At 46.5% G+C, this 70554-nt stretch overlaps 2 protein-coding genes across 5 annotated transcripts; both read left to right on the top strand.

The window, feature by feature from the left end:
• The first annotated feature begins 25425 nt into the window (after window positions 1-25425).
• On the top strand, window positions 25426-30043 carry ITPRIPL1 (ITPRIP like 1). 3 transcript variants are annotated; one of them, XM_030311199.1, is made up of 3 exons: window positions 25426-25666; window positions 25823-25935; window positions 26776-30043. In XM_030311199.1, the coding sequence occupies exon 3, from the start codon at window positions 26790-26792 to the stop codon at window positions 28431-28433; it is 1644 nt and encodes a 547-aa protein (XP_030167059.1). In that variant the 5' UTR covers window positions 25426-25666; window positions 25823-25935; window positions 26776-26789; the 3' UTR covers window positions 28434-30043. The 3 variants fall into 3 exon arrangements, with proteins under 3 accessions (XP_030167059.1, XP_030167060.1, XP_030167061.1); XM_030311200.1 differs by having other exon boundaries at window positions 26497-30043; XM_030311201.1 differs by lacking the exon at window positions 25823-25935.
• Window positions 30044-33633: 3590 nt separating this feature from the next.
• On the top strand, window positions 33634-66881 carry NCAPH (non-SMC condensin I complex subunit H). 2 transcript variants are annotated; one of them, XM_030311196.2, is made up of 18 exons: window positions 33634-33832; window positions 38190-38409; window positions 38569-38659; window positions 39565-39657; window positions 39984-40119; window positions 40788-40912; window positions 47504-47693; window positions 49327-49418; window positions 50131-50336; window positions 54025-54173; window positions 54522-54628; window positions 55510-55632; window positions 58237-58347; window positions 59542-59724; window positions 60376-60489; window positions 62671-62762; window positions 63102-63177; window positions 66355-66881. In XM_030311196.2, exons 1-18 carry the CDS (start codon window positions 33814-33816, stop codon window positions 66412-66414), a joined length of 2187 nt encoding a protein of 728 aa, XP_030167056.1. In that variant the 5' UTR covers window positions 33634-33813; the 3' UTR covers window positions 66415-66881. The 2 variants fall into 2 exon arrangements, with proteins under 2 accessions (XP_030167056.1, XP_030167058.1); XM_030311198.2 differs by having other exon boundaries at window positions 33636-33832; window positions 59542-59718.
• Window positions 66882-70554: the final 3673 nt, after the last annotated feature.

Raw genomic sequence — 70554 nt, 5'->3', positions numbered from 1 at the left:
TTCTTCTCCGCTCGTGTGTGTGTGTGTGTGTGTGTGTGCATGTGCGCGCGCTCTCTCTCTCGAAAATAAATAAACATTAAAAAAAAAGTGTCACTTCCTTTTCTGTTTGTTGTCACAGTTCCAAATTCACCAATAGCTAAAGATGTGCAATGTTACCGGGAACCTCTGGGGTCCTCCCTGACACAACAAACCTGCACGTAGAAACCTGCCCCGGGTAAACTAAGTGTGTGACCAGCACCCTGTCTGCGCAGTTAAGGGGCGGGGGGAAACTGGCAGATAGCAGCACAGCCTTCTCCTTCACAGAGAGACTGTTCTCTCCCACAGCCACCAGCATTTCAGTGCGTACCTCCAAGGGTGGGTGCTTGCCCCCGGGAGGAGTGCATTTGCCACTCAAGGGAGCTGAGCAGGAGGCTTGGGCAGAAGTGAAACCCCATCTCCTCTCATTCTTGGCTTCCTTTGGTGTCCCTGGTGAGCAGCCACCGCCAATGCCTCAGCTCCTGGTGGGAGTCAAGGAAGGCAGAGGTCCTAAAGCAGTCTAAGGGAGAAGTATGAGCCCCTGGGTAAGAGGCAGACAGGGCATGGCATTTTCCTTTCTTACACTGGGCTCCCTCTGCCACCCTGCCTTAACCACAGGGTCGGACGACGGTTGGTCCTTTCATGGTGGCACTCCTCCTCAGCAAGCTCCTCCTAGAACATGACAGCCCAGGGCCTGTCTCCTGGCGATGTCACCAGGAACACCCGTGGATCAGTGGGGTACTCACGAGCCTCCCAGGTACTGCGTAAGAACTTTCCCCAGAGGCTCAAGGGAGGCGTGTGCTTTCTGTGATTCTGATTTCATTCCTTGAGTGTGTACTGTGCTCACAGCCTCGTGTTCACTTAGCATTATGCCCTCAAGTTCCATCCACGTCCTCACAGATGGCAGGATTTCTTTCTTTCTTATGGCTGAATAATATTCCATTGTAGACATACACCACATTTCTCTATCCATTCATCCATTGATGGATACTTAGGTTGTTTCTGTGTCTTGCCTATTGTAAGTAATGCTGCTATGAACACGGGGGTGCTCCTATCGTCTCAAATTCCCAGGTGAAGACCATTTGTTATAGTCTTAGGGGACCCATGAACGGAAGCCGTGCTGGCCACCAGAGCCAGGGGATCAAAGGGTGTCTCCTGAGCAGCAGCCACAAAAACTGGGACAGAAGATTTGTTCCCAAGCTCCTTTTGGAGAGACACTGGCCGCGTGTGGAGCAGAGCGAGGCAGAGGGAGAGCACAAAGCTAGCACCTGCCCTCTGAGGTTTCTGGAGAGAAATTACCAGAGGCCCTTAGATGAGTGTTTAATTAAAAGCCTGCCCCTCGGCTGCATCTGTGAAGATAAGCTAATAGGCCTCTTTCATGTGGGGACGGACGCCTCAGGCTGTACCTCCCTGCCTGGTGTTGCGGGTCGTGGCTGGGTAAGAACTCCTACTCCGTTGGTTGGTGACGGCCCTGGGGGACCTGGGAGCACAAGCCCTGCTGGCCACCAGAGATAGGCGGGCAAGGGTGGTAACCGGGAAAACCAGGGTGCCAGACTAGGGTTCGAGCTCCTTTTCTGGAGACCCTGCTGACCTGGAGTGAGGGAGAGGGCGGACCACACAGATGACCCCTGCTGGCCTCCGTCTTGGGGCTTAATTCAGTAGGCCCTAGATGTGTGTTAAGTTAGATGCCTGCCCCTCGGGCCAAAGCTGGAGGCCTTTTTCACAGAAAGACTGGTCGCTTTTCAGTTGGCTGTGTCTCTGCTGGCCCCGAGGGCAGCCAGGTGAGTCCACACGATCCCCCCCCCCCCCACCAAGAACTGGTGCTTGTTTGCCAAGGCCTTGTGGGTCTCAGGGACATAAACCCCATTGGCTTTCAAAGCTAGATGGTTTTGGAGGCTCATCTCTCAGGTGTAGGTCTTAAAAGTTGGGGTGCCAGATGTCGGGCTCAAATCCTTCACTCCTCAGGGAACTATGGGTTTAGAGTTCCCTCCTGCTTATGGGTTGTCACCCTGGGGGGTGAGGTTTATAGCGAGATCTATGTCTCAGCGTCTCCTACCCATAAGTGTTTTTTCTCATTTTTTAAAACAGATTTTATTTTATTTATTTTATTTTTTTAAGTAATCTCTAGGGGCACCTGGGTGGCTCAGTCCATTAAGCGTTCGACTTCAGCTCAGGTCATGATCTCACAGTCTGTGAGTTTGAGCCCCGCATCAGGCTCTATGCTGACAGCTCAGAGCCTGGAGCCTGCTTCCGATTCTGTGTCCCCGCTCCCCCCTTCCCTCCCCCTCTCAAACTCTGTCTCTCTCTCTCTAAGAAATAAACATTAAAAAAAAAAAAATCTCTACACCCAGTGTGGGGCTTGAACTCACAATCCTGATATCAAGAGTTATCTGACTAAGCCACATGTCCCTCATTCTTCTGATATATAGGAATTACTCATCTAGATTGGGGTTTCTTTCAGAGGAAACTGTTCCATGTGTAGCTGTAGATTCAGTGTGTCCGTGGGAGACGAGTTCAGGATCTTCCTACCTCATCACCTTGAACCAGAACCAGCTTGGCGTTTTCTTTTTTTCTTTTTTTTTTAATTTTTTTTAATGTTTATGTATTTTTGAGACAGAGAGAGACAGAGCATGAACAGGGGAGGGGCAGAGAGAGAGGGAGACGCAGAATCGGAAGCAGGCTCCAGGCTCCAGCCGTCAGCCCAGAGCCCGACGCGGGGCTCGAACTCACAGACCGCGAGATCGTGACCCGAGCCGAAGAAGTCGGACGCTCAGCCGACTGAGCCACCCAGGCGCCCCTGGCGTTTTCTTTAAAAGTCAGATGTACACCTACCGTAAGGCCGTGCCGTTCCGCTCCCGGCTCTACTCGAGAGAAGGAGAGCAGGTGCCCCCACAACGACTTGCGCGTGAATGTTCATAGCAGGTTGATTTGTCATTGCCCCACACTGAGAATAAAAAAGCCCACCAACAAGTGACCAGGTAGACAAAGACAGTGTCTCCATGCACGGGAGGCAGTAACACTGGCAGTGACAGAGGGCCACCTCACCTACTGTAGGAAGTCAGAGTGTTACTGCAGTAACATCCAATGGGCTATTATAAAAGCAACGTGGATGCATCTCAAAATAACTATGGTGAGTGAAAGCAGACAGACCCAAATCTCTAGAAAATTCAAATGAGCCTGTGAGGGATGAGGAGGAGCAGGAGGAAACTTCGGGCAGTAATGGCTGCGTTTAGGATCGTGATTGCAGGAAGTTTCACAGGTGTGTATGTGTATCAAAATTTGGCAAATGGTACAATTTGAATATATGCAGTGAGTCGCATATTAAGTACCTCGGAGCTGTTTTTTAAAAATCCAGCAATAGATTCCTCACCTGAGGGGAAGCTGCAACCTAGGCCTGACCAGGACAGCCCCTGGCCGGGGACAGAGGTGGAGAACACTTGGTCTCGTGCCGCAAGCCAGCATGCTTTCCACGCGCTGCACTGCCACCTGGTGGCCAGAGCCGGGCATCGGAGCTGGGCCGCCTGACCGAGCAGCCATGGGGCTCTAGAGCCCCCGCTAGGGGGATGCCTCCGCAAGGACCTTGGATGCCGTTGCCCCAACCCGGGCCCCAGATGCCGCAGCAAACTCAGATACCACAAGGACCAGGTGGGCGATGCATCCGAGGATGGCAGTGATGCCAAGTAGGTAGCCAGGCTTGGTGGGGACCATGGGGAGACGGGGAGCAGTCATGACTCAGCTCCACACACTTGTTGCCAGAATCAAGGCCCAATGTTGCCAAGTTTTTGGGTTTTTTTTTAAGAGCTGAAAATCCAGGTTTATATGGGAAACCTTCCAGTTTTTTAATGGCAAACTTATTTACTGCTTGGGCTAGTGCAGACCTATTAAACCATGCCCGTGGGCCAGAATCTGGGGGGTTGCTAGTTTGCAGCCTCTGAGCAAACACCTTGGATGTTCTTCCCAGGAGCCAGCCATGGAGTGGGAGGCCATGCTTTCTGTCCTTGCACAACATGAAGGAAGAGCCCAGGGCCGAGAGAGCAAGATATCCTTGTGTCTATCCAAAGTGAGAAAATAAGAGGTCCAAGTGTATTCCCTGAGGCTGTGACATTCACTAATGCTTAGCTGTTTTCCCTGCATTGGAATTTAAGGCCTCTGGCTTAGAGTTGGAATAGGTTTCCTTCCCTGTTGTCTGGCACTGGGGAGGACTGAGGGAAGGATTAATGAAGGGTAACAAAGGGAAAGTTCTGAACACTCAGCAGGTGCCGAGGCCACAAGCACGTCCCCCAAAGAGAACAGATTCCCGTTTTTTTCCCTTAGCCTTCCAGCCAGACAAGGAACTTGGAGTGTCCCTGCACATCTGGGGTGCGCCTGTACCAGGAACAGAGCATCTCAAAAGCTAGGACATTTCTTGAACAAGATGCCAGTAGGGGGCCTTTGGTCACCAAGATGGAGGAAAGTGAATACTGAGCCCATCGGCCGGGGAGGGAGGGAAAGCCAGCGACTTTTGTAGAGTGTCGGCCAACCTGCTGAGGGTGGTGTGGAGGGCAGCCCTGGTGTCCCTTTGCTGACCTCAGGGCTTGACCTGGGCGGCCATCACTTGGCAGACAGAGGCCAGAAGCCATTCTGTCGTGGGCTGCCAGGCCTCCGGCTTCCTACAGTAGGTGAGGTGGCCATCTGTCCCTGTGAGCTGGGCCTCTTGATGGCCTTGAGGTCATGAGGATGTACCCAGAGTGGTCCTGCAACATCAAGAGGCTGCAGAGGCACTGATCTTTCTGTGGGGATCAGTTGGTCAGTGTCCATCAACCCTGCAGGGTGAGAAAGGTCACAAGCATGAGCCTCCCACTTTCTGCCCCAGGCCTGGTCAGACTCTATGAGCAGTGCCAACCGTATCCCCATTCCGGGCCACTTGTCCCTGAGGGCAAAGACCAGGAGATGTGAAGTCAGATGCCCCTCACCTGCCCCAGGGAGCCTGTCTCCCTGCCTACATGCCCCTCCCACAGGCAGACGGGATGACCAACAAAAGTATACACATGGCCCCTGGTCTGCCTTCACTGCTGTCAGTGAGGGGAGGGCATACCTATGACTCTCACCCTCCAGAAGGCCTGGGACCACTCCCAGGGAAGCAGTCTCAGGGCAAATAGGAGAAGCCCCCAGGGCAAGTGCCCCAGGAGACACCAAGCAATGACCTGGACCTAGCAGCCGGCTCTAACCCGCCCGAAGGGACTCAGGGACAGGAGATAGGACTTGAGAGTATGGACATCTGTCAGGCCGGGCCAGTGTCTCTGAGCCCCTGGGCTCTGGCGTGCTCAGTCCTGCCAGGCTCTCAGCCAGTGCTAGACAGCAGCCTCTGGCAGGGGCTGCATGTGGCACGTGGGGACAGCCGACTGAGGGGCCCAGGGCCTAAAGAAATGTGGCCAGGGCACAGAGAGACACAATGTCCTGGGGCCAGAGCCCAAACACTGGGCGTGTCTCTAGAAGGAGCCCTGGGGACCCACACTGGGAATAAGATAGCAGACAGGGGAACCCTGAGTAGGAGATGATCAGGAGCATATTCCTCAGGCAAGGGCACCTACGTCCTTCCCAGGAATGGAGGAGGAAGAGCCATAGGGGCTAGGCTCTCTCCCTCAGAGGGAAGGCGGAGTGTGCTAAAGAGAAGATTCTTCATGACACTTGTTAAAGAACAGTAAGGCCAACTTTACTCAAGGGAGGGGACCAGGGCAATGGGTATCAGGACCACTGTAATGGGGTCTTGCACTGGGGGAGGCGGAATGGATTCAACTCTGAATGCAGCATGGGCAAGGGGGAATTTATAGCCAAGGAGCGGGGTAGGGGTCAGGGGATGGAAAATAACTAAGAGGAAACAGCAGGGGTCGGTGGGATCCTGGCTGACCTACCTAACAGGACTCTTGCTGAAGGCAGCAGGCCAAGATAATCAGACATCATCTGGGGGTGGTGGAGGCTGAGAAACCTGATCAGCTATTGAGATCGACCAGACACGGAAGCTGGAGATTCTGGCTAAACGGACTTAGGAGAGTGCTTATGAAATTAGACAATGCAAAGATGAACACGGAAGTCCAAAAGTCAAGGCCTTGTTGGAAAGAGCTCAGAGGGGGCTGATTCAAATTTGGTCAGAGAGAGACTCTTTATCAATCCCCTTCTCGTCCAAGGAAAGGAGTGACATTCTTCTTTCCTCTGAAAAGAAGTCCGTGTTCTCACTTGGTTGCCTTTTGCTCATTAAGGATCGGCTGTACCATCTATTTGGAGTTAGGGGTAGAGGGTATGTGCTGGATGGGGTGTGCATTCAGGCATTTACTGAGAGGGATTTCTATAAAAATAAAAGGAAAAAAAGTTAATGGCTGGAAACCCAGTTTCTGTGTTGAGATGTTCCAGATGTTGGGCTTGAGGACAGGACTGGCAATCCAAGAAATTCCCTGATCTTCAGTTTGAATGTCTTTGGCGATGGTACGGGGTGATCTGGTGAAGTTTCTCAGCAGCAGGCACGATGGTGATTTCTTTGACGTTTATGTCAAATTCCCCACCTTTAGCTTGCAGGCTTCTGGAAGAAGGCAGGTTTAGCTTTCAGTGATGCCAAGTCAGGGGAATGGGAGAAAATTTGGAAGCATTAGTTTGGAGACTTGTAGCTAGATATTGGGGGAAACTTAGAAGAACTGAAGTTTTGATAAGGAGTGGCAAAATGCGCAAGATGGAACCCACAAGGGTGCGCTCTGGTTTTCCGTTGGAACAAAAATTTTCTCTACAGTCACCTGCTTTTGGTTCTCGTTTACAAATAAACCTGGATTTGGCCTGATTATTCACAGAAGTGCAGCAAGAATGGTAATTGACCATATGGGCCGTTTTGAGTTCACTTTGATGGAACTCTTTATAAGGAAGTCTTAGATTAGGCTTTTAAAATTCTCTCAAGGCTAGGAAGCCAAATCAGGAATTCTCCAGAAGCATTCACGTGTGGTACCTATTTGGATGAATCCCTCTCTTCTGAAATCCCCCAAATAACCCAAGGTTCCTGGGCCTGCCAAGAAGTGACCTTCCTTACTCACCTGAATACTGGGAACCCTGTAAGCCAGGTATCAGGATGATTTTTCCCAGAACACCTTGTAAGCATTGGCTCTATAAAGTTAAACCTGGTTTCTTAGAACCGTATGGTCCTACCTATCTGATTCTCTGCATCATTCTGAAATATGACATTCTCTCAAAACCTTGGATATTTAATGTTATCCAAATCTAACCAATTATTTCCTGTTACAAGAACAGGTTCTTATTGAACTTATTCAAGTAATTATATTGCCATAGAAATAAGAATATTCAATAAGCGTTTCCAAATTCTCAAGGGATCAGAGAGGGAGAAAAGGTAAGTGCTTTATCTCACAAAAGTATAATCTACTTAACTAGTATAAGTTATAGACAGTTTAAGTGAAAGGGATTCCTTATGTCTGGAAAAGAGAACATCAAAGCATTAGCAGTGTTCTAAAAAATAGCCATAATCATCCTTTAATCTGTTAACTCAGTTCCATTTAATCAATTTATTTTTTTTTAAGTAGCCTTCACACCCAGCGAGGAGCCCAATTTGGGGCTTGAACTCATGACCCTGAGATCAAGACCTGAGCTGAGATCAAAAGTCAAATGTTTGGGGCACCTGAGTGGCTCAGATGGTTAAGCATCCGGCTCAGGTCATGATCTCACAGCTCGTGAGATCGGGCTCCGCCCTGACAGCACAGAGCCCTGCTTGGGCTTCCCCTTCTCCCTTTCTTCTCTCTCAAAATAAATAAATAAATAAATAACCTTAAGGGAAAAAAAAAGAGTCAGATGCTTAACCGACTGAGCCACCCAGGTGCCCCCCATGTAATCAATTCTTGTTCCATTTGATCCTGGGTTAGGAGTTCAATGAACCTGTTGACTTCTAAAGATCATGAGAGTTCATTTGATAAGAACATGCCATTGCATCTGTGACACATAACAAAAATAACCAGGATTTGGACTAATGGCATTATATTAGGCCATACCATGGTTAGCAAAGGTATTGACAAATTTTTGTAAATGTTATACAATTTCCAAAATATTTACATTAATAATATTTACCCAAGCAAATCTAGGAAGGTTAAAACTTCCATTTGACAACGCCCTTTTATGCAATGTAACAAATCAAAGAAACCTAATTACTCGAACATCTGTTTGTCTACAAAGTGAAAGAACAGGGCCTTTGAGATTTTCCAGGAACTCTCTAGGAAATTCCAAAGTTAGTCTGAGGTCAAACAAACTTCATTTAGGACTTGATTTGGGGAAGATGAAATTGTCAAAAATGTAAAACACATTAGCCCTTTTCAATGTGAGAAGTCTTGGTTCTTCTTGGTTAAATAGTCAAAGATATGATAAAGGTTAGCGTAAAGCACCTGAAATTATTCTGATTAAGATCTTGGTGTCCTAGGCACATGACTCAAAAGGTTAAGAAGAGGGGCGCCTGGGTGGCGCAGTCGGTTAAGCGTCCGACTTCAGCCAGGTCACGATCTCGCGGTCCGGGAGTTTGAGCCCCGCGTCAGGCTCTGGGCTGATGGTTCGGAGCCTGGAGCCTGTTTCCGATTCTGTGTCTCCCTCTCTCTCTGCCCCTCCCCCGTTCATGCTCTGTCTCTCTCTGTCCCAAAAATAAGTAAACGTTGAAAAAAAAATTAAAAAAAAAAAGGTTAAGAAGAAAGCTTTTACAATCTCTTAAGAGCAGAATGATATTCTAAGGAAACATCGTCATTCTAACAGAGAGAAAACGAAATGTATTTGCACCAGTGTATTTTTGTGGTTAAGGCTCTTTTTTTTTTTTTTTTAAGACCTTGAAACAAATCCATTCAAGTCTTATTCAGCTTGACTACATGAGATAAGGTCTATTTTCTGCAAACCTTTTACAGTTTTCCTATATTCATTCAAGTGTTTGTCTATTTTTCTACATTTTCCTCTTTTCATTCTGGAGCAACCATTCTATTTTTAAAATAAAATACCTCTCTTTTTCCCAGAACAAAAACACATCCTTCATACTTCATACCTTTCCTTATCGATAAATATATCCTACTTTTCTTGCATACTCTTCATGCGCGGTCGTTCTTCTTCATCCTTATTATTTCTAGTAGTTTTAACTATATATACTAGTTATGATTTTAACTGTTTGTAGCCTTTCTTTTACAGAGAAAATAGTAGACAGTAGTGAACTGTCACATGCCAGCATTCTGTATGAGTAGACTAGCAAATTTTATGAACAGAAACGTGTTTGCTTATAGTACAGTTGTTCATGCTTATTAACAGACCTGAATGTACTTAGCTTCTCTATACCATGTAAAGACAAAGTGCCAAAAGTATGTAGGTTTGCGATGCTCTGTTCAGCTAATGCGGTTGAAGGGGTCCAGAATATGCCACCCCAAAATATGCCAGTTTGGCATAAGGATTATTTAGAGCTGAAGGCAATTGAGAAACAGTGGACACGGGTAGAACTCTCTGCTCTAGGGGTACCTGGGTGGCTCAGTCGGTTGAGCGTCCGACTTCAGCTCAGGTCATGATCTCACAGTTCGTGAGTTTGAGCCCCGCATCGGGCTCTGTGCTGACAGCTCAGAGCCTGGAGCCTGCTTCAGATTCTGTGTCTCCCTCTCTCTCTGCCCCTTCCCTGCTCATGCTCTGTCTCTCTCTGTCTCAAAAATAAATAAACATTAAAAAAAAAAAGAACTCTCTGTTCTAACCCTTTCTGCCAAAACACAGAACGTAAATTTCCATTTGTAAAAGTGTTCCCTCTCCCATAACAAGACTGGAGATTGCAGAGAGGAGTCTGCAGAACAGATCTTCCTAAACAACCCTGATCTGCCCACAATTATTTCCTACTCACCTCCCCACAATTTACAGCCCCTAGGAGCCATCCCCCCTTTCCTTTGTCTTGTCTCTTTTCCGTAACTTATCCCTTTTTTAAAATATTTATATCAAGTGCCAGAATCTAACAGCTTCTTTGGGTTTTTCACTTCTTTTCTGTGAAGCCCCCATGCACATACAATAAAACTTATATACCTTTTCTCCTACTAATCTGTCTTTTGTTAGTTTAATTTGCAGGACTTGGGTACAGAACCTAAGAGTGTAAAAGGAAAAGTTTCTCCTTCCCTATAGAGTGCTAATTCTATCCAAAAGGGACCATTTTAGTCAAAATTAATGGAGTAAGCCCTGCCTTACTTACCCCTTCCCCTACTGAGATGAACTCAAGTTGCCTACAGTAAGTCCTGCCTAATACAACAGTGTCTCCACAAGTAATTAATGGAGGGAGTGCAGGTGCTGACAACACATGAGACCTCTGTCAAAGACTCAGGTCCTAATGGTCCAGTCTTTACCTAGAGGACCCTGTTCGTGTTTCAGTTTACCATTAAGCAAACTGAATTTGGCTCTTTCCAGGGCCATATCTCTCTTCAAAACCCAGCCTAAAGCTGATCTGACATTTCTGTAACCGTCAACAGCTGAGCTGTCTGTACTCTGTGAGGATCAGTTGCAGATGGAGACATGCTGGGGTCAGGCAAACATCTACCCTTACGCAGGCTGGCCTGAGAGTGGGACTCTGCCTGGTTCCTGCCCCTCAGACTCATGTGTCCGTCCACACGCATGCTTGGAGACACATAGCTGGACCCAGATATACATGCCGCCAGCTACAAACTTAGATGGGCACCAGGTGTGAGCAGACGGGGGGGGGGGGAGGAAGGACCAGGTGTACACACTCACGGACATATCAAGTGCATGTGTGCACATGTGTGCACACATAGCTCTAAGGGCTGTGTGGCCGGGTGCCGTGTTTGGTTCCCACAGGCCATCCTGCCTCTCCCCCGTGGCTCTAAAATTGTGCCCAGGGGTGCCTGGGTGGCTCAGTCAGTGGAGCCTCCGGCTTTGGCTCAGGTCACCCACAGTCCGTGGGTTCGAGCCCTGCGTCGGGCTGTGTGCTGACAGCTCAGAGCCTGGAGCCTGCTTCGGATTCTGTGTCTCCCTCTCTCTCTGCCCCTCCCCCGTTTGTGCTCTGCCTCTCGAAAATGAATAAATGTTAAAAAAATTTTTTTTTTTAATTGTGCCCAGGTTCTGGGCTCTGTCATGCTGGATAGGCCCAGGGTGAGTCAAGCACTCTCCTAGTCACCCTTCCGGTCACTGGCCTGGCCTGGCCATCCCTGCCAGGGCAGATAAGAAGAGCGGAAAGATACAGGGAGCCCCCGGGATGGAGGTTGTGGCCCTGATGCATACCCCCCAACTTGTCCCTCTGTCCTTTTGTCTGTCCATCCATCCTTTTCCCCACGAGCCAAGAAGCAGCTCTGCATCTGACAGGCAGGAAGCAGAATGCACTGGCCCAGGAGGCCAAGCAGAGTGTGCTGGATGCAACATACACAGATCAGCTCCCGGACCCTGCCTAGCCCCTCCTGCTCATCAGGTAGACCTCACTGCACGCTACTGGGCATGAGAGACGACCAGGTGTGGGCTGCCCTGGGTGAGAGAGGCCCTGGCCACCCACCTGCCCACCATCCATTCGTTCAGCTCTAATTGGTGCCTATTTTGTTAGGCAGCAGAGATGGACAGAAAGAGCTTCTCTCAGGGGGTAATGGGAGGGATGGCACACGATGGGGGCACCTAACCCAGTCCTGGGAGAGTCACAGAAGGCCCCCAGAGGCCATGTCCTTCCAGCTGCACCTGGTGGGTAAGCAGGATTTCACCAGAGGGAACAGCCTGGTGCTCTCAAGGAACCAAAAGGAACTCAGAGTGGCCCAGGGGTCAGGATGGACTAGGATACATCGCCGGGGCCTGAGTCAGGGTGGGCACCTGGACTTTAGCCAAGAAGCAGTGGGAGCCAAGGTATTAGGCAGGGCTCCTGCCCAAGGTGTGACTGGCGGGTGTTTGCAGGGACAGGAATGTGACTGCCACTTGCTGTGCCGTGTCCTCTGCCCAGGTGTCAGAGCGAAGGCAGGTGTCTACTTATCTCCCTGAGAGGTAGCTCCCATACCTCTTCCCAGTCAGAAGCCATGTACTTTTGTGAGAATTAAACCTCATTTAGCTTCAAATGCTTTAAATGGTGTACAGCAGGAATTCAGAGGTGCAAAAATAAAATCCACTTTACAAAAATGTCTCCACTTACATTGAATTCCTGGCTTAAGTTTCCATCCCATTGTGTGGCAGAAATTACCCTGGTCTATTCAGGACAAGCCCAGGCAAGTGTCGGTTGGCTCAGTCAGGACCCCATAAGGCCAGACACAAATTACAAATAAGAGGCTTAATTCTCCTTGTTGATGAGAGACTTCTCCCACTCCCTTTCTTTTCAGAATGTCTTTCTCTGTCCTCTTCAGTGTACATAAATCTTTTTTTTTTAATGTTTATTTTTGAGAGAGAGAGCATGAGCAGGGGAGGGGCAGAGAGCAGGGTTGGGGTGGGGGACAGAGGATCTGAAGCGGGCTCTGTGCTGACAGCAGAGAGCCTGATGCTGGGCTTGAACTCATGAACCACAAGATCATGACCTGAGCCAAAGGTGGACACTTAACTGAATGAGCCACCCAGGCACCCCTGTACGTAAATCTTTATAATGACCAAGCCACTAACACTCTGGCCAGTCTCACAGCTCAGGAATGTTTCATCAGGGGCCTGGGAGCTATCTTTATGAAATGCAAACATTGGGACACCTGACTGGCATTCTTGATTGGGGGGTGGGGGTGCGGGGCAGTTGTCTAGTTGAAGCCCTACCCTGGGCATGGAGCCTACTTTAAAAAAAAAATTCAAACGTCAAGGGAGGTAGCACACATTCTGGGGTAGGGCAGGCAAAATTTTACTTCTACCCATCTTGGATTTTTCAAATGGGACCCTAACAAAACAAAAAATGTCTTAATTTGTGTAGTTGAAGAAACCTACACAAAGAGTTAACTCGAAGTGGCGGCTTAGAACTCTAGCTTATGAAGCACCCTCAATAAAGAACAATCAATTTGTGGAGAAATGACAGGACAAAGGAAAGCAGGTTTCTGTTTTGTTTTCAGAGACAGAGAGAAGCAGGGAGAGAGAGAATACCCAGCAGGATCTCCACTGTCAGTGCAGAGCCTGACATGGGGGCTTGATTTCATGAACTGTGAGATCATGACTTGAGCTGAAATCAAGAGTCAGATGCTTAACCAGCTAAGCCACCCAATCGCCCCAAAGGAAAGCATTTTTAAGCTTCCAAGGGCAGCAAACTGAAGGAAGGTAAATGTGCAGGAGGAAACTCATGAAGTGAGGAGTGCTTGCAGATTTCTGTGGTGCTGTCTCTGGGCTGATAAGTCTGTCCTCAGTAAGGGGAGAGTTTATGTCCTGCCTTTAGTCAGAAAGGGGGAAGTGTAGAGAGAGATTTTACTGCATTTTTTGCTTCTTAATTGCCTTCAGCTCGACATAATTTTTATGTTAAAAGTATGTTTTGGGGTGACATTCTGATTTCCTTCACTGATTTAATGCTTATTTAATAACAAAACTGGTGGGTTTTTTTTTTGTTTTTTTTGTTTTTTTTTTTGTTTTTTTTGTCCTAATACCTTTGTGGAGAGGTGTTCTGGGTTGGAAGATGATTTTGTTTTTTTATTATACTTCCCACAACCCCTTTCTCCAAGGCTGCACCCAAGTTCTTGGAAGAAACTCACTCCTTGGCCCTCTGCTCCCATCTGCTGGCTCATGCAGTTCCCGAGTACAGCTCTGGGCTCCAGAGGTCTACCTTTTTGCATGCCCTCTGCCACTTCCACTCCTTTGAGGGCCCGTGGAAGCTTGCTGGAGCAGTCCCCAGGTCTCTTTACACACAGCAGAGATCTTGTGCAGCCCCTCTCCAGCTCTCTTATGTTCAAACTATCAGGATCCCCTCCACTCCATAGAAGACCGGAAAGTACCACCCAAAAATATACGTTAGGATATCTTTGGCATTAGGAAAATTTTGAGCTGATAATTTTGAGAAGTAGCAGGCAAAGGAGAAGCTCTGAAAATAGAGTAGAAGTTTCCCTTTTGTAAGAGAAATCTATATTTATAAAAGAAAACTCCACTTATAAAGGCGTCTCCCTCTCTGAACCAGGAAGAGAAGAATGACTTTAAAATATACTTTTGAGGAGGCTCAGTCAGTTAAGTGACCGACTTCAGCTCAGGTCATGATCTCACGGTTCATGGGTTTGAGCCCCACGTTGGCCTCTGTGCTGACAGCTTGGAGCCCAGAGCCTGCTTCAGATTCTGTGCCCCCCCCCCTTTCTCTGCCCCTCTCCCCTCTCAAAAATGAATAAAAATTTTAAAAATTGCTTTTAATTAAAATAAACTCTTACTAATGAAGAAGGCACTTAAATGCAGAACAAACCTCACTCTTGTTTTCTGTACTTTTCCTGGTCATCTCTCATAACTGGCCTCCCCCACACCCTTCTTTCTTTTGTCTGATAAGTGGTATTTAAGCCTGAGTTGTTGTTCTTTTTTTAATGTTTATTTTTAAGAGAGTGAGTGAGTGGGGGAGGAGCAGAGAGTGAGAGAGAGAGAGAGCTTGCAGAGCCTGATGTGGGGCTCGATCCCATGAACTATAAGATCATGACCTGAACGGAAATTAAGAGTTGGATGCTCAACTGACTGAGCCACCCAGGTGCCCCTAAGCCTGAGTTCTAAGCCATCTTGGAGAGTTACTCATTTTTTCCTAGGTGTCTCCTAATGCATACATGAAGTATGCATGTGAATGCAATTATGTAATTCTTTCTCTTGTTAATCTTATTACAAGGTCCTGCAAAGAGAACTTAGAAGGGTAGGGGGGAAATGATTTTTTTCCCCTTTGGCCCCCTCTGGGGGTTTTAGGCAGAGCAATGATGGGCCCCTCCATCAGGACTCACCCTAGCCTCTAACCTTTCTATGTCCCTCTTCCCCCTCTCCTCCTTCTTTCCCAACTCAGATAATTTGTGTCTCCTTCATAGCAAGGAGTGCTATAACAATGCACTTTGAGGACAGAAGCCAAAGGCCTCGCTGGAGTGGAGTGTCTGATGGGGTAAAAAAGACAAGAAAGGGACACTGACTGGATTGGGGAGAGTGGTTGTCCAAAGCCATCGATTCATTCCCTAAAATGTGACACCTGCTTGTTTCAAGGGCTGGGTGCTGGGAGACACTCACCGAGGAGACACTTAGACCCAGAAGACAGGAGAGGGAGTTTTTGGGAAGTAAGTGAATAGGGGATGGGGCAAAGTCCAGGGTTTGGGGATCAGCAAGGAATTCCACTGTTGAGATCATAGTCCCGTTGACCATTCACCTGGATTTGCCAGGTCAGCCCAACCTTAGTATTCACTTCCTGTGGTCCCATAAAGATTCATATAATTACTATAACATGTGTGTTACAATTTTAGAGTCTGAGAAAATGTCACCAACCAGATATATTTTTTTTTTCAAGGAAATAACCCAAGATGGGAAAAAAATTTTTTTTGCAGATACCTTTTGTAGAGAGAAATTAGAATCTAGCTAGTGCCTAGGTGTAAGGGAATGTCCTTGCAAATGCCATGTGTTAACATTCAGGACCAAGTCAGGCATCAGTCCACAGTCCAGGGCAGAATGGCAGATTGGGAACCAGGGAGAGGAGGGCTCTGACAAGCGGGGCCATCCTTGAGAACAAGAGAAGACAGAGCAGGAGGAGGCCGTACTCTGGGAGGCCAAATTGAGGCCAGTTCCAGCCTAGCTAGGAGCCTCAGGGACTCTGGGTTGGCTGAGTGAGGAGGAACGCATGTGCTCTGGGAGGCAGATGGGGTGAGGGCAAGGCCTGCTTGGTGGGTGCCAGGCACAAGGTTGATTGCATCATATGTAGGAAAGCAGAGAAGGGACCCTCATCTGAGCCTCTGGTGTCTTTTCAGGCAACCATTTGGTTACAACTTGAGAGAGACTGGGGGCATGGGTCCTTTTAGCCAGTGTGTGGTGCTGACATCACAGATCTGACATCAGTGTCCCCGACCCACCCTGGGGGAACTGGCCCCCGCAGTTCTTGAGGCTGAATGAGTCTGAGGCACGAAAGGCATGCTCTTGCCTGGCTGGTACACTGGGGCCATTGTTTTCAATAGATGAAAACTATGCCAGCTGGAAGAGGTCCATTCAGGCCCAGTGTTTACACATCAGGAGCCCAGGACCAGAGTGACAGGAAGTGACTTGCCCACGTTACAGAACAAGCAGGTGGCAGAGCCAGGGCTTGCCCATGGATCTCAGCCCTCCACTCTGGGTCAAGATAATTTTGTATGACTGTTCCAAATGGACACATGCGTTGCTTCTGCCCTTTGGCTATTGAGAACAATGCTATAATGAACATGGATATACAAATATCCCTTCAAGACCTTGCTTTCACTTCTTTGGGGTACCGACCCGGAAGTGGAATTGCTGGATCATCTGGTTGTTCTATTTTTAATTTTTTTGAGGAACTTCCATTGTTTTCCACGGTGGTCGCACCCTTTTACATTCTTGCCAACAGTGTAGAGGGGTTCCAGTTTCTCCACATCCTCACCAACACTTGTAATTCTCTCTCTCTCTCTCTCTCTCTCTCTCTCTCTCTTGCTTCTTATGGTAGCCATCCTAAGGGTGTGAGGTGGTTCCCTTTTTATAAAGACACCAGTCATACTGGATTAGGACCTACCCTGATGACCTCATCTTAACATGATCGTCGATCTGCAAAGATCCTATTTCCAAATAGAGTTGCATTCTGAGATGCTGAGGGTTAGGTCTTCAACACAGAGTTTTAGGGGGACACAATTCAGCCTCTCATACCACCCCCATCCAGGGTCTGCCTTTTAATCCATCTATCTGTGTAGACCTATACAGATAGTACATGTCTGTACTGAGTTAAATAGTGTCCCCACCGCCCAGAAGATTCACGTCCACCCGGAACCTAGGAATGAGACCTTATTTGAAAATAGGGTCTTTGCAGGTGTGATTAAGGTAAAGACAAAAATGAGACCATACTGCATTAGGTTGGTGCCTATATCCAAAGACAGCCTCCTTGTAGGAGACAGAGAAGGGCACACGGAAGGAGATATGAAGATGGAGTTGCAGATCAGAATGATCCCACTACAAAGTAAGAAACCCCGAGGCAAGGAAGGCTTCTTCTCTAGACCCTTCAGAGGAAGCATGGCCCTGCCAGTGCCTTCAGTTTGGACTTCTAGCCTCCAGAACTGTGAGTGGATTTTTTTTTTTTTTCCGATGTTCATTTATGTTTGAAAAAGAGTGAGAGCAAGAGGGGATGGGCAGGGAGAGAGGGAGGCAGAATCCCAAGCAGGCTCGGCTGGCTGTCAGGGCTGAGCCCAGCGAGGGGCTCAGGCTCAGGAACGGTGAGATCATGACCTGAGCCGAAGTTGTAACCGACTGAGCCACCCAGGTGCCCCAGAGTGGATCAGTTTTTTTTTATTGTATTATTGTATTAAGCCACCAAAAATGTGTGGCAGCCCCAGGAAACTAATATACCTTCTTTCCATTTATGGCATCTACCCGCTTATCACCCATCTGCATGTGACATGGAGCGAAGTGCTGGCCCAGATCCTCGTTCATAGGCTCTCCAGGGTCTGGCAACCATGCGCCCGCGTCATTGTGACCCCCAAAGTCGCTCGCTCTAACCGATGTGTCGCGGGGGATTGGATGGGGCAGGGGGTGGGGCTGAGAGCCTGGAGAGGGCGGAAAGGCGGCGGGAGCATGGCTGCGCCTAGGCGGCTGCGGGGACAGTTACAGTGGCTGCGGCGCTGTCCCGGTTTGGGGGAGGGCGCTCGTGGCGCCCAGTGAATTGACCGGGCGGAGGAAGCCCCTTGCCGGGTCTCCGGAACCGCGAGGACGCCGCCCGAGCACAAATCGGATCCTGGGTTAAACACGTCAGCGTGGGAGCGCCTGCTTCTTTAGAAACTGCAAGTTGAGCTCTATTCAACTAAGACACGCTAGATCTTTGAGCACAGATCCCATTCATTCATTAACTGGGCACTGTCTGAACGGTATTTTTACAATGTGAAAATACTACCTGTTCGTTGTTATATAGTTCAAAAAAGGCATAGAGAGAGGTAAAAGTCACTTGTAATCAATTTCTCCATCCTCAGAGGATCACTGTAAGTTATTTTGGAATCCACCCTTTGAAACTTTTTCTTAGGCATGTAATACACACGCAAGGAATTAAACCATAGCATGCTTTTGTAACCTGCTTTTTTGTTCACTTACCAGACAATGGTCTATTTTCCACTTTATAAAAAAAATTTTTTTTTAATGTTTATTTTTAAGAGAGAGAAAGAGAGAGACAGAGAATGAGTAGGGGAAGGGCAGAGAGAGGGAGACACAGAATCTGAAGCAGGCTCTAGGCTCCGAGCTGTCAGCACAGAGCACGTTGCTGGGCTCAGACCCATGAACGTGAGATCATGACCTGGGCCAAAGTCAGATGCTCAACTGACTGAGCCACCCAGGCGCCCCTTGTCTATTTCCCACTTTAATGTGGACTTACACATTCTATTTTTTATACATACAGCATATTCCTAAATTTTTATAGGTTTTTTGTGTAATGACCAAAACATGAGTCTAAGACTTATATAGTGATTTAATTTTGGTAAAAATATTGAAAACACATGGGTGCATCACAACAATCTTTTCCAAAAACTTTATATCACTTAAAAAGTATTTTCCCGGGGCACCTGGGTGGCGCAGTCGGTTAAGCGTCCGACTTCAGCCAGGTCACGATCTCGCCGTCCGTGAGTTCGAGCCCCGCGTCAGGCTCTGGGCTGATGGCTCGGAGCCTGGAGCCTGTTTCCGATTCTGTGTCTCTCTCTCTCTCTGCCCCTCCCCCGTTCATGCTCTGTCTCTCTCTGTCCCAAAAATAAATAAACGTTGGAAAAAAAAAAAAAGTATTTTCCCAGATCCATGGCTCAAGTTATGCCAATAATTAACATTTTTTCATGTGTCATCTGCCATTCACACTAGCAGTGGGAGTTCTCTCTGTGTGGCCTCTTCATACCTTTTCTAACATCACCTGAGACAGGTCTGAGTGGGCTTCTCATTTTCTTTTTTTTTTTTAATATTTATTTATTTCTGAGACAGAGACAGAGCATGAGCAGGGGAGGGACAGAGAGAGAGGGAGACACAGAATCAGAACCAGGTTCCAGGCTCTGAGCTGTCAGCACAGAGCCCGACGCGGGGCTTGAACTCACAAACCGTGAGATCATGACCTGAGCCAAAGTCAGATGCTTAATCGACTGAGCCACCCAGGCGCCCCTGGGCTTCTCATTTTCTAACCTCAGCAAGATGTTATAGGCTCACCTGACTTTTTGGATGTCTTGACATGTTGTGTCATCACCCTCCAAGGAATTCTGTTTCTTTTTAGAGAACAGCGCAATGGATCTAAATGTGGGATTCAATGTGTTTGTATGTAGCTAAGGCAGCTTCACCTCTGAGTTTGAGCTCACAGACTGGTGCTCATTGGGTTTGGGTACCTTTGACTGTGACATTGTGTATATTCTCTCTTTGCTCCTGCAGACCCCCCTCTTTCTCATTCCTGCTCTGTGCCCCAGGGCATGCACTGACCCAGAAGGATTGAATCAAAAGGCTCCCTTGTTCCCTTGTTCAATTGGTTTTGGCCAACGGGAGGCATCAGCAGGAAATGAGTTTTGAGAGAACTCAGCTTTCTTCCTGTGGTGCCCCACAGGGTTGACTTCATCCTCCCAACTGAAGACCACATTTTCTTATCAGACATCCTCTCCACATAGTTACCCTCTTAAGTTTTGGTAACAAATCACTCCCCCTCCTCCTCACCCTTACCCAGAGAGAGGCTCCCTGTTGGACTGGCTCCAGGAACCATAATCATCCTTTGCAGTTTTTCCCAAACCCTGAAACTCTTGTTCCCTGATTAAACCCCCCTCAATTACCCAGCATAAGTATGCAATCAAATCCTGCTGGGGATCCTAACTGATACCAAAGGATGAAGGGTGATTAAAAAAAATTTTTTTTTTAACATTTATTCACTTTTGAGAGCCAGAGAGAGACAGAGCACAAGCGGGGATGGGGCAGAGAGAGAGGGAGACAAAGAATCCGAAGCAGGCTCCAGGCTCTGAGCTGTCAGCACAGAGCCTGATGCAGGGCTGGAACTCACTGACCTTGAGATCGTGACCTGAGCCAAAGTCAGATGCTTAACCGACTGAGCCACCCAGGCTCAGGGTGATTTTATTTTAATGTTGTGGTTTTTTTTTTAACTGTTCTGTATTTTCCAAATTTTTCACAATTTTGTTTTGTGTTTATGAGTTTTTAAAATGATACTAAGAAACATCATACAAATCTTTTTGATGAGGGTCAACTTGAGCCACTAGTGTTTCAAGGGGCAAATTTTTGGAAATACTGGCACAAATCGTGCCTAGAAGGTACTCCCCAAATCTGTAACACTTATCTCTGAGTAGTGTGGGATAAGGGTAGCTTCTTTTCCTATTCCTCCTATAGAATATGCATGTTTACAATGAACATGTGTCATTTTTACAAAAAGACAAAACTTTAAAAATGAATTTTTGGGGAAATGTGCACATTTTGCTACTTAAAAGCAAAGGACAGGGGTACCTGGGTGACTCAGTCGGTAGAGCATACGACTCTTGGTTTCAGCTCAGGTTATGATCTCACGGTAGTGGGTTTGAGCCCCATATTAGGCTCTGTGCTGACAGCATGGAGCCTGCTTGGGATTCTCTCTCTCCCTCTCTGCCCCTTCCCTGCTTGCACTCTGCTCGCGCGCTCTCTCTCAAAATGAATCAATAAACATTAAAAAAAAAAGAGTAAAGGACACTTGACTTTTTCTGTAAATGGCCATCTAGATAGTAAATGTTTTAGTGTTTACCAGCCAAGAGGCAGAATCATGGATGTTATGTAGGCGTTTACATAACAAGAGAGAAAATACATTTCCACAAAATTCTATTGACAAAATTCAAAGTAAAATAATAATTGTTAAGTGCATTTTTTTTTTTTGTAATATGCGGCTACTAATGAAAAGAATGGAATTCCTTTATTTTTTGGAAATAACATGTCACTTAATTAGGGCTCAAAGTGTATGTTTCCTATCATCCACATTGATTGCAAATGTTCATCTGTTAATGCTGATATGTAATGAGATATTACATATTGCCTCTTTGAAAATGTTTTTCAATAGTTACTAACAAAAATTGATATGTTAATCCACAACATATTAAAAATTAATTTGAACATATTCATATTAAACATATTCATATTATGAATTAATATGAATGTATTCATATTAAATTGAAAGTATTCATTCTTATATTAGATTCTTACTTGCCTTTTTAGTATGTCATTACACTACAGATTAATCAATTCTTTTTCTTAAATGTTTACTTATTTTGAGAGAGAGAGAGAGAGAGAGAGAGAGCATGAGTGGGGTAGGGAAGAGAGAAAGAGGGAAGGAGGGAGAGTGAGAATCCCAAGCAGTCTCCACACTGTTAGTGCAAAGCTGGATCCGGGGCTCAGTCTCATGAACTGTGAGATCATGACCTGAGCCAAGATCAAGAATCAGACACTTAACCAACTGAGCCACCCAGGCACCCCCCCAGTTAATCACTTCTTTAAAAAAATTTTTTTTTAATGTTTACTTATTTTTGAGAGAGAGAGACACTGTGTTATGTGAGTGGGTGAAGAGCAGAGAGAGAGGGAGACACAGAATCTGAAGCAGGCTCCAGGCTCTGAGCTGTCAGCACAGAGCCGGAGGCGGGGTTGAACTCATGAATGGCGAGATCATGACCTGAGCTGAAGTTGGAAGCTTAACCGACTAAGCCACCCAGGTGCCCCCCAGATTAATGACTTCTAATTGAAGATCGTGTGGAAGATCCTCAATTGCAAAGTTAAATGGATTTTGAAATATAGAAGTATTCTTTCCACTTGCACTGATGTCTGACTAACTCTGCTGGAACTGTAGTTTGAGCTCAGAAAATATATCTGCTACAAATTTAGGTAGGAATGGACATCTTGCTTCTTGTTTAATCTTTTGACAGCGCTGGAAGTGTAAAAAGCAGCTTGGTATTACTTGTGACTGTTTGTTAAAATGATTTGGTCCGAGAATAAATTTCATATGTAAATGCCATTTTGACTTGTAAATTTATGTTGACTTCATTAAGAAACAGTCTCAAATCTACAACAAAAAGCTGATTTCCAAAGTTGTTCAGTGTTGGATAAGACTAGCTGAGGGCAGTTCTTGTTTAGAAAAAAATGTGTTCTACATTTTTTTAAGTTTATTTTGAGAGAGAGAGAGAGAAAAAAAAAAAACATGAGTGGGGGAGGGGCAGAGGCAGAGAGAGAGAGGGAGAAAGAGAATCCTAAGCAGGCTCTGCACTGTCAGCGGGGAGCCTGATGCAGGGCTTGAACCCACCAACTGTGAGATCATGACCTGAGCCAAAGTCGGATGCTTAAGCCGACTGAGCCACCCACGTGCCCCTTGTTTAGAAAAATTTTAATCTCATCCCCAAGCTCGAAAAGATTGTAAACTGATAATGATGGTAGGGCAAGTCAAGATACTCAGTATCTATTTCTGATGGAACTTCCCAGAACTGACGATTTTTAAGTCCATGAGAATGAACAAAGTTTACCATTGACACTAGTGGTTCACAAATACATGACAGATTCAAATATTTTCCACAAAGTACCTGCCAATGAATAATATGACGAATAACCATAGGCTTCAAACACCTGACATTTTCGCAAGCTTTGTAAATTTGCCTATCTAAGCCTTTTTCTGTTCCGTGTTTTTTTATTACCATCGGTTGTAACATATATTAACAGATTCCACGTCAGGTTGTACTGAATTAGTGTTTTCTCAGCTTTGAAATATTCTTGGGGCACCTGGGTGGCTCAGTTGGTTACGCGTCCAACTTCAGCTCAGGTCATGATCTCACAGTTCATGAGTTTGAGCCCCGCATCGGGCTCTGCGCTGACAGCTCAGAGCCTGGAGCCTGCTTCAGATCCTGTGTCTCCCTCTTTCTCCATTCCTCCCCCAGTCGCACTCTGTCTCTCCTCTCTCTCTCTCAAAAATAAATAGGGATTAAAAAAAAATTTTTTTAAGAAATATTCCTGGTTGTCCCATGCAGACTATTCATAAAGTCTAATTCTTCAGTAATTGCAAACTCTGCATTGGCTTCCTGAATAAACAGCAGCAACTCAGGCGCCTGGGTGCCTCAGCTGTTGAGCATCTGACTTCCGTTCAAGTCATGATCTCATGGTTTGTGAGTTCAAGCCCCGCATCTGGTGAACACGAGTCCGCCTTCAGGTAAAACATGAACCCCGTTTCAGCTAAGCCCCACTTCTCTCTCTGCCCATCTTGGGACTGCCCCTGCTGGGATTCTCTCTCTCTCTCTCAAAAACAAACAAACAACAACAACAACAAAAAACAGCAATAACTGAGCAGTATTAGTAACATTTGCCGATTCATCAAGCCAAAGAAAAATCACTCAGAATCATGTGACCTGTTTTTAAATTGATTTCTTTTTTTTTAAAGTAGGCTTCATGCCCAGCACAGAGCCCAACACGGGGCTCAAACTCATGACCCTGGGATCAAGACCTGAGCTGAGATCACGTGTTGGACGCTTAACTGACTGAACCACCCAGGAGCCCCTAAATTGATTATTGATGTTTCTACCCACATTCTCAATTCTTTGAGCAACTCTTCTCACCAAAACACTAATAGTCTTTATTTTTACTTTTGTTTATTTAAGTTATCCCTGCACCCAATGTGGGGCTCGAACTCATGACCCTGAGATCGAGAGTCACATACTTCTCCAACTGAGCCAGCCAGGTGCCCCCAAAAACACTAATAGTCTCAAACACATTTTAGGTTTTGCAGGCCAAGAGGCAGAATCGTACATAGGTTATGAAGGTACTTACGTTCTAGGTCTTATTTTCCAATGATAAAAATAAAACTATTTGGGGGGGAAACTACCATGTTTCCTTCCTTGACAAGGGTCAATCCCACCACAGTGGAATTCAACTGTTAAAATGAGTGGCCACTGCCAGTTTCCTCATGTCATTTGTGTACAATCACCAATTAGCATCAATGCCAAGGTGTTCAAGTGACTCGATTTTCTTTTAATCCCACTAAGCCAGCAATCACTTCACATTATGCTGAAGAAGAAAAATCACCAAAAACAGGCCAAGAAATGTTCACTGCTAGAGGGCTTCTTGCTGCTTTAAGTGTGATATTTACATGGATGAATATTTCTCCAGCTTGGAGTTTATCTGCTATAGCAACCAACTTCATGAGCACGAACGAGCAAATGTCTTCTGACATGACAATCACTTTTGAAACAAACCCTTATTTGATCATGACACATTTTTAAACATGTGGCTTTAAACACCATTGTTTCGCACACCCTGAAATGTATTTTTTTCATCCCAACGTTGTCATAAAAAAAATAATAGAAAATTTCATTGTCATTGCCTGATAGCACTAATGCTTAGTGGTAGTAGCCCTCAAGTTCATAAAAATTAACTTTGGAACTTCAGTCATGGTCAGCCAGAAGACAGTCTTTCCTCCTCCACAGGGAAATAAGTGTTTTTGGAAGCACTGTCCAAGTTGTTTGGGGCCACCTCTACATTGCCACTGGATAAGGAGGCCTGAAACTTGACTGTCTTCCGGAAGAAGGACTTTGGTTAATAAGCATGGAAAGATATCACTTCCTTTTCTCCTTGGTTAGCTGACGCAGGACAGGAAGGCCGGGGGTTCTTCAGCCTCTCTGGGAAATCCCTTCTGTTGGGATATCTTAGTGTATTATAAATCTTGTCCAGTTTCCACACTTCATGAAGTTTTCCTTTATACGCCATCTCATCAACAGAGCTACCCCGGAGGTTTAGGATTCTTACTCCTACGTAGTGAGTGACAAGTAAGGCCTCAAGCCAGGTCTTTGCGTTCTGTCTGGTCCTTTAATGACAACCACCTCCATAGGAGAAAGGAGGTGGGGAAAGACACCTGAGCCTGGGCGTGGGCTGGGGGTGAGAGGCACCTTATGGACCTTGTCGACACACCTCAGCTCCTGTGCCGTTTTGCGCAGGACGAACCCGAAGAGGGAATGACGCGCACTGTCCCCCCCACCCGTCAATTCCTATTTATGCCACGATCCTCTTCGCTGTACATGTACGGTGCGTTCCAAATTCCCAGTAAGTATATCCTCGGCGAACCGAGCTGCGTGAAGCCGGCAACCGGCACTGCAGTTGCCCCTGGCACCACCCCCAGGGGCGTGCGCGCCCCTCGGCTGTGAGTCCGAGACCGCAACCCCTCCGCTCTGCACACGACCCCGCGGGAGTCGGAGCGGCGGACAGAAGGCGCGCGTACGCGATCAGGGCCACCGGGGCCCCAGGGCGGCGCTCCCGCTGCGCGCTGGGCGGTGGGGTTGGGGTAGGAGGAGCTTGGGAGGGGCGGAGCCTGGACGGCGGGATCCGCGGTGCGGGGCCCGCGCCCACGGAGCGGCGCCCGGCGCGGTGGGGTCTCCCAGGCGGGCCGAGCACTGGCAATCGGGCCCTCGGACAAGATGGTGTGTTCCCCGGGAGAGGAGAGTGGGGCTACTCCCCCGGGCGGCCCCGGCGAGGCACACGGAGCTCCCACCCCGCCGGGAAAAAGGCGGGGGCGGTCAGGCCGCACTGTCTCTTTAAGACCGTGTTCCCGCTAACACCGACGGTGAGTAACCTGGCCCCAAGTCCTGGGAGAAACCCCCAGAAGGGTAGGCGGATGGGAATAGAGATCTCTGGGCGTGGAGTTTGGGGAAGTTATGAATGGGAGGGGGCACCCTGCTTTGAACCACAGCCCAGCCCCGTACCTTGTAAATTTTAACAGAGCTCCTGGAGCGGGCAGTGAGACTAAGCAAGGCCAAGTTCCAAAGGGAGGAGAGTCCCTCCACCTGGCTTCAGCGCCCACACGGCATAGTCCTTCGTAATCTCGTAATCTCGGTAAGCCCAGTAATTTGTGGGGGTGAATGCAAGAAGCTTCCGGCCTCGTGGTGGGTGGGGAGGCAGAGGATCCGATGACTGCTGACTGTCAAGTGGCTTTGGGCAGCTGGTTCTTCATGAACTTTCCTGGGCTGAGAGGTGGAGCCTTCCCTGCCTATGCGTCTGGCCCATGGAAGAAGGGGCATACAGCATAATAAGCCTTAGGACCTCAGAGAGAGAGCACAGCAGGAATCAGTGGAGAGGAGGATGGCAGGACTGTACCTCCCTGGTGCCCACTGGCAGTTGCCCCACTGGGCACGAGGGAGGAGAGGCTGAGTGGCCTGATGACACAGGGTGAGCAGAATGAGGATTGTGAAGTCACAGAAGTGGGATGCTACAGCTGGGGGCCTGGGGTTGGCTGCCTGGCAAGAGGAAAGGTGTTGCCCAGGAAGATCAGTACTTTCTGCCAGTAGAAGGCCCTCTGGGATCAGCAGGGCACGGTGCCTTCCTGGTGCCCACGGTGGACTGATGAGTCGGGTGAGGCCACCCTACCACAAGGGTCCCCCTCCCTATTCTACACAGGAATGAAAACAGTCCTGGGTCCATACTCTGGAAGCCTAAATACCACCCACACCATGTGGAAGGAAAGCAGAAAGACTGAGTGGCACATCTTGCTGATCCCATTTCTCCCAGACCACCTCCTGGGCAGACCCTTGCTCTGTCCATGCCCAGTTCTATGAGCTTTCTGTTTGTCCTGAGTACCTTCCAGGATTTGGGGTTCCAGGGCTCTGGGGAGTACGCACTGGAGAGCAGATGAATCCCGAAGATCACCACTGACTCCCACCCTCCTAACTTCTCCAGATGCAGAGGCCTCCATGGCTGTGATAAGCCTTCTGTTCCTGGCAGTGATGTATGTTGTTCACCACCCCTTGATGGTCAGCGACCGGATGGACCTGGACACACTAGCCAGAAGTCGGCAGCTGGAGAAGCGGATGAGCGAGGAGATGCGCCAGTTGGAGCTAGAGTTTGAAGAGAGAAAGCGGGCAGCTGAGCAGAAGCAGAAGGCAGAGAACTTCTGGAGAGGAGACACATCCAGTGACCAGTTAGTGTTGGGGAAGCAAGACATGGGGTGGCCATTCCAGGCTGATGGCCAGGAGGGGCCACTGGGCTGGCTGCTGGGAAACCTGTGGAATGCAGGCCTCTTCTGCCTTTTTCTCGTCTTTGAGCTCCTGCGACAGAACATGCAGCATGAGCCGGCCTTTGATTCCAGCAGCGATGAGGAGGAGGAGGAAGTCCGTGTTGTGCCCGTCACCTCCTATAACTGGCTTACTGACTTCCCCTCGAGGGAGGCCCTGGAATCCTTTTACAAACACTATGTCCAGAATGTCACCCGTGATCTGTCCTGCACCTGCGAATTCGTAGAGAGCTTTGTGGATGACCTCATTGAGGCCTGTCGGGTGCTCAGCCGCCGGGAGGCTCACCCACAGCTGGAGGACTGCCTGGGCATCGGGGCTGCCTTTGAGAAATGGGGAACCCTTCACGAGACTCAGAAATTTGATATCCTGGTGCCCATTGTCCCTCCGCAGGGCACTATGTTTGTGCTGGAGATGAGGGATCTGACCCTAGGCCGCCGCTGTGGCTCTGTGCTGGTGGAGTCGGAATGTGTGTGCAAGCGTGAGAAGATTCTGGGGGACGTGCTGTGCCTGGTGCACCACCACAGGGATCGCTCGGCTCTCCTAAGCAAGTGTAGCAGCACCATCAAGGTGGCTCTCTGCACTGGCTCCCACCTGGACGTGTGCAAGACAGTACAGTGGTTCCGGAACATGATGGGCAATGCCTGGGCCCTTGTGGCCCACAAGTATGACTTTAAGCTCAGCCTCCCACCGTCTACCACCTCCTGCAAGCTCAGGCTGGACTACCGCTCAGGCCGCTTTCTCTCCATCCACTTGGTTCTGGGGGTGCAAAGGGAAGACACGTTGGTCTACTTGGTGAGTCAGGCTCCTGACCAGGAACAGCTCACCAGTGTGGACTGGCCTGAGTCCTTTGCAGCCTGTGAACACTTGTTCCTGAAGCTGGTAGGGCGTTTTGCTCCGGAGAACACCTGCCACCTCAAGTGCCTCCAGATCATTTTAAGTCTCCGGGACCTTCAGAGCTTACCCCAGGGAGCATCTCGTCCTATCCTCACCTCTTACCACTTCAAAACGGCCCTCATGCACCTGTTGCTGCGGCTGCCCCTAACAGACTGGCAGCACAGCATGCTCTCCCAGCGGCTCCAGGACATCCTCTGGTTCTTGGGCCGTGGCCTCCAGCAACGGTCCCTCCATCATTTCCTCATCGGTAACACCTTCCTGCCCCTGACCATCCCGATCCCTAAGACATTTCGGAATGCCGAGCCTGTCAATCTCTTCCAACACCTAGTGCTAAACCCCATGGCACACTCACAGGCAGTGGAAGAATTCCACAACCTTCTGACCCAAGTGAAAACGCTGCCCTGTGCCCCATTGGCTGGGGCACATTAATGTAAAGGCCATTAAAAAAGGGGAGAAGGTATTTCTGATTCCTCAGGCTGCCAAAGAGTTTATTTTTCAGGACACGTCAGTGGTATGTGTGATGTTTACCTTGCCAGTGGGGGGGGCTATGATAGATGAAGACACTTTACGGGGTACCCGAAGTGCTCATAAGGATGGGGTCCAACCTGTAGGGTCTGATCTACAGTGTGTCTTCTGAGGTTTTCTTCTCCTGCCTTTTAGCATGACCCAAAGAGGGCCCAGGGAAACGGGTGTTATAGGAGGATCTTGCAGCTAGAGTTGAAATCCAGAGGCGGCCTGTGAAGTTGTGTTTTGTATCAACACTGGAAGTGAAAGAGAACCAGAGAATACCTCCGTCGCAGCTTATTCCTTTTTGTGAATGACTCCCAGCAACATTCCTTGCAACCTGGTTTCCTGGTTGAACTGTTAGTTTAATTCACATCCAAGGTGACAGCGCATCATTTTATCCTAAATACCTGTGAAGGCAATTGCTCGTATGTTAGGATCTAATTTTTCAGACCTTCTCTATTTGAAGATATAACCAAGATGTTTGTTTTCCTTTTTCTTAATTTAGCCCTATTTTCATATAATATATGAAGTAGAATATAATACAGCTGTTTTTATGAATCTGAAAGAAAACTCCCACTACTAGCCAAAGAATTCATTAGCACTGATTCACAAATATTAAGTCAATGGTGATCTATTTCATAATTGTGTAAATTTAGTAAATTTAGTGTATTAACTAAAATTAATGACATAGCCAGCATCTAACAAGCTTCTCAAGCCTGGAACCAATGTTATAAAACCCTTACAGAGGACAGTCTTTTTTTTTGGCGGGGTGGGGGGCGGGTGGCTCTGAGATGAACAATTAGTGTTTCTAAAGGGAGCCATTTGTTTTGTCAAATGAAAAGGTTTAACCCCCATGTGTAGCCGTGCTTTTTCTCAGTCTGTTAATGCCTTTGTATTCTCTTTTCAAAGATGACAAAGGGAGTTTTTTGAACTATGTTTGCGGTTTTGCAAAGCAGGATCATCACAATCCAGGCCAGTTGCCAGGGTCGGACAGGAAGGGACTGTGGAGCAGTCCAGCTCCAACAAAGTCGTGAGTCTGAAGATACGATTGGTGGATTTTTCCCTTCTTTCAAAAACCTGGGGATCCTCATGAGGAGGCTTAAGAAAAGTGACTGTAGTTGTGGGTGTGGTTGTTTTGGAAATAACAATGCTGTTCCTTCCCTGCATGCCAGGAAGATCTGGGGAGGAGAACCTGGCCGCACATTTAACTCGGTCACAGGGGGGTTTAGATGCTGGCCTTGTGGGCTTTTGCTGTATCCACACCCCTCCCATGGCAAAATTAAATTACAAATTTATGTCCCAGAAGCTGATGCGAGTCAATATTTGAGGCTCCTACCACACATTAATGGCTGTGCTCCCGTGTTATCTGCTGACATCTGCCAGGTACTGCTTTCAAGCTAAGATGCAGTGATGGTTGGTTCCATGCTCGTTGGGATTTTGATGTTTTAGAAACATCCATATTCTTTTTGTTTAGAAAACAATTTGTTGATGTTTTAGTTCTGAATCAATAAAGGAAGTTATTTTGTGTGTCAGTTGGAATCTACATAATAACACACACAGAAGACCAGTATTCTCACATGCCTGTTCCCAAGATGTTCATGTTCTCCTGATAGCTTCATCCAGTACATCCTGCTATTTCTCAATGCACCTTGAACCAGTCTGCCCTGAGGTTTCCCAGTGGCATGGCCAGTAGCCAGGAAAGAATAATTCAGAATGTTATTCATTTTCATGGTGCCCAAACCAAAATATCAGCCAATTTAAAAGACTACAAACAACATGCAGAAGCTGTAGGAGGCACAAATCTGTCAAGTTGAAAGTATGATGTTCTAGAGCTCTGTGGTTTCCAGTCTAGTAAGAGGTAAGAAAACAGGAGCGAACAGAAGACAACAAAGGGAACAGTCAGCGAAGCTTGGGTGGGGCAGAGGGTGTTAAGAACGAGTATAGAAAAAACAAGTAGTAATGGAAAGAACAGAACTGTTGTGCTCTGGGAATACTCTTACAATGAAAGGGGAAACTTCTCTAGATAATTTAGGAAGCTGAGCTTTATTCTAAAACAATTCCTGGCCGGCACCCAGGATACAACAGGAGTTCTAGTAATGGTTATACTTAATGTTCATTGAGCATTGCCAATGGTCCAGGCACTGTTCTTAATGCTCAGTTACCTCTAAGTGAGGTAACTCATTTAGTCCTCACACTATAGCACCATGAAGTGAGGGCTTTATCCCTTCCATTTTCCCTATGAGGAAACTGAGGCACAGAAATGGTACACACTGGGGCGCCTGGGTGGCTCAGTCGGTTAAGCGTCCGACTCTTGGTTTCGGTTCAGATCATGATCTCACAGTTCCTGGGTTTGAACCCTGCGTTGGGCTCTGTGCTGAGAGTGGGGAGCTTGCTTGGGATTCTCTCTCTGTCCCTCCCCAACTCGCGCTGTCTCTGTCTCTCTCAAAATAAATTTAAAAAAGAAAAAGAAATGGTACACAACTTCCCCAAGGTCACATAGCTAGTAAAAGGCAGAGCCCAGAGGAAAGTGCATGTCCTAGCAACCTTCTAGCATGGTCTTGGGAATATCAAGATGTAGGAGTTAACATGCTTTGAAAAGCTAAAAGCACTACATTAAGATAAAGGGTGGTATGTTGTTTAGAAATTCTAGAAGACAGAAATTGTTGGTCCTTAGCCCAGTCTTTAGGTCAGGAGTTTCGTATCACATACAAAAATTAAAGGCATTTGCTCAGAGGCCAAAATGAACGTAAAGCCATTTGCACTACATGCCTGTTGAGCCCCAGTGACTTGTTTATATCATGAACTACATTATGATACAAGCCAGCTGCAGGATGGAAGGTCAGGGCCAATTTGAAGCCGAAAGATTGTTCAGGTCGGCAACCAATAATAGTATCGTTCCTCACCTAAAGGTTTTTGCCATTCATTTCGGGGAAGTAGATCTTGGTAAGGAGTGAAATGGGGAAGGGGAATGGCCCCAGTACTGCTTTTCTGGCAGAGCAGGAGTGGGGGTGGGAGGCACTACTTGGGGTGTGTGCAGAGCAATTGAGTTTTGCATACCACTCAAACCACTGATAAATCATTCAATCTTTTGGCACCCTCCACCCAACTAACCCCTCGAGAAACAAAGACGGCATTCAGATCTGGAGGTGAATGACCCGCCTGCAGGGGGTGGAGCTGGCTCTCCCTCCCAGCACAGGGAGCCCCAAGCAGTCCAGTGAAGGGGTATTATCTTCAATGTTTTATAAACAGAAGAAAATGAGGCCCAGAGAGGTTCACATGCCCAACCGAGGATTTAAGCTTGTCTTCCCACTTCACACATTCAATACATATTCAGGCACTTGCTGTATCCGGGGCTAGCACCGGGCCCTGGGAAAACAATGGCTTCATCCTCATGGAACTGACAACCTGTGGAGGAGATAGACATGAAATAGTCACACCAGCGGATGTGAAATTTCAAAGGTGACAAGTTCCACTAAAACTTCCAGTAAGGACACTTGAGCGTATCAAGGAAGGCTTCCCTGAGGAAGTGATGTGAGCTGAAACTTGACAGGTGCCAACTGGGTGAAGATGGGGTTGAGATCCTATGTGGAGGACATGTGCACATGGCATGTGCAGAGGCCTTGTGGGAATGGGCATGATGAGGGAGAGTCTGATGGAAGGCCCAAGTGTCTGGAGGGCAGGAAGTAAGCGGAGGCAAGGTGCAAGATGAAGCTGGAGAGGCTGCAGGGACCAGACCCTGTAGGGCCTTCTAGACCACTTTAGAAGTTCCCAGAGCAATGGAACTTTTGAATGGTTTGAGACTTTGGGAAGTGACAGGTCGGTACTTAGCAACAGGTACTTAGCAACAACCACCCTGGGTGCAATGAGGAGGGTGTCCGAGCAGGTGTGGAGCTGCTGAAGACCAGCAAGAAGGTAATATGGATGAAAAAGAGACGCAGAGTTGAAGAGCTTTTTAGGAAGTAAAAAGAGTTCAACAACAGATTGTGTATAGAGAGTAAGGCATCCAGTATGGCTCCTGGGTGCTGATTTGGGTCCCTGGGTGGCTGGTAGAATCATTCACTGAAAGACACTGTAAACCTGCGTTCTTCTCTCTATTCCACACTGCCTTGCGCTAAAGATTTGAAGGTGGTCACTATTTGTGCAAAAGCAAATAGGCTTATGAAGAGGTTTTCAACAAAGGGTAGTACTTTTAATGACTGAGGGGCACTGATGGCATTCAGCGGACAAATGGTGTGGAGGTTGCTGAACAGTCCTACAGAGTCCCACGTGTCAAGAATTGTTTCACCCTGAATACCAATAACACCCTTGAGGGGAAACACTGCATAAAATGCCAGATGTGTGTTGTAAGAAATAATGGGGGCAGGGTGGTGCCTGAGTGGCTCAGCCAGTTAGGCTCTTGATTTTGGCTCAGGTCATGACCTCAGAGCCCATGGGATTAAGCCCCAGGTCCGGCTCCGTGTTGACAGTGCAGATCCTGCTTGGGATTCTCTTTCTCTCTCTCAAAATAAATAAAAAACAAAAAAGAAATTATGGGATATTCTAGAGATATTTGGGGAAATTGCCCTGGCCTTTCCTCCCATAATACGATTCTTGGGATCAGAAGAAGAATGGATAGGTGCCAATTATACCCATCTCATTTCTGACCTTAACCTTTTCTTTAGTGTGGCAGGGGTAGGAGTGTGTGTGTGCGGGGGGGGGGGGGGGGGGGTGTAGATATCCATTAAGCTTTTCACAAGAATATGAGTAAAAATGATGGCCTTCATTCAAAACTGTATATACATTTCGCACCTGTCCTTCGCCTGCCCAATCCGTCCATTGTGTTGTTGGCTCCTTCTCACCTCTGTCCCATACCCCATCCATCGCTTTCTACATCCTTAGTGTTTTGCTGCCCTCATCATACAGGTCACTATGAGAAATTAACCTTGTTTCCTAGTAATCTGCCCCCATCGTTAGAAAGTGAATTGCGTGAAAGCACTGTCTTCCCCCGTCCTGCTCCGCGCTGGAGCCCAGCTAGTGGGCTAGTGCCCAGTTCCGCGTCTAAGCTCGAAAAGAGGGAGTTTTCATGCTATTTCAGGGAGTCCATGGACCCTCTACAGTGCGCTCAAGGGAACCGAGCAGGAAACCAGCCATTCCAAGCAGCACACTAGTGCACAGCCCGGCACACCCCCTTTACGGGCAGAGGATGAGGCGGCCTGCGCAGGCCCGCTTCTGGCCCCGCCCACGGTAAACGTCACCGCGGCCGTTACGCCGTTAAAGCGTCTCGGCGCGCGATTTAAAACCAGCTCCAGACAGGGAGAGCGAGATGGGGCCTCCCTGCCCAGGTGAGGTTGAGCGGGTGCGGGGTGCCGCTGGAAGGGGTCGGCGTGAAGCGGTGCTCCGGGCGGGCAGGGTCGGCGGGCGGACTGAGCGGGAGGTGCGGATATTCTCGGCCTAGTTGTTGGTCTTGGGCTCTGCTGGTGGAGGGAGAGGCAGGCGCCGAGAGGAAGAGGCGGGAAGGAAGAGTGGGGGAGGGGTGTGCCCTGCCAATCAGGACACGGCTTCAGTCGGCGTCCGGAGCGCGTGGGCCGATCCCCACTCGTCCGTACGGTCGCTGGGTGTGGGGCGACCTTTCCTGTAGGCTTCTATGCCGTGTGCGATGTCTCTCCGTTGAAACGGTGGTTTTCCTGAGCCTGCCGTACGCTTCGCGTACGCGTGCATGTATTTTTGCATTCATTCAGTAAGCGCTGAGCGCTCCCTTTGGGCCAAACCCTCTGTCAGGTGCAGAGATACAGTAAAGAACAAAACAGATAAGATCCCAACCTCTTGGAGCTTGTATTCTAGTTGGGGAGCCAGTTAAACGAAAGAATTGCGCATGAGGCTGAGTGCTGTGATTGAGAATAGCAGAGTAAGGGGAGGGGCCCCTTTCATTTGAGGATGCAAGGAAGGTCTTAGAGCAGAGACTGGGGAACGGGTTCTAGGTAGAAGAAGCAGGTGCGATAAAAGGGCCAGGAGGAAAGAGCCTGGCCTCCGCTAGGACTAGCAACATTGTGCCTGAACAGTGAGTGAGGCCCTTGAGGTAGGCAGGGCCTTTGCAGGTCTCGGTAAAAGGTTTGGAAATTTAGAGTTACGTTTTGGACGTGGTAAATGACTCATGTGAGAGACTTTTGAACGGGTCAGTAAACATTGGGATAAGAGTTGGACACTCCGGGGAGTGATATGGGCCACTCAGGGAAGTGGCCCGCAGACTCAGGAACAAATTTGGACATCATCATCATATAGATCATAAAACCATGGGAACAGGTGAGAACGCTAGGAAGACCCTGTAAGAAAAGACACTCAGGACCAGCATTTAGAAGCTAGATAGAGAAGGGGGAGCTTAAAAAACCGTCAGAAGAGAGCGGTGACATAGAAACCAGGAGTGTTTCAAGAAGCACTTGAAGGGTTTTCATCTGTTTCACATGCTGCTGAAACCCTACAGAGAGATGAAGCCTGAAGAGTAGCCAGAAGTTGTAGGTGATAGTAACAAGATAGTTTTCATAAAGTGGTGGGGGTGGTAGCCAGACATAGAGGTTTGAAAAACGAATGGGAGGTAAGGAAGTAGATGTAGAAAGTGTCTTTGAGCTCAGTAATCATCTGAACGAGAGAAATCTGAGGAGTATTCCAAGAATTGAAGCGTGCCTCTGATCCCCATCTTGAGTTTCCCTCTTAGGTTCCTGCTTCAGTGCTTCCCTATTTCTGTTAAAGTCTTTTGTCTCAAGGTCCAACTCCCCTTCTTCTCTGGAAGTGCCCTCATCCAGATAGTAACAAGTCCTCTTGATTCATTCCCTAAATATGTCTCTTGCCTCCTTCCTTTTCTTGCCTTTCTTCCTTTGTTTTGACCTCAGAGTTAATGTTAAACATAATGTTAAACATGTTAATGTTAAACATACTCTTCAGCTTGTGGGAAGCTATCAGGGGAACATGTGAAGTTCTTCTTGTATTTTATTTATTCCCTTTTATCCCTGTGCACCACTTTTGAAAAAATTAATGTTTTTTTGAGAGAGAGAGAGAGAGAGAGAGAGAGAGAGAGAGAGGATGTGAAGGGGCTCCGCACTGACAGCAGAGAGCCCCATGTGGGCTTGAACTCACGAACAGTTGAGATCATGACCTGAGCTGAAGTCAGACACTTTAACCAACTGAGCCTACCCAGGTGCCCCAATTAATGTTTTTATTTTTAAGTTTATTTCTTTTGGGAGAGACAGAGTGTGAGCCGGGGAAGGGCAGAGAGAGAGGGAGAATCCCAAGCAGTCTCTGTGCTGTCAGCACAGAGCCTTACTCAGGGCTGTAACTCGCGAAACTGTGAGATCATGACCTGAGCTGAAATCAAGAGTGGGACGCTTAACTGACTGAGCCACCTAGCGCCCCCCCCCCCTTTGCCACTTATGTTCCCTTCCCCTTACATGGGCAACACTTAGTGTTAATTGTATATCACTTTTTTTTTTTTAATGTTTGGGTTTTTTTTGTTTGTTTTTGTTTTTTTTGACACAGAGAGAGACAGAGCATGAGCAGGGGAGGGGCAGAGAGAGAGAGAGAGAGAGAGGGAGACACAGAATCCAAAGCAGGCTCCAGGCTCCGAGCTGGCAGCACAGAGCCTGATGCGGGGCTCGAACCCACGAACCATGAGATCATGACCTGAGCTGAAGTTGGACACTTAACTGACTGAGTCACCCAGGAGCCCCTATATTTTTTACTTTTCATTGTCTGTCCCTCATGTCTCTCATGTCCTTGTTCCCCTCCTTCGTTAGCTTACATTCCCTGGTCAATCAGTATAATCACTCTGTTTCATACGCTTCTAACCCCTTCTAGCCTTTTGCCCTCTTCCAGCCTCTGTATACTTTCTTCATAAAATCACAACCCTGATTAATTCCAACTCTGCCTACTCTCCCCCTTGCCCCTGCTCACTTGATGGTCTCAAGGGGACCCTAAAGCTGCCCAGCAGTCATGCTGTATTCCCTTGTTCATCCACTCTCCTTCTCCTAGATGGCTATTCCATACCTTCCTTTCTCTCCTGAAATCTCCAGTACCTCCTCCCTGGCCCTCACCCTTAGCTACTGCGTTTTGGTTTTTATGTGCTTCTTATTTTACTAAGAAAATTAAAACAGTCCAAAAGGAACATCCACAAATGCACCGTTGTGCTTGCTCCCTTACCTGTATCTCTGTCTGTGTTGTCTGGCTTCCTTTCTCTTGCTGTGGATGGGCTTTCTGTAAGGAAAAGCAATGCTCTTACTTCCTTGAATGCATTGTTCCTTGAATGCATTGTTCAGTGACTTTTACCCTTTATTCTGCATGATCGCTGTGAATAGTGCCCCCCCCCCCCCAAAGATACCCGGAACCTTTGAATATGGTATCCTTATGTGGTAAAACAGACTTTGCTGGGGCACCTGCCTGGCTCAGTTGGAAGAGCATACAACTCTTGAATTTGGGGCTGTGAGTTGGATCCCCATGTTGGTTGTAGAGGCTACTAAATACATATATATATATATGTATACTAATACAAGATTATAATTTGAAAAGGACTTTGCAGATATGATTAGGTTAGGGGTATTGAGATGGGGAGATTATCCCAGATAATCTGGATGGGCCCAGTGCAATCTCAGTGGTCCTCATAAGAGGGATGCAGGAGGTTCACAGTCAGAAGGCAATGTGATGACAGAAACAAGAGGTTGGAGTGATGGGACGAATGTAGGCAGCCTCTAAAAGTTGAAAAAGATAGGGAAGGAGATTCTTCCCTGAAGCCTCCAGAAAGAACACAGCCCTGCTAACACCTTGATTTTAGACTCTGACTCCAGGACTGCAAGAGAATACGTTTGTATTTTTTTTTTTATTTTTTTTTTAACGTTTATTTATTTTTGAGACAGAGAGAGACAGAGCATGGACGGGGGAGGGTCAGAGAGAGGGAGACACAGAATCTGAAACAGGCTCCAGGCTCTGAGCTGTCAGCATAGACCCTGACGCGGGGCTCGAACTCACGGACCGTGAGATCATGACCTGAGCCGAAGTCGGCTGCTTAACCGACTGAGCCACCCAGGCGCCTCACGTTTGTATTGGTTTAAACCACTAAGTCTGTAGTAATTTGTTAATAGCAGCAATAGGAAACTAATACCATTTCTTTGCTTCATTCTCTCTACTAAGCTGGAGTTTTCCCACCTTAAAATTAATTTCTCAACCTCACTTCCCTTTCAACTGCTTCCCTCCCATTTTAGTCCTTCCTTATTACAACATAAGTCCTTGAAAACCTTGTCTCCATTTACTGTCTCCCAGTTTCTCTTCTCCTATCTTCCCTGGAATCTATGCCTGTTTGACTTTCTCCTCCCGCTGCTACCCTAGGAAAACGGCTATTGTCGAGGTCACCAATAAACCTCCAGGTGGTTAAATCCACTGATTGATTCTCAGCCCTTCTCGAATTTGACCTCCTTTCAGACCTCATTAATTTGTCAAGGAAGTATCAGAAGGCCATCACGCCAAGAAAAACGTAAACTATAGAGGTTCTAGCCATGGAATATTCGAGTTGGAAAAGATCTTGGTGGCAAATGTGCAGTGAACTTCCACCCCAGGAGAGGCCCCAAGCCCACTTTAGAATAGGAAATGTTCCGTGGAAGGTTTGTTGAGCAAGTGTTTTGCTCCATCATCGTCAGCCACAATGAATACCTTTTTCTTCAGAAATCCGTGGGCACCCCCACAGTACCTCCTCACCTTCAGAACGGGTGTTCTCGATGCCCCTGCCTCGGAAGGCCCCTCTCAATACTCCTGGCACCCCCGTCCTTGAAGACTTTCCCCAGAATGACGACGAAAAGGAGCGACTGCAGCGGAGACGCTCCCGAGTCCTGGACCTGCAGTTCAGTGCAGACTCGCCTCATTTGCTAGCCTCCCCATCGAGCAGGTGAGTGCATTTGGGCTGCCTCCATTGGGTGGCTGTTCTGACGTGGGTTACGTGGGTCTGGCATCTCCACAATACCGTGTGGGATTCTGGATCCAGATTTTGAAAAGTTAGGGTATCATGGATCCTTGCCAGAGTTTTTTGTTTTTGTTTTTCGTATAGGAATATTGACGTTTCAGCCACGATTCCTAAATTTACAAATACACAGATTACAGAACATTACTCCACCTGTATCAAACTATCCACTGAAAATGTGAGTATCTGGGGCGCCTGGGTGGCTTAGTTGGTTGAGTGTCCGGCTCTTGGTTTCGGCTCAGGTCATGATCTTGCTGGTTCATGAGTTCGAGCCCCATGTCAGACTCTGCTCTGGCAGCACGGAGCCTGCTTGGGATTCTCCCTCCCTCTCTCTCTCTCTCTCTCTCTCTCTGCCCCTCCCCCCCTTGTGCTGTCTCTTTCTCAAAACAAATTTTAAAAAAATTATTAAAAAAAAAGAAAAATGTGAGTATCTGCTGGATTATCAGTGAAGATACTGCAACTTGATCACAAGGGAAATCTATCCTTGATTCTGTGGAGAACACGCAATTGATGATAATTATGTGCTTTCATTGTCCAGCGACTCTTCTTAATGCTAATATTTTTCTGTATGCTTTTACTGTTTCTTATGGGCCTTTGATGCTCTTTTTGATAAGGTTGCCTGCCACCTGCAGTGTATCTAGAGAGGCAGCATTGCTTAGGGGTTAATAGTGTGAGTTCTAGAGCTAGCCTCTGTTGGAATCCAGCCCCTGCCATTCACAAGCTGTATAGTATCGGCAAGTCGCCTAAGCACTCTGCTGCATTGTCCTCTGTAAAATGAGAACGTGACTAGTACCTGCCTCCTAGAGTTGTTCTGAGGGTGACCGAGTCCCTTTGTGTGCAGTGCTTAGAACAGGGTCTGCGTACAGTGAAAACTCAGGAAGTGTGCTGTCACCCTCTGGGCCTTGAGAATGGGGAGATACGTGTATGGATTTAGCCCTGTCATCAAGTGTTTGTGGGAATTGATACCTGTGGTGAGATGTGGGCTGTTACTTTGTAAAAGCGTAGCTTCCTCTATGAGGGTAGCATTATTTACACGAGCCTAGGCTATAAATAACAAACCTTTCTACGTTTTTCTGTTTTCAGAAAATTACTACCAAGAATGCTTTTGGTTTGCACTTGATTGATTTCATGTCAGAGATTCTTAAACAGAAAGACACTGAACCGACCAACTTTAAAGTAAGAAGGATGTTCACCTTCTCTTGGATGTGAATTAATGATGATTCTTTCTGATATTTAGCACAACCCTGTACTTGAATTCTGTAAATACATGAGAACCTTCCTTGTATAAGACATTTTATTAGCTTCTTTACTTTCTTTCCTAAACTGATGAAATAGAGATCTCTTTCTGTTATATTTTGTTTATTCCCTGTCAGTCTTAGGGGAATCTTTGTCATTTTTTTCTTAAGAGCAAGTAAATATTTTACAAAGCTTGCTGTGTTTTTTGCTTGTTCAGCAGTTCCTTTTTATGCCTCCAGTGAGTATAGCTCTGCTTGTTTGACTAGGTGGCCGCTGGCACTCTGGATGCCAGCACCAAGATCTACGCTGTGCGGGTGGACGCTGTCCATGCCGATGTATACAGAGTCCTCGGGGGGCTGGGCAAAGATGCGCCATCTCCAGAGGTAGAGAACCATGATGCAGGTATGTGGGTTCGGATCTGGATTTAAGGGGCTTTCTTAAGGGTGTAGCAGGTAGTGATTTAAGCAATATGTTGGAATGAAGTCGTAGGAAATCAATAATCTCATTCGACTGAAGACATGAACATTTTCAGAATTGTATATGAGAAGATCCTTAAGCCCTAGAGTTGTTTTTCTTCAAAAAAGAGAAGAACCTTATTAAAACTTTTGGCTCTTATTTAGGCAAGATTGAGTAAACATCACCAAGTGGGGAAGCTTCTGATTTGGGGGGGCTTTAGAAATTGGCTTGTATTAGAAGCCAAATACTTAAGGTTTCTCCCGAAGCTGTGGATTAGTTTTTGAGAGAGAGACAGAGCATGAGCAGGGGAGGGGTAGAGAGAGAGGGAGACAGAATTCGAAGCGGGCTCCAGGCTCTGAGCTGTCAGCATGGAGCCTGACATGGGACTCAAACTCATGAGCCACGAGATCATGACCTGAGCCCAAGTCAGATGCTTAACTGACTGAACCACCCAGGCGTCCCTGAAGCTGCGGATTAGATGAGCCTGTTGCTTTGAGAGAATGGCACATTCCAATTATGATCGGTCTTTAGAGGTTTGAAGAACATGAGTTAATTAGTTAAGTTACGTGCTCCAGAGCAATCCTTGCAGTACCTAGTCTTATTTCTTCTTTCAGATGGAAGTGCTACTGAGACAGGAACAACCAAAAAGGCTCAAAAGCCAAAGAAGAAGCACTCCTGCAAAACCATCGAACAGAATATAAGCAACCTCAATGTCTCTGAAGCAGATCGGAAGTGTGAGGTGAGGAACTGTGTGCAGTGTGGTCTCTGACTAATTCAGAGCCTCAGTGGCTGAAACTCGGCAGAGCCAAGCCTGCCCGGTATGCGTTTGCTTAGGCCTCAAGGGAGTAAAATATATAAGTGGCATCTGCATTATCATCCCTTAGCTTTATAGTGAAGACTGACAGGTATAAGTCCCTGCTTTCCCCACAATATTTCAGAATGATTGAGTCGAAAGAGATGGCAAATTACCGAGGACTCTAATTGATCATACCATTAATTTTCTTTCCTAGTACATGCAGCAAAGATAATGATGGCTAACTTTTAGTGTGCATTTACTGGGCACCCTGTACTGCCCAAAGCCTGTGAGCTGAGCTGTGTTACCTCGCTTGAGGTACAGGGCGTTAAGTAACTTGCCCAAAATGATACAGCTAGTAAGCAAGCTGGGATTTGAAACTAAGTGGCCTCGCTCCAGAGTCCTTGCTGTAAACAGCCTTACGATCTGACAAATCCTAAGGAATCTGCTTATAGGCAGCCAGAGGCTTCATTTATCTTTAGCATAGTTAATTTAAAGCAAAGGTGTTGGTACAAACTTTTTTAAAATTTTGCTATTAAAAACAGTGTCTCAGTGAACATTCTTGTACATATTTGTGCTCTTCTGAGGATGTATCTGTAAGAAAATTCTGAGTCATAGAATTTCCATTGGGTTGTACCAATCTGCTATGCCACCAACAGTGGACTAGATTACATTCTCCTACCTCCATGACATTTGTAAATGGCAGTTAAGGTCAAGAGACTGGAATTGATCACCAGAATGAGCATATGTAGAAAAAGGACTGAGCCCTGGGATACCCCAATCTTAAGAATTCAAAGAGCCAAAGAAGAAACATTCAGTAGGTAGGAGGAAGACCAGGACGGCGTGGCACCCAAATGAGAAAGTGTCAGGGAGGAGGGAGTGATCAGCTCTACCAAAGTGGCAACCTGGGGCCACTGGTATTCTTGGAGAAGGAAGGGCCTGTGGAGCTGAAACTCAGACCAAGGAAGGGGTGCTGCTTGGCTCAGTGTCCCTGAATTTGGAAGAGGGGCTTATGGGACCCAGGACCCAGACCTCTGAGGAAGGCATTCTGGTTGGTGCTGGTGTCTGTGAGGGGCACACAGTAAGGCTGGTTCTGTGAGTGTGAGTAAAAGTGCAAATCAGCTAGTGCATCTGGGGTGAAGAAGTCCTGCTGGGTGACAGCAACAGGAAGCCTACAGAAAGAAGCAAGTCCCTTCTTGTAGCCTTGCAAGCTCCCTCTAGTGTCCCCTACTGGTGGAGCCGAACAGGGAGCTGCTGGCAAAGCCCAAATGTGGTCCTAGAGCTAGCATCACAGAGCGGACAATACAAAGTTGGTTTGGGTCTGAGAAGCAATACCTTAATAACTGGCAGAGAGGTAAAGTGTCACAATATCTACTTCTGAAAAGGTTCGGTGGGGGTGGCAAGGAGAGAAAGCAGATATGCAAAATGTTACCCAATGGGGAATCTACATAAAAGTTACACAGAGGTTCTTATTACTACTTCAACATTCTTGTAGGCTTGAAATTTTTCTTAATAAATGGGGGCAAACAAATGGCAAGAGAGGAATGAAGACACTATAGGCTGTTCTTTTGAAGAGTTTTGCTATAATTTGGAACAGAGTAATGGGTGGCAAGTGGAGAAGAAAGTAAGGTCTAGAGGGTTTTCTTGGTTTTTGCTTTTTTAATGGGAGAATTAACAGCATGTTTACTTGTTGATGGGAACAGTCTAGTGGAGAATGGAGGAGACTTGCTCAAGTAGAGTCTTTGAGCTCGTGAGAAGGGAAGGGAATGGACAGTGTCGACAGAATTTGGCTAAGGAGCACCCATGGCTGGTGAGAGATGGCATGCAAGTGTGCACGTGTGGGAGCGTTCCAGGTCGTCCCTTCTGGTTGTGTCCCACCAGCACCCCCTCCCCCCCCCATTGAAAATAGGAAGCCAGACCATCAACTGACTGTGTGGAAGAGGAAAGGTAAAGGTTTGAGGAGAGAAAAAGGTAGGAGGGTGGGTGAGCGAGTGGACCGGGGAAGTAGAGTTTGCTTGCCAGACAATACTCATGGTTGACTTGAAGGCCATGGCAGATGAATATAAAGTAAGTTCAGTCAACGTGACTTTGTGTGTTTCTCCGACAGTGGTTAGCTGTGTGGGTGCGAGCGTGAAGCGGGCAGAAAGCTGGATTTAATACAGGATTGTGTTCAGCTGAACCAATGTGACACAGCTAGAAAGGAGCACTGGAGTGAAGATCATGTGTGAGGGGGTGGTTACGATCGGTGTTTATGGAACTTTGGTGGGGAAAAGAGGGACAGCATAAAGCCGTATGATCAGTGGTTGTAGGGCCTGGTGGGTCAAAGACTTCTTGGTGTTAGAGACAAGAAGGTGGTGGCTGGAAAGATGTGAGGTGACTGTCAGGGGCACTTAGAGTTGAGCAACAGAGAGGCTGCAGTCATGGTTAGGATTCAATTCAGAGAAGAAGAAAGGGAGTAAAAGACAGGAGGTGTGGGGTTCATGCTGGGATCTCTGGAAGTCCTGGGATTTTCAGGATGAAGCTCAAGACCATTGAAGGAGAGGATATCAAGGAACTGAGAGGCCAGAGTGCTGGATGGATGGATAGATGGATACTGAAACCACCAAAAACTATGACAGCAGTAAAATTGGAGAATAGTAATGAGCCAAGAGTGCATATTAAGATCTCCCAAGAATTGGGTAGACCTGGGGATTGGAAGGCGATTGAAAAACATATGGGCAGAGGGTGGTGAGGTCTGACCTTATATTATGTTCAAAGCTGAGGGTTTTAGGACTTGGGAAGGAGAGTAATCTGGAAGCAGCGATGAGGAACAAGGAACTTCACCTATCCCACATCTAGGCCAGCGGTCAGTTGGAGAGCTGCGGAAGAGGAAGCAGCCGCACTGGTGAGCCTGCAGGGAAGCAGTGTCCTTGGGCAGACAGCAGGTTTCATTAGAGCAGTGCCCCTCAGCGTTTTGTCATTCTCTTCCTCCTCCAGAGCCTTTTTAGATATTGTCTTCCTACCCCCTGCCCTGAAATGAATTATAAAGGAATAAGATTTTGTCAGGTAAGTTTGAGGCTTAGAACCACAAGTTATTATAACTTCTGAGATTTTTTTCCACCCTCTCCCAGAACCAGTTTTCACTTCCTTTAGAATGATATCACCCCCATTGAAAATGAATGAGTTACAGCTGGTAGGTGAAGAAAGAAGTGGGGGAATGTAGGGAATTTCGGTGATGACTGACCGAGTCTAGAGGGCCCTGGCAGAAATTATCAATTGTTAAGAGAGGGGGGTGGGGCCCAAAAAGGGGATGTCAGAGCTGTATAGGGTTTAGAGCCTGGGAAATGTAAAATCCTGGGGGGCCCTGGGTCTTTTATACGTAACTAATAAATAAACTAAATAGAGGGTAATAATGAAATTAGTCCTGGTGGCCTCATGGCAGATGGTAGTGGTAGAGGCTGAGCATGCGGGGGCTAGGAGAGAGGAGCCTTGCCAGTCTTATTCTGAGTGGTGGGGCAGTTCTTCTCTGGACTTGCCTGGAGGCTCTAGCCTGTGCTAGTGTGAGGACTGTGTGTGAATTGGCAGGATGGGGCCTGAGGAAGGTGGATCCACTGAGGCCAAGGCCAAAGAGGGAGGGGGAAAAACAAGGGTGGCGGGTGCTTTGGGGAGAGAGAGTTGTATTTATCGATGTGTTAGCATTGACCTTGGGTAGTGCCAGATTTCTAGGCAGGTGATGTAAAGTTCAGATCCTAGTTCCACTGTCTTAGCTGTGTGGTTTGGGAAAAGACTCTGAATCTCACTTTGTTAAATTGTAAGAACAGGTGACATTAGTCCCATCCACATATGGGTTTTGTGGTAGTGAATCTGTTCCTAGCAAACTGCTTTTTATCCATAGTAGTATGTTGCATACATCTGAAGAGAAGCCATATAATTCTTTCCCACCTTCCTGTCCCCTCCCCAGTGCTCCATTTTCCCCCTTCTTACATCCAACTTCAGCTCTTACAGAAAATTCTGTTTCCAATCATCTTTTTTCTGACCAGGTAGACCCAGTTCCAGGGAGCCCGAGGAAGCTTGCACTAACTACCCTTTCCCGTTGTTCTAAAGAGAGAATGAGAGAGCAAGCAGTGCTGCTCCCTCTAAGCCTGTGGTGGTCAGCTACATCTAGGCCAAGTGAAATCATTCGTCTTTTGTTGTTGGGTTTGTTTTTTTTTTTTAAAGTTTATTTTGAGGGTGGGGACAGGCAAAGAGAGGAGAGAGAAAGAATGTGAAGCTGGTTCTGTGCTGAGAGGAGAGAGCCCAATGCGGGGCTCGAACTCACAAACTGTGGGATTATGACCCAGGCTGAGTTGGATGACTAACCGACTGAGCCACTCAGGAGCCCCATCATTAGTCTTGAAGAAACACCAAGTACCCCATCCTAAAAAGTATTTTTTTTGCTCTGTAATCTGCCGTAATGGCCCAAAGCCCAATTTGGAAGATAAACAAGAGGGAGAGATTGTCACAAACCTAAAATTTGAAGTTTCAACTGTTTCTTGAACCCACATTCTCTTGGAGATGGCATGGAGATGAGAAAGCAAATGTTCTGTGGGTGTGTCTAGACCAGTTGAGAACTCTTATTTGTGTATGAGCTGATCTGTTTTGGACACAACTCTCTGTGTGCAAAATGTTTGCTGTCATGAGAGATTCCAACCTGATTATGCTCCAGTTCTTTAAACCAGGAGAGCACAAATAGATACAATGAAAGGAAGTTCAAGGCACATAGTATAGGAAATCAGAGTGGGTGGAGGTCAGAATTGATGGAAGAGGTGAAATTTGAAACTGGGCCTTAAAGGAAAGGTAGGTATTTTCAGATGGAGATTGCCAGGAAGGTGATTCTAGGCAGCTAGGCAGCTGGGTGGTTTATAAGTTTGTCTAGAGCCAAACTAGAGTTTGTCTAGTATTTACTCACACAGCTGAAACCACCTAGGCTTTACCATGCAGTTTGTTGTCTACCAAGGTCTCTTTTTACTCTCTCTTTTCCTTGCTGTGGACCCTTGTTTCAAAAGGTTGATCTACCCAAGGTACCTGGCTATCTCAGTCTTTAGAGCATGTGACTCTCGATCTTGGGGCTGTGAGTTTCAGCCCCATGGTGGATGTAGGGATTACTTAAAAAATAAATAAATACATAAATAAAAGACAAAAGCTTTATCTACCCAAACTATGCAGTTAGCAATAATTCATTTTCCCCTCAAATTACTCAAAGATGTTAGTCAAGACCATTGTTCCTACACTAGCATGATGTAATTCTAGACAAAAGTGAGGAAAACTAGTGTTTTTCAGTTTTATTTTAGCATTTACAGTTTCTGCATTGACTCTTTGAAATGCTGAGTTTCATTAACTACCCACACAGGACCTCAAAGGGTGTGGAGCTCCAGGTGGGAAGCCAATGGTCTGGGTAGCATTTTAGGAAGGGAATGGGAATAGCAACACTAGTATTTTTGGAATGGGAAATGAGAAAGACCAAGGGAAGGGTTAACTTAGGCATGGGTTATATTGGTGGCAATAGGGGTGAAGAAGGAAGGGATAGATGGTAGAGATGTGCGGGGAGGAAAACTTGCCAGGCTGTGTGACTGGGTGAGCGGTAGGGAGACAGGAAGAATGTGGAGGTGATATATGTGATACTCGGGCTAGGAGGATGGTGAGACAGGTTTATTGGGAAGGCGAGAGGAGAGTCTTGGTTCTGGTGGGGCCAGGCTCCGGGCTAAGGGGGCCAGGAAAGAGCCAGAGAGCCACATCTGTCATCCCACCTGAGGCCTCTTCTCTCCGTAGTAGCTACATCCTGAGACATAAAACCTGTGAATCCAGTACCCAACCTGTTTCCTGTCGCAGGGCCACCTGTACAATCAGGTGACTTCTAACCTCTTGCCACACGTGCGTGTGCCTTACTCTGTCCTTGTTCTCGTGCTCTGTGCCCTGTTCTGCCTTTGGGACTGGTGTCATGTGGCCGTGCCACTCCTACTCCTTATCCCAACCTTGGGAGCCTTCTTACAGCCTCTTCCATGTTTTACCCATCCATCTAGTCCTGCTGACTCTGCCTGTCTTTCCCCTCAATCTCTTAGTGTGTTCCTTCAAATCTGTGAAAATATTTCTGTTCAGAGTAATAATGGGATCTTGTGAACAGATCCCTCATACAGGTTTTCTAAGTCCACAGAATTTGTTGTGATAGCATTCTACTAGAGACAGCTATTTGAAAACAGTGACTTATGGAAAGAGACCAGCAGAGGGATACTGTCTGTGTAGATTATAAACAGATTGACACAGTAGAAGCTTGTTCCCATTTACCGTGTACTTGAGCACTATGCATTTATTCATCTGACCACACACAGGCTTCCTTTTCAATTGGTATCTGCTAGGATGAGATTCTACCTATCAGAAAGCCCTCGACCTGTTTGGATCATGTGCAGAGATACTTCAATCCAGCATATGCAGTTGTGTATAAGCAGGGTCCAGTGAATGAGATTTTATATTTGCTTTGGCTGCATTCCATAATTCTTCGGTTCCCTCTGTTTTTACGTTCAGATCGATCCCATGTTTCAGAAGACAGCAGCCTCATTCGATGAGTGCAGCACAGCGGGGGTATTTCTCTCGACCCTCCACTGCCATGACTACAGAAGTGAGCTGCTGTTTCCTTCCGATGTCCAGACTCTCTCCACTGAAGAACCCCTGGAGTTGCCAGATTTAGGTTGGGTAGAAATGACAGATTTAAAGGGTGAGTACACATAGTGCGTCTCACCAGAGCATTTCAGTCATCAGAAAAGTTTCCGTACAGCCCTGGAGTGTAATAAGCCTGTCATTATGTTGCTTGGCTAAATTACCAGAAGGTGCCTCTGGAATGCCAAATTGGGCATCCTTTTGGGAGAAACTAATTTCTCTTCCTCTCTGCAGCATGGAGTCTAAGAGTGGTAAGTAGCTGATGCCCACCTGGTCTATATGTGTCGCATCCCTCGTGTGCCCCTGTCAGCAGCCAGCTCGCACAGTCACGTTTTAGAGCCCTGGGCTAAGCCTGGCCTGTCACAGTTTGGACTTGGGAAAGGAGCTTTAAAATAGGCTTTTGGTGAGCCAAGGAGGCCTTGTTCTTTTGTTACCAATTTAGGGGATCCTGAGGAGAAGAGGGCATTGTGAATTATTTTCAGACTCCACTGTGGTGGCCTGAGAATGGACCTGTCCTTTTGTTAACTCCTTATACTGGCTTGGAAAGGGTGTTATCCCCCCTCCCATCCTACCGTCCATACCTCTCTGAATCATCTGAGAAATTGTGACAGTTGTGAGTGGGGGGATGGCAAGTGCGGGAATGTAGTAGCTACACTTGTGTGCAGTCTTTTTTATGTGTTGCATGAAATTGGTCCTCCCCCCCCACCCCCCTGCCCCCAGGGCCACACAGATGTTACGGTGCCCATTTTCATCCTTTCTATTCTTGTATAAAGTTTTTTTTCTTTTTTTTGTTTTTTGCTTAGAGAGTGCACACGTGCACATGTGTGAGCAGGGGAGTGGCAGAGGGAGAGAAACTTAAGCAGGCTGCGCGCCCAGCATGGAGCCTAATGCAGGGCTTGATCTCATGAACTGTGAGATCATGACCTGAGCCAAAATCAAGAGTCAGACACTTAACCGACTGAGCCACCCAGGCGCCCCGATTCTCATCTAAAGTTTTCTAAGTACAGCTGTTTTGTGCTCATGATCTATTTCCAAGTTTATGCTCCCAACTGGGACTTTAATCTTGTGAGGTAACTAGTTTAGTTTGGGACTAAAATAAGTAGCATTGCATGATTGGTTGTGCAGTTAGTACACTTTTTTTTTTTTTTTTTTTTTGAGAGAGAGAGAGAGTGAGCACAAGCAGGGGAGGGGCAGAGCGAGCAAGGGAGACAGAAGATCAGAAGTGGACTCTGTGCTGACAGCAAAGAGCCCAACGTAGAGCTCAAACTCCCGAGCTGCAAGGTCATGGCCTGTGCTGAAGTCGGACACTCAACTGACTGAGCCACCCAGGTACCCCCAGTTGGTACACTTTTTGGAAGGGTTTTTGATTTCCCAGCTATAGCATAGGGGCACAGAGTCCATTTCAGAGTCAAATGTCTGTGCTTCAGGTTTTTGCCCTAATGTTTCAGTAATTCTTGGAATGCCAATGTGGAGCCTGCTTCCAGTGTGGGTATGTCTTTGGAGCACCACCCTCTCCCTGGACAGAAGTCTGTGACCTGGAGCTTGGCCTCCAGCCAGCCTCTGCCACAGAACAAGAGGCAACTGAGCCTCCCATCTCCATCGTGCTGCTCTGGTCGTTCTGAGCAGGGAGGAGTGTGCTCCATCCACATTCTTTGCCATCGTCCCTCTTTGCCATCTTCTGTTCTCTCCAGCGCCCTTGCAACAGTGTGTGGAAGATTGCCAGATCTGCCCTTCCCTGGCCGGGTTCCAGTTCACTAAATGGGACAGCGAGGCACATAATGAGGTGAGTTCAACTTTTAGACTTCTAAGGGCTCTGGGCATTTGTCCAACTGCTCATGGTTTCAGTGAGATGGCCCAAGACAAGTCCTGCTCAGTGAGAACCAAAACTGTGGCATCATTTTTATTTGGCCAAGAGTATAGAAAATATTTCCCTTGGCACTTCTGTAAGGACTAAAACCTGGGGGCTAGGAATGGAGGGTGAGGCAGCCCTGTCATTCCTGGGTGTGCGTTTTTTTAATTAGCTTTACCCTCTAACAGGGTTAATTCCAGTCCTCTGGTCTCAGGCTGCTGTCAGGCTCGAGGAATTTCCTGCTCTTCAGGGTTGAGTCCCTTGGCACAGAGTTTCCTGAGAAATTGTCATGTGTAGAGCTTTCCTCTGTATATTTTTAGTATGGCCCCCTTTAGCCTACATACTACCACTTCCAGAATAAATGGTCTCCATGGAAAACAGTTTTCTCTAAACATGTAGTTAATGGATACAGATTCCTGTTTCATGTTTTACAAAATGTGCCTGATGACAATACAGCTTCATCCTGTGCTGCACAATATAAACTTCCTCAGCGCTTTACTATCGTGAGAACGTTGGCTCTGGGGAGGTGGGAGGAGAGGCTGGAAACTCGAATTTTGGGATGAGAAAGGAGTCTGTTCCTCCAGCGGTGGCTGGGGTGGCCGTGGGAATGGGGAGTACTAGAGAACCCTCTCTTTGTCCTCTCCAGTCCGTGTCTGCCCTGGTAGACAAGTTCAAGAAAAACGAACAGGTGTTTGACATCAACGCCGAGGTAGAGGAGGATGACTGCGGGGATTTTCCTGATGGGCCCATGGAGGACGACTTTGATGCGAACGACGAGCCTGAGCACAGCATGGCTGGGGACAACGCTGAGTTCAGGAGCTGGAAGGAACCCTGCCACACTCATAGCTGCCCGTAAGGCTCTCAGGGCCACAGATGTTCCCAGCGGAGTTTTCCATTTGTTCTTTCCCTGCTGAGACAGTCGAATTTCATCTCTGAGACTGGCTAGGCTGGCGTGCTGGCCATGTAGTCCACACAGGCTGAGCCGTTCTGACTCACGGAATCACACCTGCCTGTGAATTTGGCTCAGCAACTTAGTGGTTATAAAACTGACACTGTGGGAGTTTGTAAGGATAGAAAATATGTAAAGTGCTGGAAAAAAGTACCCGGGATACAGGAGCTACTTCAGTGGTGGCTCTTGTTACGTGTTTTGGTAGCACAGAGTGTGCTTTCTTTCTACACATGATGCATAGTCTGGCTTTTGGCTACATCACTGCATGTCAGTTATAGACACAAACAGGCTTATGAGCTGCTTACAGAACCAGTGGCCCCTGCCTCTTCAGGGTCAAGCAAAGAAGGGGGGCTGGGCAGTGTTCAGTTACCAGATAGGCAGACCAGGGATAAGCAAAGCAGGGGAAACTAAATAAGCAAATAAAACTGAGCATATTGGGCAGGAGGAATTAGCCTGTAGTAATTTAAATTTTTTATTACTCTAGTAGGCATAGAAGAAAATCAGAGCTTTCTGGGCCTTTTTATACGTACTGAAAGATTAGTATTGTTTTAATTTTGAATATGGTTTGGAAGCATCATAATCACGTAGTACCAAGGGCCTCTAAAGGTCATGAATAGGCTTGGGTGTGGGAGATTCCATAAGACTACAAACGAACAGTCCCTGTGCCTACAGCAGTTTTGTGTGCCTGTGACTGGGGACAGCTAAGCTGGTTTGCTATGGGGTAAAACCTTAGAAGTTGTCCCGTATAATTTGTCTGCTTATGTGGGAAATGATTTGATTGATAATGTCTCTTCAAATCGGAGTAGATAGTGATGGGCTAAACATTTAGCACCTCAAGGCAAAACTACCATCTAAGACCTTTGGCACCGTCCTTTCTTCTCCTGATTTGTACTATTATTATACTTGCAGTCTTGTCCCCGTTCTCATCCTATCTTCTACAAAGTGAGAAATGGTAGGCAGATTGGTGGGATTAGCTCTTTTAATATCATTTTCAAATGTCAGAGAACAACTGTTACTTTTCCTGGCATCTGAGGAATTGATGGTAACAAAGGGCTTTAGTTACTTCCATTTTGGTATTTTGAATAAATGTCTCCATTTCTCTTCAGTTTCAAACAGAATGAAATCGTAGAGTCCATCCTACTGAGTGCATTAGGGCCGGGGGCTTAGGTTCTAGCCTAAGGTTTTGTCCATCTTGAAACCCCTATCCTTGGCCTGGTGCTGTTCTTTCCCGAGAGCTCAGTAAATATTTAAACTGCACAGACTTGACTCTGTCATTGATAGATGTGAAATGTGGGGCAGAGGCAAGTGGCATCACCTCTTAGGGCCTTGTGTTCTCATCCATAAAATGAAGGGTTTGGACTAGATAATAATAACGTCTGAGCTCATGAGTGCTATATTATTCTGGCTTTGTGCCAGACCCATGCCAGGTGCCTTACCTGCATTACCTCACATAATTTACATAGTGCAGAAAATGTCATTTCTTAAGCCTTACAACAACCTTATCATTGAGTCCTGTTATCCCCACTTCACAGATGGGGGAACAGGCTCAGAGAAGTTAAATAATGGGATGGAGCTGGGTATCACTCAGCACCTTTGGCCAATTCTGGCTGCATGTAATGAACTTTGGATAGTAGGGCTCCACCCCAGAGCATTTCACTGAGAGTCCCTGAAGCCAGGCTCTTCGTCACATTTCCCAAACTTTTCCTGGGTGATTGTGCTGTGCACCCGTGATGATGACACTGTACTGGACTAAAAGGTCTTTAAGGGCTTCTCTAGCTCAAGGTGGGTTATGGCAGTGCTGAATTATAAATTCCAGTGTTGTGTAGGATGCCCCATGTTATTGGTCCCTGGATGGCAACACTTGGACAACTGTGCACATCATCTGTTAACGAGGCCTGGCCTGACAGAAGTGTTGTATGTCCAGCAGCATCTTGGGCGCATTCCCTCTTCCTGCAGCAGTGGGCCACGTGTGCTCTAGCCAGTCTCTCTGTGTACAGGTGCTTGCTGTGGTTACAGACCTAGTCTACAGTCCAGGGCCCACCACAGCCCGCTCCATGCATGTAAGAATGAAGCATTTTGCTAAGTGCCGGGTGATGCGCTAGAAGCCAACTGGGAGGAGACCTTTACCCTGCAGGTTAAAGTGTGATGTGCTGAACTGGTGCTGAATTGAAGGAGGAGCCCTGTGGTGGGGGAGCAGGTAAAGGAAGTAGTTCCCCCAGAGGGGATTAGAGAAGCTTGATGGGGGTGGGGGGTAGGCCTTGAAAAATGGATAGACCATGAAGTAGGTTGGTTGTTGAGTCAGGGACTTAGGACCAGTAGGGTGCCTGCCACATAGTATTGTGTATCGTAAGATAAAATGGCTAGAGTTCAAGCCTCAAGGGCCTTAGCCCTGCCCTGGCCCACAGATTCTCAGGGGATGGGGGCCAAGCTCTTTATAGCTTTGCCTATAAGTTCCCAATAAATTCCCAGCATGACTGCCAAAACAGAACAGTATCTGTGAGAATTGAGCAGAGATTCTACTGAAGGCATCGTCTTTCTCCCTCCGGAGCTCACAGTGTAGTACAGTTGTTATCAGTAACATGGGCATTCTACAGACTGGAAATGTGAATTTTTTTGAGCATATTCTTATTTTTAAAATTAAGTTTTAATTGCACAATAATTATACAAATCCAGTTTCCTAGTTTTTAAATAAATATTCTGTAGATACAGGTGAAGTCCCCTGTTAAAACTTTTTAACCTTATTCCATAAGGTTTGATGTAAAGAGGATTTGTGTGTATATGGATCGCACAGTATGGATGAAAAACCCCTTGGTGCCTGAAGTTTCCTTGTTACCTTTACCTTTAGAGGGCAGTATAGCAGCGCTAACATACTTTCTGATGTGTCAGGGGCCTTTAGGAGAAAGCTACCTCGCACATACTAGTACCTTGTAGAAAGGTTGAAAAATCAACCCAAAACTGCCGTGCTGGACTGGCCAGTTAGACTTCACACACAGCAAAGAATAAAGCTAAGATGGCTTAACGGATTACAAGTGCCCCTCCCCCACCCCGATCATTTGGGGGACAAATTAGAATAACATCTTTTCACTTTTGGTAGACATTACACTAGTGTTATTGGAGCCCTCACTTTTGGAAGGATGGTGAAGAAAGAATGAGAGAGAGATTATCATCTTGTGTGGTGGGAAATCTTCCATATGGAAAGATCTTGAAGCTGATTCAGAATTGTGTCCAACCCCCAGCTCTGGCATTTTATTAACTGTGCAGTCCAACTTTCTCTCTGCCACTTTTCTTGTCTCTCAAGTGGGTAAACTTGCATTTTATGAAGCACTTTAAAACCTCTTTGTATAGCTATGATCATATTGTTATAAAATTAAGAGAAGCAAAAGCACTTTGACTAAGTAAAAACTAAAGGATTTTTAACGATGAAGTATTTATATTGAACTAACTCTTAGAAATCCTGCCCATCTGTGAAAACTGAGTAGGTAGTCTTCAGTTGCCTCACATGCTGCTTTAAGTGTAAATGCGTGATTGTGTTATATATATTGACGTGTACATGGTTGTACATGTAAAAATGTGATTTCATGTGTGTTACAGGGAAGAAATGATTCCCCTTGGGGATGGAGACATTAGGACCATGTGCCCCCTTCTGTCCATGAAACCTGGAGAATATTCCTATTTTAGTCCCCGTACCATGTCGATGTGGGCTGGCCCGGATCACTGGCGCTTTAGACCCCGACTCAAACGTATGTACTTCTAGATGGAACTTGAACACATAGTGTCAGTGACCATCCAGCATATGTGGGAATGACCACAAGCTTACAAGGCAGGACTCTAGAACTCTGAAGGGCTTGCCAGCATTATATGTTTTGCATTCTATCTTTGAATGGAAGGGATTAATTAGCATATTTTTTATTGTGTTTTGTTAGCAAGACCACAAATTACCAGTTGATGAAATAGGTATGTGGTTTGCCTTTCCTAATGCCATTATGTTCAGATAAAAATGGTATTTTGCCATTGATAAGGATCTTGCAGAATGGGTAAATATTGTCCACAGAGGTGAACGGTATTGATGTCTGTGTTCATTTCTGCAGATGATGCTGCCTCCAAATCAGAAAATAAAAAGAAGAATACAAAGAAAGATTTTGAAATTGACTTTGATGATGATATTGACTTTGACATATATTTTCGAAAAACAAAGGTTTGTGCTAGATTTATTAGCATATGTGCTTTCTTAAATTACTCTTTTTACTCTTCTTTTCAGATGTGATTTTTTTTAATTTTTTTTTTTTTTTTTTTTTTTTTTTTTTTTTTTTTTTTAGTATTTGTTTATTTTGAGAGAGACAGAAACAGAATGTGAGTGGGTTAGGGGCAGAGAGAGAGGGAGACACAGAATCCAAAGCCGGCTCCAGCTCCGAGCTGTGAGCACAGAGCCCAATGCAGGGCTCAAACTCATGGGCTGTGAGATCATGGCCTGAGCCGAAGTCAGACGCTCAACCGACTGAGCCATCCAGGCACCCCTAGATATGATTTTTGTTTTAAGTTTATTTATTATTTTGAGAGAGAGAGAGAGAGAGCACGAATGTATGTGAGCAAGAGAAGGGCAGAAAGAGAGAGAGAGAGAGAGAGAGAGAGAGAGAGAGAGAGAGAGAATCCCAAGCAGGCTCTGTGCTGTCAGCATGAAGCCCAATGCGGGACTCAAACTCACAAACGGCGACATCCTGCCTTGAGCCAAAATCAAGAGTTGGACGCTTAACCAACAGCCACCCAGATGCCCCACAGATGTGATTTTTTAAACAATTAATTACAAATATAAGTTTTAGAGTAAATAGATGGTTTCATTCTCCCTCAGTCTCTAGAGGAATTGAGAAAAAACCCCGAACTCAGTGACAGATAGAATCAGGTTTAGAATATGAATAATGTCTAGCAAAATCACTCTTTCACATGGAACTGGGAATTCTGACAGTAGACTAGTGCTGCCCAAATCCTTTCCAAGCTCCTTAAAAAATATATATATATATATGTTTTGAACATTCTTATTAAAGATGCCTAAAAACTTTTTTTTTTTTTTTTTTTTAATAGGCTGCTACTATTCTGACCAAATCCACTTTGGAGAATCAGAATTGGAGAGCTACCACTCTTCCTACGGATTTCCTCTATGAGACTGATAATCTTGTCCAGCTGCATCTCAAACCAGGAACCAGGGTAAGACCAGGATAAGACTGTTCCTTGGTTCGTTCAGGCTGCTGCTGTTGTCTAACCTGCTGATAGCATCAGAGGTATCAGATGATGGGTAGTGTGACTGTCGGACAGTGCCTTTAAGGAAAAGGAGAGAGTGAGAGGAGAGATGTGTGTTAGCCCAGGGCAGTTACTGGAAGATGCAGTGGGTATAGCAGAGCTAAAGGGAAAGCTTATGGGATAGATGCACACCAAAGATTTGAAATACATCAGTTGGTTAGACCTCCGGATGGACACTGAGCCCTACACGCTGAAATGCTAGGGCGATAAACAATCTTTTGTTGAGGTTCTTACAAGATGTTAGTTATTGCTTGATTCTCTACTTTCTCGTTGAGGTGGTGGATTCACTAGGCAGATGCTGTCCCCAGCCCACGTTGCCTTCCTCATGGTCAGGGTGTGGACGGGTGTAGACTGTGACATGAGGGGTGACGTAGGTGCCAGTGTCTGACTGTGCAGGCCTCAGGGAGTTCTCCAGTGCTGCGCAACCTTCCTGGCTCCTCTGTTAAGATGAGCACTCCAGACCACTTGGTGCTGTACCTAGTCGCCGTTCGCTTCATCTGCCTGTGGTTCTTCTGGTGATGCTGGTAGCAAGCGCATGTCACTGTTGCCAGGGTAACCAGTCAGTGGTTCAAGCTAGGTTTCATTTATCTAGACCCCCGTTCATTTGCATTCCTGGTGGTTCTAGTCTTGTGGCGTCATATACACAAACTGTCTTCAGTTTCTTCTTCCTTATTTTGCCTCTTTCTGTACAAGACCGTAATGATATGTATACAGCTCCCCCAAATCACTGATATCTCACATTGTGTTTTTGTAAACCAACAGTAATTTATTTTCCTTTTTAATCAATGCTGTTTACTTAATAGAAATACTCTTAAAATTGCAGAAAGAGATACAAAACCGCAGTACGAGAAAGTATGGCTATGGTCAGTATTGGTAAGATGCTAGCCCCCTCGTTCTGATCAGAAAGTGGAACCCTGTGGCGGAAGAGCAGGATGGTAGGACACTTCTCAAACCTTGCCCAGCCTGGAGCTGCTCTCTGTGGCCACAAGCCACCCCCTTTTCCCTCAAGCCCTTATTGTGAACATTTGAAGATTGTGGCCTTCGGTGGGAATTTGCATATTCAGATGTTAAGGTGGTAGAACAAAGTCATTGAGACCTTGCATTCCAGGGGGTGGTTTTTTGTTTTTTGTTTTATGATTGTCTCTTATAGAAGAAAGAACTTTTGCTTCTGATTGTCCATAGGAACAAATTCACTGTGTGGTAGGGCAGCCAGGCAGCAGGAGCTGGAGATCCCTGACCTTCCCAGCAGAGTTACACTGGGAAAATGACTGTTAAGCTCTGGAAACCCTGGAAATTAGATGCTGGATTAATAAGCACTATTTGGTTAGAGACTATACAGATCAACCACCCATCCAGTTTAATATCTTGCAAGGGGATTCTAATAGCAACCGCTGTCATGTTCCCTTCCTGAAACACTTTTTGTAGACTGTGGACAATTTAGAGTGTGCCTCGAGGAGAGTATCCTAAATGGAGAGAGATTTAGAAATAGTGTTATAGGAGGAACAGTGGAAGAAAGTGGACAATAAATGCCTATTGTTGAATATTATTTTTGGATTTGTATTATAAAAACATTGAAGGGTTTTTTTGGCTGCTTTTGGATATAGAGTTGTATTAAAATATTCAGTATGCTTTGTAAACTACATACCTTCAGCCTCATGTCCTTCTCCCCAAAGAAACCCCTCAGGCAAAAATCACTGGTCTAACGATCAGCAAATATCTGAAGGGCTGTGGTCATAGGCATTCCCAAAGGAGGAGGCAGACTTGTTCTCTGAGGCTCTGGAAGGCAGAACAAGGACCCTGTGTGTAACAACAGGGAAAAAAGCTGGATGTTTCTTCTTATGATTGTCCCAGAAATGAGACAGGCTGCCTGTGAATTAAAATTGTGAATGGGTTTTCTCAGAATTGCTCGAGCGGCAACCAAGTTGACTTCTTTTCAGATAGCTTTAGGCAGTTTTGTTTTTAATGAAGAAACCCTTTCCAATAAAGTTGTGCACAGACCTAATTGCACACCAGCTCTCTGGTTTATTTGGGTTGGATGGAGTCTCCAAGCCCTGCTACCCCAGGGCTTGCTCTAGAACGGAGCTGTGCAGTTGAAGTTGTCAGGATTAAGATGACTTTTCAGGGCCCTTAGAACTCTAAAATTCTATAATTCTATTTTTTTTTAATATATATATATATATTTTTTTTTTTTTTTTACATTTTTATTGTTGAGAGACAGAGAGAGACAGAGTATGAGCAGGGAAGGGGCAGAGAGAGAGGGAGACACAGAATCTGAAGCAAGTTCCAGGCTCTGGGCTATCAGCACAGAGCCCGACATGGGGCTCGAACTCACGAACCGTGAGATCATGACCTGAGATGAAGTCAGACGCTTAACTGGCTAAGCCACCCAGGCACCCCTAAAATTCTATAATTCTAGGAGATTGATCATAAGAACTAAGGTTATTGTCCATCTTAGTTTAGAGATGCTTTCCTAGAAATTGCTTTCTACTGTTATTCTTTCCTTCATTCTAGTTACTTAAGATGGCCCAAGGCCAGAGGGCAGGAACTGAACATTATGAAGAAATTGGAGACTATGATTACAACAACCCTAACGACACCTCCAACTTTTGCCCTGGATTACAGGTAAAGGAGAGAAGAGCTCTGTCCTCTCTTCTAAGCGGAAGAGCCTTCTTTCCTATATGGTGGAAAGCTGCAGGAAATTCTAAATCAGGTGGGGAGTTTGTGGCTGCCTGCCCTGCCCCAGGCATCAGGGAATGAGCAAAGCTGAGGAAACAGCCAAAACCTTGGCCTGCTTTGCCGCCAGTCCTACATGTGGAAAGCGAATGATCATACTCCAATAAACCAGTCAATATCTTTAGCCTGTGCAAAGCACTTATCTTGGCTATTTTGGGATTTCAAAGGAAAATACTCTTCCTGCTCTGAGGAGCTATTATTTTGGCTAGGGAGACAGAGCACATAGACATGTGAAGATGGTGTGATCTGATAGGCAAAAAGTCTATGGGGTAGATTCAGGAGACCAGGCTTCTAGCTCTGATTTTGGTTCTTACATTGCAAACTTATACAAGGTACTCCCCAAATTTAGATCTAGGTTTAGGCTAAATAATCTCAGTATTCCTATTGTGAGTCCACTAATGAGATAGCAAATGTAAATAACAGAAAGGGGGAAAATATTAAGCCTCATCTGTGTCCCTGTAGGGAGAGGGACGAGGACTGCAGAATAGTTTGTTCATCTTACCATCTTACGTGGAGAATTGCGTTGTTACATTTTAGTGAAAATCCAGACCTCTTGAGTGCTTCTCAAACTTTCCGGGTGTTTAAGAATCACCCTAAAAAAGAATCACTGCTAAAAACAAGTCCTGGGTCCCAGCCCAGAGATCTGATCCATTCCTGCTGGCCTTGGTCCAAGAATGAATTTTTCATGGCTCCCGGACAGGAATCCTGTGGCCGGCTGGAGACCCCTGGCGACTCTTGTGCTCACATTGGGTGAGGGATGTGGGTCAGATCCCAGTGTTTCAAGAATGCTTTCTATAAAATGAAATCTTAAGTTGGCCTGAAGCCAAAGGTGATACTGGCAGTTGTGATTATTGAATTCCTTTTAACTTGCTCTAGAGGTCTTAGTTAACAGAAGCTTTCCTCTTAGGGTTTATGTATAACAGGAAGATAAGTAGAGGCACCTAGAAGTCCATCGTAGGCTTGACTCACACAATGAACCCTCAGGTGCTCTGCTCTTGATGTGTAAATACAGTCTTTTTCAAGGATACTTCTAAGCCTCTCAGACAGCTTCTGCCAAACTTGAAGAACTGTTTTCTTGCCCAGGCTGCTGACAGTGATTATGAAGAGTCGGATGATTTATTTGTGGGACCAGTTGGGACCTTTGACCTTACATCTTGCCATCCACCTAAAACAACACAAGAGAATGATGATATCCCTGAAGTCCAAGGATTGGACATCACCACTTATGGGGAGTCGAATCTGGTAGCTGAACCTCAGAAGGTAGAGGTGAAAGCGAGAATTATATTGTTTGCCTGAGATCCATTTAATTTGCCTCCTATATGAGAGTCATATGGGTCTGGGCTTGATTTTTTTCCCCCCCTCCATTTTAAGTTGTTGCTCTTTAAGTGGCTGTCTCTTAAGTAGGGCTGTGTTGGGAATGAGCTGATGCTAATTAATGTGTAGAACTAGTCATCTCTCCAGAGATTGTGATAAACCATATAACTAGGAGCAAAGTGGTAAAGTATGTGAATGAAGGCTGCAGGCAGGGAAAATCGGTTTCTGTGCTGATTGCGTGAGGCTAGCTATTTGTCTCTGGAAAATCTTGGCCAGATTCAATTTGTAGTAAATTATCATGCATTAAGCATCTGTCCCATACCAGGTGACAGGCTTGGTGATTTCATATATATTTGATTGACCTATGTCTCTTACACTGGGATTCCAGGTTAGTCTTAATGTAGATTATACTTGATCAACAAGAAATTAGGTTAAAGGAAGGGACTCTATTTTGGTATATCCAAAGGAAGTTCTAGAACTCCTTGGATTAAACCAAACTAGATTCTTTATTTGAACTCCAGACTTTTGATTTTACAATGGGTTGATGGTAAATGTTTTTTTTTTTTATTTACTTAGTTTTACTTGGTTATATATCTATTGCAGGTAAATAAAATTGAAATTCATTATGCCAAGACTGCCAAAAAGATGGACATGAAGAAGTTGAAGCAAAGCATGTGGAGTTTGCTGACAGAGTTCTCCAAGCATGCAGACACGGAGGTAACACGTTCTGCTTACTGTCTAGGTGCCCGGCATGTGGGAGGGGAATACCTCACGGTTAAGGCTCTAAGATCAGTGGCGTGAATTCAGAAAGCATTCATTCAGAAATACAAAGAAACTTCACACCTCTGAAAGAGAAATGAACCAAGTATATGAACATGCAAGTCACACGAAAGGCGATGCAGATGGTAAACTAGTGCACGTGACATTATTCAGCCTTGCTGGTAATCAAAAAATACAGATGAAAGCATTTTAGGCTCTTTTAAAATAGCAACTTTAGCAGTTAAACAATTTTTTCAGTACAGAGTTGAGGAAAAGCTTGGAGCACTTACTCACTGCTGGTGCAATTTAAGTTGATAAATGACCCTTTTGGAAAGCAAATTCTAACATCTCAGGTGCCATAAAATGTTTAAGCCCTTTGATCTAATACTTCTTGATTTGGGAAATATAATCAAAGTAGGAAAATAGTAAAAAACAATTTTGTCAAATTGTCTCTTTCTCCTTCAGAACAAGGTGAAACCTTGACTGACTCTTTCCAACTAAATGGAACTCTCAGTTAACCAGAATCCTTCCATCCTCTCTATTGGACCGCTAATGCTCAGGCAATGTTCTGAGCTTTCCAAACCCAACCCGTTCTCCTATACCTTCTCCTGTTGACTGAGAAGTGAAAATCATGCTTTGACTGAGGACCCTGAGTTGTGTAGTCCTACATATCAGCTAAGGCTCCAATCGTATGCCTAAATCTGAATAGGATGCAAATGTAAGGGAAATGTGCTTTTTACAAAGTAGAAAAGGGGTGGGGTGCCTGGGTAGCTCAGTCGTTAAGTGTCCGACTTTGGCTCAGGTTATGATCTCACAGCTTATGAGTTTGAGCCCTGCGTCAGGCTCTGTGATGACAGCTCAGTGACCGGAGCCTGCTTTGGATTCTGTGTCTCCCTCTTTCTCTGCCCCTCTCCCACTCACACTCTGTCTCTGTCTCTCTCTCAAAAATAAATAATAAAACATCTTAAAAAATTAAAAATAAAAAAAAAGTAACAAAGGGGTTCTACGTAAACTTTGAGTTTATTTATTTATATATTTATTTTGAAGATTTGTTTATTTTTTAAAGGTTTGTTTTTTTTTTTTTTTAGCGTTTATTTATTTTTGAAAGAGAGAGACAGAGCACAAGCTGGGAAGGGGCAGAGAGAGACACACACACAGAAGCAGGCTCCAGGCTGTGAACTGTCAGCACAGAGCCTGCTGCGGGGCTGGAACTCACAGAGATCATGACCTGAGCCAAAGTCGGATGCTTAACTGATTGAGCCACCCAGATGCCCCTAAAGATTTATTTTATTTTTAGAGAGACAACACGCGACCAGGGACGGGGGGTGGGGGGAAGGAGGGAGAAGGAGAGAGGGAGGGAGGGAGAGAGGGAATATCTTAAGCAGGCTCCATGCTCAGCACAGAGCCCGATGTGGGGCTTGATCCCACAACCCTGGGATCATGACCTGAGCCAAAATTGAGTTGGACACTCAACTGACTGCGCCACTCGGGCACCCCAAACTTTGAATTTAAACAACTTAGAATACCCTCTACTCCAGGGATTATGGTTAACTAAGAATTTATTCTTTTTTAAAAAGTCTTTTATCACGAAAATACTCAAACATATTAGTAGAGAGAGAATAGTATAGTGAACACCTACTTCTGATAACTATCACTGTTTTATGTATACTGTCACCCATCCTGTCCTGCCTCCCCATCCCACCCACCATGTACACATTCTGAATTATTGTAACACAAATACGAGACATGACATCCTTTGATAACTGCTTGCCGTATGGATTATGGATTCTGTGCTGCCCTTGGCTGCGTTAGGCCAGTTGAAACTATAAATGATCATGGCTTTTGTTGGTTTGTATTTTTTTTCCTCAGAGAAAACTAGAAGACTTTTTGCAGTTTTTCCTTTACTGGGATTACATTGACATTGACATCAACATTTACCATCACTTGGTAGTCAGTGTCCTGGTGCAGGGCTAAGGAATGGAGTCCCCTTATGGGTCCCTTTTCTTTAAGATGTAACTTAGAAAATGTGGTTTCATTCAGATGTAGACTTTTTGGAGATACAATCTTTAGGTTCATGTTGCTTTCTTGAAAGTGAACTGGTCCTACAGATCGGAGTTGTCAATATCTTTCTTCTGTTAGACAAACCACAGTGAAACTGGAAAAGAAGGGGACATGGGAAAGGTGGCTGATGAGAAGATGCTCAGCGGGCTCACAAAGGACCTGCAGAAGAGGTGCGTGCCAGTGACCGCAGGGCTGACAGACCCTCTGCACACGCTCTGCTCTTTTAATACTTGGGGCAGTTTTTCTGTGTCCTCTTTGCATTGTGAAATGAGTTAATATAGACCAATTTTTAAAAAGGCATTTTTCTGCACCATTGGCTGGAATGGGACAAGTGATATTTTATTTCCAAATGAGAAACTAGAAGAACCTGCTTATAAAATGCATCTGAAATATTTCTTTGTTTCTGCTTAGTTTGTTCACTGGACATGTGTATTCATACTTGATGAAAGAGCCTTTGTTCCTAGAACAAAGCAGTGACCCAGCTAAATACTTGCCTCTTTGTTTTATAGCTTGCCTCCCCTCATGGCTCAGAACCTCTCTATACCTCTGGCCTTTGCCTGTCTCCTACATTTAGCCAATGAAAAGGTAGGTAAATCTGGTAAGCGTGGGAGTATTCTTTGTTCATCGCAACCTGTTTGAGCTCTTAATTAGATCTCTCACGGGCAACCTCATAGGACATCTTAAATACAGTGACTTATGCAGTACTTTCAACCCAGAGGATTAACCATGCACTTAGAAGTGACTTAGAAAAAGGCCACTGGGTGTGATTAGCAATGAAAATAATGAGGAGGACCCAACTGGGGAAATTTTTAGGTGCTGAATTGTGATCTGTCAGTTCCCAACTTTAAAACATAAAGTGCTTTTGTATTTTTGGGTGTCGGAGGCTTTAAAGGGCAAATCCTGCCGGTGCCAAAGTCAAGACACATGGAGATGTGGTGGAGGACGGAGGGCCAGGTGAGGATGAAAGGAAAATTGATGCAGGGAGAGGATAGTGAGACATGGAGGCCATGGCCAGCAGGGCTGCACCACCAACAATGCCAGGCTCCGCAGTGTGCCACGCCAGCCAGTAGAACTGAGCAGCTGTGGCACAGTCACCAGAAGAGCAGGCAGGGACCCATCTTCCCAAGAGTGTGGTGGCAGCTACCCAGGAGGCAGCCCAGTGAGGCAGCCAGCAACAAGCCCCAACAAGTGGCACTGCGTGAGGCTTTGTACCCTTTGTATTCTTTTGTGTCCTTAGGCAGCTGGTCCCTCACGTAGACTTTGGCTCTTGAAGTAGAGCATCACTAGGGCTGGGCATGTCTCGCTGCTATCGTGCACCACAGCTGTGGATTCTAACCTCCTCCAAGACCGGAACCCTGCCCCAGAGCCGAGAGTGTGGCGCCTGTCTGAACACTGAAGAGTGGTTTGAGAGGACTGATAAGATTGCACTGGAATGCCAGCAAAAATGGGGTGCTGCAGAAGCACCCAGGATTTCCTGTGTGCCAGTGCCTGACCTCTGGCCTCGTAATTAAAATGACGCAGTGATGATCGGCTGTTTCGCAGCTCTGGGCTTGCTTGGACCGACTGCTGGGCCCGAAGGCGAGAGGTTCCCTTGCAGGATGACCCGTGTAGGATAGCCTTCAGCCTATCCACGCGGACCTCCCACTGGGAGTCAGGGACCACTTTTTCTCTTTCGAAGCTCATGAACTCACTGAAGAAGAAGAAAGTGTCCATTTGGCAGAAGCTAGTTTTGAGGCTGGGCGGGGAAGAGATTTGGAAGAGCCAGTGAGCCAGGACAGGTGCTGCGCGTGTGCACCTACGGTGCTGACTGTTGGGCCCGGGCGTTCACTACTGAGGCGTGAACAGAGCAACCCAGCTTAGCTTCTGACGGGAAGAGCTTATACATTAGAGCCACCGTGGTTGATTGTTGACCCAGGAACATTGAACTCACATGGCTGCTGGGTGAAAGGTAGTAAGCAGCAGTGGCTGACTGGAGAGATCATGTGCCCTGTTCAGAAGTCCTGAAGACAAGGCTAGGGGACACACAGCCCCATCCGTGGTTGTGGGAGATGGCAGTGAGAATGGCTCCGTGTGATTCTTGACATGTTCCAACTTATCCAATGTCAGAAGCAAACTACATGAAGAAAGAATAACTAGGAGGGAAAAAAAAAACAAAAAGATATTATCATCCTGACAAGAAATCCACAAATGGCTCTGAGGAGGATTCCCCATCTGAAGAGGAGGGCACACAAGCCATCCATCTGTCTGACATTCAGAAGTGTGACTGTAAAGCTGTTCTGGGGGAGGCCTGGAACCTCACACCATCTTTACGGACGTAGGTGCTGGTGAACTCTCCCACTGGGTGTGTTCTCCTAGCACACACAGGCTCCTAAAGCACAGGGTGCCCCCAAAGCTCAGAAACCCTCATCTTGAGTCCAAATTAAGAATGTTACTGATTTCACTCAATTGCACCAGTCTGAGAATCGGTGGTGCCCTGGGCTGTGTGTCTCTGCAGAAGCCTGCCTCTTCCCTGTGAGAGAGCGGCTGTATGATCTACACTCGGTTCCCAAATAGACCGGGCCGAGGAAACCCTGCTAAAAAGCATCGGTGATTCTGTGGCCTCACTGAGGCACATAATGCTCTGGCTCCAGCACTGCGCTGCTTCCCCCAACAGCAGGGCCGGGATTGTTGTGCTGTGATCGAGTGTGTCTTTAGGGGCCCAGAGCGCTCAGCATTTAAAGGATGGGGAGATGGCACCAGACCAGAAACCCTTGGGCTAAGCGCTGAGGGAGGCCATTGCTGGGTCTTGGCTTTGGGCTGTTTGAGAAGATTTGACTGTAACATTGACCCTGTCAGTTACCATGATAGTCTGCAGGGGTCTGTGGTAACTCAGTTTAGAACCACCAAGAGAAATTTCACAACGCTTAATACCAGAACATGACTCTCTTGTGGCCTTCTTTCTCCCTGTCTTTCACTCCCATCTGGACTCTTCATCAGCCACTCTGGGAATGAGCTCCCCTGAGAAGTGCGACGGGGCTTGGGGTGCAGTGGTGGACGCTGGGTCTCCTCTACCTCTGTGGGCCTGAGTGCCAATATGGTGTGACTGATTAGCCAAACCTGAACCGCTTCTGGAACCTGAGTCGTAGAAGTCACACTTCAGGGGGGTATGATTTCAGCTTTCCATCGTTAGCAGTACAGAAAGGTGCACCAGAAAGGGTGGTGTGGTTGCTGAGTGCCAGCACATCGTGCCTGCCTCCAGTGCCAAGTGAGGGGAGGTATGCTTATGGTGAGCTTAGGCAAGACAGGCCTCTGGCAATTGTTTGGTCCTAAAGGAAACAAGTGCCTGGGATTGGTGGGGAATTCATGGGGTGGGAGAGTGGGGGTGTTAGGTGGGGGAAGAGCTGAGAGGTAGGGAAAGGCCTGAGCAGATGGAGCGAGGGGGCTGTCACGGCCGTCCTCAGGGATGAGGTTATGGGGCAGGGAGGGGGAGGGCCTGGACAAGGCCACACATGGCTTCCCATCCACTTTTCGTTCCTTCCAGAGCAAATAGCTTAGCTCTTGGGCCCGTTACAGAGAGAGGTTGTTGCAGGAACCAGCGCCAGGAAGTCTTTCTTTTTGCCTTTTTTCCCCCTGCAGTTGGCAAGGATTTGCAATTAGCTTTATTATGCAAACGATATTTGCTATAACATAATCTTCTTACAATCATGGGACTTAGTTCATTCTTTGTAGTCACCACCCTGTTACCTTGATTAGAATCTGTTCATGTGTTTGATCTTCCTTCAGAATCTAAAGCTGGAAGGAACTGAGGACCTTTCCGACATTCTTGTGAGGCAAGGGGATTGAGTTTGCCCGAGAAGAGTTGGCAGAAAGGGGCTCATCGCTTCTTCGGTGACCAGGACGTCCCCACTCTGGGTGCTGCAAGTGCGGCAGGCCTGTGGCAAGGCTGTAGCCCACTACCAAAGTGCCGGGTTTTTTATCTGTTGCTCTTCCCTTCTCTTCCTCACGGTCTGGGAACCAGCACCCTGAAGCTCTTTGATTAAAGTTTCCTGCCCTGTGGTGACCACAGGGAGGAGATGGTGAGGGCACTGTTCTTGATTATGAAAACCTATATCCATGTTTTGAATTCATGTCTAGTTTTTGCCTCCTCAGTTGATCTTTGTTTTTTTCCACACTTTTGTAGAAAATTATTTCCCAGTAGGCACTGGTTGTCTTTAAACAGCTGTCTAAGCCATGTACATAAAATACATCGTCTGTGCACTTACAACTGTATATATGTTATGTCTGCTTAAATAAAATCATTCTGAATCATATGCTTGACAGAATATTTGACTATCTTCTAGATAAGTTTTAGAGCTGGTGCTTTCCCTTAAGGGGGTTGCAGTCTTGTTAGCTTGATGAGGTACCTGTGTGTCAGTAAAGGCAGGAAACACTTAAGGGCTGAGAAGATGGGTCTTGTAACAGTAGAAGAGAAAGAAACCACTGGCTGGAGGTTCAGATTTCCAGATTGGGTCCATTGGGCCTATGAATTCTGCTGGAGGGTGATGGTGGTAAAAATTGCTAACCTTTGTTAAGCAGCTACCTCCTGTGGATTACTTCACTCAGCCTTCTTAGCATCTCTGTGAGGAACATAGTTTCATCACTCACATCTTACAGAGGAGAAATAGGTACTTGAAGGTAAAGGAACCTGCCTAAGGGCAGACAGCTGTCAGAGACTGATCTTGAACTAATGTGCTTCTTAGAGTCTGTTCTTAGCCACTGGTACTATCTGCTGCTCAGATCACAGGCTCTGCCTGTAGACATTGATCCAAGTAATTCTCTCCTTGGCAGGTCCTCCATCTATCAGAGCACCCTGTCACCACTCACTGGGTAAATAGAGATCTTGGATCTCTATTCAGTGAGGTATTTGATTGGCAATACCTCTTGATAATAAAGAACTGATTTCTAAGCCAAAAACCACACAAAACACACCCCAGAACGTGCTTCCCAAATCGTGTCCAAAAAATGTTACCTGTTCTGCCACATTGAGAGGGTAGACTTGTGAACATGCATTAGAGGAAAAGGCGGTGATGCTGAGTGAGGATCCCTGTCCTGCTGGGGCTGAAGCCCCCCACGCCTTTCCCCTGCCAGGTGAGCGCTGCCTCTCCTGCTCTGCTCTTACTTCTGGGAGTGCAACCAGCCAAGCCCGTACACTCCTCTCTAGTCCTGTTTCCCAGGGATGATTCTGTTCAGTAAAGCAAGGAAGAGCCTGTGTTTGTTCATCTGCACATCAGGTGTACCACATGCATTGCTCATAGCTGACTAGAGAAGCAAAGTGCTCCTCTGGGCTCCAGTCACCAAGCTGCCTCGGATTCTTCCAACAGTGCTGAGTTCATCACATTTTATTCTTTTTGATAAAAATGATTTATGACATGGGGTGCCTGGGTGGCTCAGCGTCCTACTTTGGCTCAGGTCATGATCTTGCGGTTCGTGGGTTCAAGCCCCACATTGGGCTCTGTGCTGGCAGCTCGGAGCCTGGAGATGCTTTGGATTCTGTGTCTCCCTCTCTCCTTGCCCCTTCCTCACTCATAGGGCCTCTAAAAAAAAAAAAAAAAAAAAAAAAAATCTGAAGGAAAAGGCGATTTCATTTGCATACCTTTGTAAGATTTCCATATGCACAAAGTCTCAAATCAGAGGGAAAAAAAACCTTTGTCAGCTTAAATGGGACAGTGCTGCATTTGTGTCTCTGTCATAGGCCACGTAGTACCTCTCTCAGTGGGTTGGTATCTCAACACTGTTCATTCTGGATTAAGTGTCTCTTCTTGCTTATGATGTCCTTGCACCCTCTCTGCAATAATAATTCAGACTACGAGGAGCTGCGGTGGGGGGGTGGGGTGGTGGTCGCATTTCCAATGAAGATAAACTTCCTCTGTCCTTTGGGGATGCCTGAACGGAAAGTTTCCTTCTGGAGCTCTGCTAAACAAGATATATTTTTTTTTTTTACTTCCCCAGGAAGGAAATAGAACGGTTTCCCAATTTTCCCTGCTTGTCAGGAGGCTCTGGGAGCAAGCTGTTCCAGATCTTCTGAGTCCGAGTGCAGAGTACTTTTTCATAACAGAAATCGTTTCCCTAACATTAGAGATTATTTTTCCTGGATAAGGATGAGTGGAGTTCATTTACAACTGGGTTTTCCAAAGTGAGACCTGGTCACAGTTCCTTAGGAATTAAAAATCCTGCAGAATCAGAGGAGGAGGAGGAGGCCATTCCCTGGAAGGAAACACTAAGGCATCAGAATGCCCTCCCTCTTCCTGCTGAAGGTGCGATCAGGACACAAAAACAATGGAGGAGAGTCCCCCTGTGGCAGGAGGAAATGCAGCCAGTGTGGAAAAGACAGATGAAGCCACCGAGGCTGAAATGCTCAGCCTCACCAGTGGGGGTGTCCTGGGCAAAAATACGCGAGAACTACTCCTTTGCCAAAATGGAAGCCCCGTTTGGGAAACCATCCCCTCTTCTTACAGATGAATAGGAACACTGAATTCAGGATATTGCCTTAAAAGTGTCCCTCTGGGTTGCAGTCACCTCCTGTAAAATATAGTTTCTGTAAAATAAAGATGGGAGTTGTAACAGGATCTAGTCAGGAGACAGAAACCTAGAACATGAATAAAGAACTTACTATAAAGAACGTTTGCTAGGTATATAGGGCATCTAAAGTAGCAACTGCTAGAAGCAACCAGCGGCCCCAGGGCTGGGAAGACAAAAGGACCAAAGGAAAACTTCGAAGAGGGCTCTGCAGAGCAGAAACTGGCCCCTGAGGAAGGGTGCTGCCCAGCTAACGATGGTGTCTAAGGGGGACATGGCGAAGCTGGTGCTGGGTGCTGGAAGATCGGTGGGTCGCTACTGACATGAGGAAGCACCTCTGGGTGATGCTCACAGGATCAGGAAGCGGACAGGAAGGAGCGAGTCCTTTTTTCTCCAGCCCTGCAGTCTCGTTCAAGTGCCTCCCGTTGGCATAACCTGGCTGGGAGTGGCTCGCAAAGCAGAAATGGAGCTTGCAGAGTGGCACAGAATAGAGGGTGGGTTGGAGCTGAGGGATTGATGAGGGAGCGTGGGGGGCAGGCTGAGGGCAAAATACAAGCTAACAGCACCCCCATCACAGGTGGAATGTGTGTGATAGTCCTCGGACACGCCTGGTTACCCAAGAACAAAGGAAAGGGGTTTAAGTGCTTGCCATGATGATGTGGGAAACTAAGGCAAATGTAAAATTAAATTCCCTTACTGCCTGTAGCCCATTGACAAGTCCTTAGGACCAGCAGAGTGACCTTCTCCAGGAACTCAGCTGCCTCGATGATGACACTATGCTAGGGGCAAAAGAGAACCTTGGCTTAACATTATCCCAACCTTGAGGATCCTGTTAAGTCTACTTCCTTCATCTCAACTGCCCCCAAGATATATGCTGGAAATCATACTCCAAGCTTATGGCAACCCCCATATACATCTGAAGGGTCTTATGCCTGAGGTTTTACTAAAAGGTAATAAATGGTGTTTCCCTAGCAACAGCGAGCCCCTCAAGGTCCTGGAAACCTTGCTTCCCAAATACCTTAGAGACTTACTCTATCCCTGACCCCCTCCCAACCTGAGGGTATATAATGAGTTATCCGTCACAACCCCATGCAGCTCTTCCTGCCCATAGGTCCTGTCCCTGTGCTTTAATAAAGTCACCTCTTTGCACCAAGGATGTCTTCGAGAATTCTTTCTCGGCCGTCGGCTCCAGATCACCCCACTGTCACCCCCAGACTTCATCAGGATGATTACCTCAGACCTGGCACAGGGTAGGTCTCATCTCTAAGGCTTCTAGAATCCTTCCTTCATGCTTCTCTTTGAAATAGGCTTTATTTATATTTGTTCACCTATTTCGGTGAGATACTGGTAAATGTTCAACTGACCCTGAAGGTGAAGCCCAGGGAGGCCTTGAGGAAGAGGTGGCGGCTGTCTGCCTTGAAGGGTTGA

Source organism: Lynx canadensis, chromosome A3 (assembly GCF_007474595.2).
Source record: "Lynx canadensis isolate LIC74 chromosome A3, mLynCan4.pri.v2, whole genome shotgun sequence".
Classification (NCBI taxonomy): domain Eukaryota; kingdom Metazoa; phylum Chordata; class Mammalia; order Carnivora; family Felidae; genus Lynx; species Lynx canadensis.
Note: the sequence above shows the minus strand (reverse complement) of the source record. Positions and strands in the feature narration are given on the sequence as shown.

Excerpts from the sequence above, each read along its gene's own strand:
- ITPRIPL1 (XM_030311201.1), top strand. The coding sequence starts at position 26,790 with ATGGCTGTGATAAGCCTTCTGTTCCTGGCAGTGATGTATGTTGTTCAC.
- NCAPH (XM_030311196.2), top strand. Across the intron at positions 54,174-54,521 it reads CTTTAGACCCCGACTCAAAC|ATGATGCTGCCTCCAAATCA; the intron begins GTATGTACTTCT and ends TCATTTCTGCAG. Across the intron at positions 54,629-55,509 it reads TATATTTTCGAAAAACAAAG|GCTGCTACTATTCTGACCAA; the intron begins GTTTGTGCTAGA and ends TTTTTTTAATAG.